At 38.2% G+C, this 60,948-nt stretch overlaps 1 protein-coding gene across 2 annotated transcripts; it reads right to left on the bottom strand.

The window, feature by feature from the left end:
- Positions 1-3,638: 3,638 nt before the first annotated feature.
- fbln2 (fibulin 2) lies at positions 3,639-43,422 on the bottom strand. 2 transcript variants are annotated; one of them, XM_079483908.1, is made up of 17 exons: positions 43,328-43,422; positions 39,920-41,821; positions 28,366-28,468; positions 27,946-28,075; positions 26,781-26,970; positions 21,996-22,202; positions 20,871-20,981; positions 18,163-18,264; positions 14,253-14,387; positions 12,192-12,329; positions 11,874-12,017; positions 10,700-10,828; positions 8,973-9,098; positions 7,800-7,916; positions 7,364-7,492; positions 6,415-6,538; positions 3,639-5,054 (listed from the first exon to the last, which is right to left on the bottom strand). In XM_079483908.1, the coding sequence occupies exons 2-17, from the start codon at positions 41,706-41,708 to the stop codon at positions 4,697-4,699; spliced, it is 4,032 nt and encodes a 1,343-aa protein (XP_079340034.1). In that variant the 5' UTR covers positions 41,709-41,821; positions 43,328-43,422; the 3' UTR covers positions 3,639-4,696. The 2 variants fall into 2 exon arrangements, with proteins under 2 accessions (XP_079340034.1, XP_079340035.1); XM_079483909.1 differs by lacking the exons at positions 26,781-26,970; positions 27,946-28,075; positions 28,366-28,468.
- Positions 43,423-60,948: the final 17,526 nt, after the last annotated feature.

Genomic DNA, 60,948 nt, shown 5'->3' with positions numbered 1-60,948 from the left:
ACATGAACCCCTCAGGTGCTGACCACTTGAGTTATCAAAGACACTTGCTGATAACCATCTAGACTGCATGTTGCACTACGCTGTGACATACTGAGCGCACGCTTGCACACATTCAAGCATGCACAAACACACAAACAAACGCACGTTCACAACACGTCCTAATGTCAGGAGATCGCAGCAATGACAACAATTTTGATCAAGGATTTTTTTGGAGGATCTATTGACAAAGATGCAATATAATATACATAAAACTGTATAGACCTGTCATAAGGAAGAGTTGTGTTTTTCTTACCTTAGAATGAACTATACTTGACAGACAAATTAAAAATATATAAATAATTAAAAACGTACATTAACCCTCTTCTCTCAACCGGTAGTGGTCTAGCTTTTGTTGAAACTAGTAACTTTGTATTAGCACCTATTGTACTATTGCTCTCTGTATGACATATCGCTTATTGCTCCCCGAACTCTTTGTAAGTCGCTTTGGATAAAAGCATCTGCTAAATGACTAAATGTAAATGTAAATGTATTTCTATCAACATACACCCTTAAATGGAATTCGCCATGTTGTCTCTACAGTAGCCCCAAACGGACAAACTGTCCAACAGAGCACTTTTCGTAAAGAAGCGAAAACATGACGACATCTTATTCCTTTGTCAGTCTCCATAGTGCTTCGAAAGGGAGGGGGAGAGGTGGATTGAGACGGTAGTTGCAATTCGCACCCTCACACCTAGGAGCCGGTACATTTCATACAATGGAACTTTAAGCAAACTTTAATTCGCTCTCCATTTAATCTCACATACCTGCCATCTTTAATTGACTGATGCGAATGGGCATGGACAGATAACCCTTGTTGCGATGCTAATCCGTGAGACGGACCGTCAATGTCAACCTCCCAACAATTAAGAATCATGCTTTAATGATAACCTAAAGACAGCAAGAAGGTCAGCTCAGGTGAGCCGCTCTCTAACTTAAAGGCGTTTGAAGTTCAACACTTACTATCAATCTGGAGTGGCTGACCACTGATGAAAGCATTCGATTTGACCCAGCTCACCATACACAGGTAATAATTCCGCCTTTTATCTTTAGATGCCCATCATGGATCAAAGGTTGGCCCAATGTGTTGAATAGCGCACAAATACCAGCTTCTCACACACAGACACCATGTGTCTGTGCAAGCGCAATACAATTTCATTTAATTACCACCTCTTATTGACTGAACTCAGATGACTTAGTTCCATTGATCGAAGGAAAGGATGAGAAAAAAGTAGAACTTCAAGGGTGAAAGACAAAATTGTGAAGCTGAAAGCATGCAGATTAAAGATGTGAATATCCAATGACTGGCATCAAAGAATGAAAACAGATGTTGCTGAAGGACATTTGAATAGCGCCACAAATGATCCTCTTCAGTAATTAGTTTGCATTTTGTCATAAGCATGACAGCGCTTGCATATGGCACATCCCGGCAGTGCATTCTGTACACAGTTTTCCTTTTTTAGTTTGAGGGGTTGACATTCGTTTCTAATGGCTATGAAAACCAATTATACCAAATCTGGGGACTGACAGTTCTTCACAACAGCAAAACATTAAAGTTAAACCAGTTAGGAGAGGTGAATCAATGTACCATACTATTAGATCTTATGAAAGTATTCAAACAAATCTGTATTCGTGTCAACAACAATTGCAAAAGCACTTTTAAGCAAAGCATTTCACGAAGAGATTTTAAATAAGAAGAATGTTTAAATGCTTAGATAACTTTCTGGTTGTCAAACTTGTGAAGCGTGTCCACAGTTAATGTAAAGATTACATCCGAGATTACATCACCCAAGTCTGCTGCTGGAATTTATGGGGTCTGGGACAAAATTCTAAGGGTAGACCCCTGCCTCCATACACTCAGCAACGTAAAGACACATTTATTAGCCCCTCTCATGTCACAAGACCCTGGGACAACAGAGTGAAGTTATAATAAAAGGTCTGGCATTGTCTCCACTTCGAAATTTTGTTACCTGATGCAAAGACATTCTTACAATTTTAAGTTAATAAAGTACATTCTGGGACCGATTGTACTGTAAAGAAAGCTCAAATGAAACTGTGAAAGTTTTGTGATTATAGACACAGAGACCAAAATGAAATCACAGACACCCTTCGTGAATCCCAAAGACTTCCTGTGAATATTATCACAAAGTTCCTAACTTCCCCTGAGCGTCTTTATCACATCACCAATGTATCTCTGCGCGCATGTCTTCCCCTCCATGGGTTGAACACTTGCTTTCCAAAAACACAATAATGTATATTTAGCAACACAGATAAGCGTGAAGAGGGAAGACGATAAACTGTAAAAAGCAGCACACTCCTACAAGTGTGTGTAGGATGCAGTCTCAATGGGCGGAAGTGTTTGGGCCTAGCTGTCGACAGCGAGAACAGAGGCCACCCGTGCGTTACTATCAGACTTGTTGCTTCTGGCTAATATAGCCAGGCCATATATCAAAATGATCTATAGTGAATTTTTCTTAATTAAATAAAGCATTACAGTAGAGTTCAGTCTTAAAGTTATTGTGAATTTAAACAATGTGGCTTTTTAAAGGGGGCATGCAACGGGGTTTCATGCGTTCTGACTTATTTCCAATGTTAAACGGGTTGACTTCTCATGCTTGACAGGGTCAACTTGTCAAAAAAGTTGGACGTATGACGTAGTATTTCTGTGCGCGACACACTCCCCCAGCAATGGCACATACTTAAAAAATCAATACTATAATGCAATCTAAGTCGCTTTAGATAAAGGGCTTCTGCCAATGCATAAATGTCAAATGTAGAGGTCTCAGAATTTATTTTTATGACATGAAAATCCGTTTCGTAACAACTTTTCTTTTGTGGGATTGCTTTAGTTCCATCCTCCCCACATGCGTCGTATGTTTTCGGAAATAATCGTTCAGCTGTATCTGTTTTTTTATTAATGCGATCAAACTAAAGACTCTACGGATATTAAAAGGTTGCGATACTATTCTGTAAGGACTCGAGATTAACATGAGATATGCAGCAAACTGTCTGAGTTATGGCCACTTTAAGTATTTAAGCATGTGACTTTTGGTCTCCCAGACTGGATTATTTAATATGTATGTTCCCAGACTGACTTCTACAGTCATAGAAGTCTCCAGTACTGGCTAATATAACTGTGAGTTATGCCGTCTTGTTGAGCTGACGTATCATTCATCCCACTTAGCTGATAGCAGTCAGGGGTTATCTGTTGGGATGTACTACACACAGCACCGAGCTGCTGGCTTGGAGCAATGCACGCCCTTTCCTGATAGCTACACAATGAGAGGCAGGGTTGAGCGGCCTCCAGGGTGCGACAGCAAATGATACCGTGGAGGTCTGATGAGGTTTGCGATGGAAAGCAGCTCATTTCTCCAGACTGTACCAAATGCTGAAACACTTTACCCTCTCAATAAAATGGAAACACATAAAAGGAGTGGATTTACTATAGGATATAAGCGCATTTGAGAATTTTATGAATTTTGATACTTAATAAAGTAGCTGAACAATTGTGTAAACAAAGCAAGCCTTAGGCTACAATTGATACTTTCCTGTTTTCTCCACTAGGAGGCGATCTTTATCTTTAATGAAATAATCCACAAGAAAACCCAAAATAATTGGTGGTTTTATTGAACCAGAGATTCAGTTGTACAGACCAATAGAAGTGATTCACAACTAAGAATTGCTCTGTTAATATACTGATGTATTTTGGTGTTTCATGGATGGAAGGAGTAAGAAATGCTGTCGTGATCAACATCCTCAGATATGACAGAAACATACCTAATACGTTAACCAGTAATGATACAAATTCTGTAATTTCAGTTATGCTGTGCATGAGATTATAGTGAGATGCTTTTTTGTGACCCTGAGATTAATTTTAAAGACAGTAATGCATAAAATAGGCCCAGTATTACAAATAAAGACGTACAGAATAACATACAACGAAATGGAGAAATATTTTCAGTGCTCACACATTCTTCATGTATGCATGTCAAATGTTTGCAAAACGGTATACTTGCACCACAAACTATGAAGAGATACGTTTTGAAACAAATATTAGAAAAAATTATACATTATTTTAATTGCAAGTGATTACAGACACAGTCACCCACAGTTCTCATGTGCAGGTGGAGTATGGTGTGCACCGAGGCGTTTATTTGAGTTATCAAAGATAGGTTTTAATACACAATTATTAGCCATTTTTAAAAGAGCTGTAAAATCTGTAGACGTCTAAATGAGGTGACAATGCTTGACGGGCCCGCGGGAGAATCGTGACAAATTTGTGTCTAAATGTCTACCGCTACCTCAGCTCAACCTCGCCACCCCCCACAGAGAAACATTGTGTGGTTAGAAAAGAAACAAAGTGCTATAAAAAGCAGTTTCAGGCAATCAAGATACATTGGTACTGCATAAACAGCATCTGGAGTAGAGCACTTTCAACACTTTAAAGAGGAAAAAGCAAGACCAAATGTTTCTGTCAGTCTCTTCACTCCGTTCTGTTTGTTCTTGCTCTGCTCAAAACAAGCGGGAGAGTCCCATCTAAGTTTGCTCAGCAAAATCCATTAGGCAAACAGAAGTCGAAAGAACTGCCAGATGACAAACAACTTCAAGGCCGAAGCTTGAAGAGTTTAGCACCACATGAAATCAAAAGTGTTGTGAAGTATCACATGGAGTTTGCCGTGATGAAGACGTAGATTCGAGCCAGGAAAGTTGTGAAAGTTCCTTGACGCAGTAGCTTCATCTCCACGTCGATGAGGAAGTCCCGTGGCTCGTGCACCTGGCGGTGCAGGTAGACGGCGCCCGTGAAGCTGTTGAGCTTCCGTGTGCTGAAGTAGCCTTCTTCGTTACCTTGGGGGATGTTGATGATGATGTTGTCGCCCGAGTAGGCGGGCGAGGGTCCGATACGGAAGATCTGAGCGGGGATGACGATGTTGGTCTGGAAGCTCAGTTGGTAGTATGTGATGCGTAATGGCATGGTCTGGCATTGCTGGAACTTGGGGCAATTTAATCGCTCACAGCGTCTGAATAAAAGATGGCAGAGGTTTGGTCAATTTAAAGGAATAAATGGTATGAAAAAAGAAGATATTTTTGAGAAAATATTTTGTGGGTTTTGTGTCTATCCAATGGAAGTTAATAGGGGTCAATGTTGTTTGGCTACCAACGTTCTTCATGTGTCTGCAGAAGAAAGAAACCCATACAGGTTTGGCCAGTGAACTAAAAACTTACATTTTTGGGTGAAGGAACCTGAGCCAAATCTATAGACATTAATGTCACAGAGACCACCTAGCAACCATTCAAACCACCCTAACAACCAGATCTGAATCTTTTTTCCATAGATGAACCAAATATTTTGTACAACACAATATTACATTATACACGCCATACTGTATGAGTGAGACGACAGTCCCTTCTAAAATGACCACGGCCCATAACAACCGTTCCACAGTAGGTGTTTTCCCCCTGCTGACCGTCTATCTGAAATGTTACATTTCTGATTAAGCTGTGAATCTCAGGAGGCCCGATGGCGAGCATTGGGAGTTTCCACCAATCAGAGACCTTGCTGACACTGCCCAGACGTGTGTGTTTGAACTACTGCCTTATCAAAGCAATTCCCCTGCCTAGAAGGAATCATGCTCTGCTACAAGCCGGGCCTAATAAAGATGGCATGATGCTGCTACAATGTATGTTCTTGAGACAGAACAGATGTACGATTACTTCTTAACATACGACTTACAGTTTCATCATCAGGATATCGACACAGAGGGGTGTGAAATCTTTGTAAGATAAAGGTCAAGGACCAATAGCAGGTCCGGACAAAAGCATTGGGATGCACCTTTCTAATAAGCATGTTTAGCTATTTTAGTAAATCAATCAAAACCATACAATACCATATTAAAGAATTTAGTTTCATAATTTGTTTCCAACATTCGTGTAAGGAAATTTAATCCTGAAACAACCCTGTGTACAAGTCATTGATGGGGTTAGGTGATGAGTGTTTGGTTCCGAGGTGTTCAGCTTGGTTTAGGTCAGGGGTTCATGCAGACCAGTCAAGTTCTTCCACACTAGACTGAATCAATCTTTTATTTTAAAATCTTGCTTCGTGCATGGTGGATTTATTATGTTGGAATAGAAAAGAAGCCCACTACTTTTGTCCATACAGTGTATGTTCTGCATGATAAATGTGGATGTAATCGGGGGTTATCACAGTCTCAACCTCCATATCATCTCAGAAAATGATGAACATTTAGCAAGATAACAACATATGCAGTAAAGGCCCCTATTTAACATACTCATAGTTCAAGCAAGTTTTGCAAACACACTTAACGTATCGGATGCATTTCCATCATTGCTTAACGCTCTATGGCAGTAATGCATACTCACGTGTCTGACACTTTCTTGTAGTTCTCTGGACATGTAAAAGACAGGCAGCGGAACCCGCCCTGGATGTTGAAACAGGTCTGAGAGGCGGAGCAGTTGTGTGATCCAATGGCACATTCATCAATATCTGAGTTAAACAGATGTGTTAACATTTAGACATTTGGCAGATGGTTTTATCTAGTGCATTTAAGGTATAGATTCTTAGTAGTACAGTGCGTGTGATCCCTGAGATATTAATACCTATTTTATACACAACAATTCACTTTAAAACGGATTCCATTCTGTTTCATTCTCAGTAAACACATATAAACTTGCAAAAGGTAACTAAATAATAAATAAATAAATAAACACATCGCACGTTGGATTTGACCAGTCACAATCAATGCATGCAGGATGGGGTTGTCAGGGCGACTGATGTCTGCGGTGACTAACCGCCAAGCTTCATTTTGTAAGGAGTCAATTTTGGCCCCTCCAGAAGTAATTAATTATGCATCTCATTTTACAAAAGCAAAGTCCTCGTTACAGCTCGCCGGCTCCAATCCGCACACTAATTCATTTGGCGCGGGGTTGCGCTAACCTCTCTTCTTCACCTCTCATTGACTTTCCTATCTCGAGAGCCTGAGGGAGTTTTGTCAATTTTGTGATCTTTCGGAGAGAGACGGTGGACTGCGAGGAGCGTTGTGTTGAACCCGTGGATAGCCTCTCGCAGCTCAATGTGCCAATTATAGAAATTAAAGCTCAGAAACAAGTTTGTGTCATTTAGCCTTTACAAAGGTGTTGGTTAGAATATGAACCTCGAGGGCTCGTCCTCACCGAGGGCGATAACTTTAACTAAAAAGTTTAAACAATCGCAGAAAATGTTAGAGAATAGTGTCCAAACGACAGCTACACAGAAGAGAGTGTTTTTATCATCATATAAAAACGATATGATACAGTATTACATCAGATTTACCTTCACAGGTGTGTCCATTAGGTGACATGGTGTAACCGTGCGGCGGACAGGCACATTTGTAGCTTCCCGGCACATTCACACACTGAAACGCACAGAGATTCCCAATGCTCTGTGAGCATTCGTCGATATCTAAAGAACAAATAAAAGCATTCTTCTTTATTTCTGAGAAAACAAGTTATTTATAGTGTAAAGAACAAACATGAAAGTAAAGGAAGTTCAGGAAAACACACTAATTGCTCCACTGTTCTCAGTATGTGTTGATTAAGACCCCCCAAAAAATCAATTTTATTGACTTAAGGTTTAAGACAGGATCTAACTGTATCTGATCTCCACAGAGGTTACATCAACATATAATGAGCGTCTTTGTGTTTAAGCTACAATGGGAAGGATGAAAAACAAATCAATTTCCTCTCTTGAAGAAATTAGAGGACTTTACCATCACATGTGTGACCGTCCTCTTTCAGGTAGTAGCCCATTCGGCAGTAACACTGGTACGAGCCATAGATGTTTGCGCATTCCTGACCGCAGGGATTGCTGTCACATTCATTTAGATCTGAGAGAGCACACAAAAACAATTTACAAGTTTTGTGTGCAGTTATCGGGGCACAGGAAATGGAAAAACATTGCACTTTCCAAATGATTTAATACTGTGCTGTCAAAGTTGACAAGCCCTTTCTAGTACTTAGATATTTGCTAAACCCAGTGACAAACATAAAGGGTGACTCATATTATATATGTATAATAATAATAATAATAATAATGATTTATGGCACAAAATAAAAATCACAAAATATGGAGATACGAGGTTTCAGAAGGACATTACAATGGGTACCCACAATGGGTGTACATTATTTTATATTATGTGAATATATTACATATATTTTTTATCTTTTTGTAAAATATTTATATTTAAATATGTTTTATTATTATTATTATTATATAACATGTTGTCCGAGCATGATTTGTAAATTAAAGAAATATATATTTTTTTTTAAATAAAACAAATATATATATATATATATGTATATTTATATATATATTAAAGGTAAAGAACGGTAAAAATGTCCATTGAATTTTACAGCATACACTGTTTTACAGCATAAAATTGTACACTATTTATTTTTCCAGAAATGTTTTTATTCAAAAATGCATATCTTTTCCCTAAATTTGACTTTTGGTCACTTCTGTTATGTCCTTACCCTTATGTAAGAACATACAAGAACTATTTTCATCTGTCAGATGACACATGGATTTATGCTTTTTTATTTTGGTCCTATATTCCTCTGAAACCAGACTAAAAGTCACCTCATGCACAGTTCCTCTGGCTATCTCACGAGCCAAGTCCTTGAAATAAACGCTGACTAAATGAATGAAGTTTCTCAAAGTGGAACTCGCAACAAAAGTGCACTTCGTTCATTTTTAAAACATCTGCAGCAGTCACTCTTGCTGACAGCTTACATTCTTTCACTCTATTTTGCTTTTCACTCTCAATGTCTCTCTTCCAGGCTTGGAAGAATAAAACGTATAGCCCAGTCGTTTCAAAAGCACGGCCGCGTTCTTCTCAGGCACGCTGTTTCTTGATCCAATTCACCAGTGCAAATGGGTGTACCTTCACAGTTCTTGCCGTCGAAAGCCAGGGAGAAGCCGGTAGTACAGGAGCACTGATAGGAACCCGGCGTGTTCTCGCAGGTCTGGCTGCACAAGCGGCCTGGGTACCTCCAGCATTCATTTACATCTGCCGCCAGAAGTGAAAAGAACTATTAGTGTATGTACATACTGGAGTCTGGGAGCATCTCTCTTACTGCTACACCACCGAAACTGTGAGAGATAAGAGAATAGGATAATCAGCATGCTCTCTGGAGCACGAGCTACTGTCAGCGTAATCTATATACATGTTCCTCAGAGATGGAAACTCGGATCGCACTTAAGTCGCAAAAACAGAGACTTGCGACTTGTGTCTTTTTGAAAGCTATACAAAGAGAAATGCCATGAACCAATAACGCTTGAGTGTGAGGCCTGTCAGAGTGTTTCATTGGTTGAATGTACTTAATGAACACGCCCATTTGTTGAACAAATCATTTAAGTCAAATGAGATTGAATGAACTGGGACATGCGTTCATGGTCTAATATTCTCTGTGTTCCAACAATGCATATCTAGTAGTTACTGAACTTTTCTGATAAATAATGGTAATAACCTGGTTTAATTTTTATTCTAAGGTAAAGTAAATTATGTCAAAATGTTTAATGACAGCAAGTAAATTATTTAAACCATTTCGATTTTAGTAGACTAAATGCAATGTAGATTTAGTCGACTAAATAGTTTTTCATATTTTGTCGACTTAAACTAGACATTAAAACTAAAATCATGGGTATGACTTAAAATATGACTAGAACTAAATTGCATTTTCGTCAAAAGACTATGACTAAAATTAAATAAAAATTGGCCGTCAAAATTAACATTTACATCACGGAATTCATTAAGCTTTGTTGCAGCTCTGGCGCCAAAGAAATTTCAGGTTGGATCCCTCGGCACCGAGGGGCATGTCATGCAATTCATTACTTTACTTAATTTGGCCTAGATTACAGCAAAATGGTTTATATTAGTACATCATTATTGCGCATAAAATTCGTTTTTATTTTGCACCGGTACATGAGTGGCAGAGACCTAGTAATAAGAAGAAAACACAGGCTATCACACCAGCATCAGCACTGGTTCAAAACTGTATAAAATACCCAAGACATTCTGTAGACTTTATTAGTTGTAATATTTCAAAACTGATTTAGCTTTATACACTGTGAATTACAATAACTATCTGAGAGAACTATTGCTAAAAAATAAAACAGAGCCTTGAGATGTGACTTGACTTAGACTCAACCTCAAAGACTTGAGACTTGACTTGGACCTCCGAGACTTGTGAACATGTCTGATGTTCCTAGTCCGGGTAACCAAAGAGATGGCAGCGTCCTTTGGGAAATTGAGTCACACATCAATATAAAAATGTTCTGTAAACCTGTATGACTTTCTGAAAAAGATATTTTGCAGAAACTATGTGGGACCCTATTGACTTCCACTGGACAAAAAAACACTGAGATTTCTCACAGCATCTTTGTTTGTTTTCCAAAGAAGAGTCATATACAGGTTTTAAATGGCATGAGGGTGAATAAATGAGGACATAATTTGTATGTTTTGGATCAACTCAAGCCCCCAGATTTTACAATAGATCTAAACTTGCTATCTTAAAAGACTATTTTAAGCACATGCTAATCTGGCAAAGGATGTGTTTTCATCGTTGCGTTGTATTTCGTGTGTGTTTCAGTATGTGTGTCAATACGCACCCACACAGAGCTGGCGAATGGAGTCATACTGGTAGCCGGTTTGGCAGTCACAGCGGAAGCTGCCGGGCAGGTTGTGACAGATTTGGCCCTGTCCACAGCGGTGGGTGCTAGTCTGACACTCATCCACATCTGCAGATACACATCCCAACATTCCTTCAGCTTTTACAAGCAAGCATAAATTGCCTATGCATACTAACAAAAAGAAGGACCCATGCCACTACCATGATGCTATCATGATAATACCATGTTTTAGGCGTGTTGTTTTAAGCCAGTGAAATTGTGTGGTGTGTGTGAAGACACATATCATAGAGACGCATGAAGAAATTGGTTAAATAAAAGAACTGTAAGGTTTGTTATTTATGAGGACTTCCATGTGTCCTACCTGTATGGTGTAACAGCAACATTTAGTAAACAAACTGTTAATAATATAAATGTTTTATATTATTTGCCTTTATATTTATAATACCAAATAGTATAAGAGAGGTTTACTGTATATTCATTGTTCTTTCTTTTATAATATTTTGCTATGTTACCCCATAGGACACGTGCGGTTTATTTGTCAACTATCCACATACTGTATATAATAATGTTTTCATTAAAATCTAAACGATTTCCCTAAGGGTTTGGTACAGAAAACAACCAAATGTCGACACAACAATATTAAACCACCATTAGTTTTTTAATGTAAACATTTAAAACTGGATTAGGGTCAGGGGACAAAATATACATTTTGTACAGTATGGAAGTCATTGTAAGTTTGGTGCTGGTAAACTCGACATCGTGGGGACCAAGTGTCCAAACAAAAATAGTAAAAGCAGTAATTTTGAACCTTGTGGTGACATATTTTGGACGCCACGAGGAAAACTAAAGAATGTTTATTTGAAAATGTAAAAAGCAACATGGTTTGTATGAGGGTTATGGCGAGGCTTAGGAGATATATACAATCATCAACGGATGTCTATGGAAAGTCCCCATAAAACCCAACATGTGTGTGTTGTGTTTTTGTTCATTTGTCAATCTAGTGATGAATGTCCTCACAAGGATATTAAAACTATAATGGTAAAAGTCTGATCCACCTACATTGTGAGGAATGGCCAGGATAATTCAAGCTATTATATCTATGGAAAGTCCCCACAATGCGTAGTAGCCACACAGTGTGTAAGTGCATCCTCACCAACGCAACGTGCCCCATCGGGGCTGGAATGATACCCCCGACTGCATACAATAATCTTGCGCTGACAGGTATAAGAGCCCACTGTGTTTATGCAGTTAAAGCCAGAAGTACAAGGCTCACTTACACTGCTGCATTCATCTATGTCTAAAATAAAAAGGAGAAAAATAATTTGAAGTCAAACCAAAACCAACTGAAACATGAAATCAACTCTGCTCTTGTAAGCCTATTTCATAATAGCAATGTCATTTGTAATTTTTAGGTAATTTGAATGCGACCCCCCACTAGGGGGCACTAAGTGATTCAAGATTGCTGTCTTACCAAGGCAGTTGCCATGTGAGTCCTGAGTGAAGCCCGTGAGACAGCGTTGCTTTGGGTTGCACATAAAGGAGCCATCGGTATTCTGGCATTCGAAGCCCGTCCCACAGTTATGAGTACGCACTACACACTCATCGATGTCTAAAAGAGAAAAGCGCACCATGTCAAAACAAGACAAGAGACCAGACAGCCAGAAGCTACCCTGACTGGTACCTGCATAGAGGATTGTTTTAGCTATTGAGATCGATGCTGATATGAAGCGCACTAAATGTCAAATAAATGATTTTCATTCCTTTTATATTCACCAAATTTGGCAAGCGTGTAAGTATAATGAGCAGATCAGCCTCATCTGAGATGTTTGTTGGGAGAAATGGGTTTGGACAGAGATCACAACAGTCCTCAATTACAGGTTATAACTTCACAGCAGGTGGCACTGTGGCTCAATAACAGGCTGAGAAGACATGCTCGCAATTTAAAGCAGCTGATCTCACATCATCAACCCCAGCGTCTTCCTCCACAGTCAACTTCACTTCTAACTGCATGTTTGCAATCACAGGTAAAGCAAACTGATTTCATATTTCACATAAAGTTAAAACCGCGTGTAACCCAAACTGATTAACACCATAACCCAAGTTAACAACATAGCCACTCTAGGATTTTGTTGTCAGGTTTTCGGAAGCCGTTCCAAATCCTCCAGCATCGGAGCGGGAAGCATGCACTAGACCGAGTCCTGACAAGAATCAGAGACAGAGAGTTTTCTCAGCGCTCAAAAGCGATTTGAAATGGCTAGATGTGTCTACGCATCTGCTTTGTGTAAGAACAGCACGCTGGATGCTTTAGATGTTAGTAAGTGAAAGCCTAAAGCCATCAGCTGTGGCCTGCAAAGGCCTGTGAAAAAAATTACATTGTGCCGCACAGATTTATGTCATTACTGGTTCTTTGCTGACTGTGATGTTTTTAAATGATGAAGACAATGATCTCAGGTCAGCAGAGTAGTGTGTGTGTGTGTGTGTGTGTGTGTGTGTGTGTGTGTGTGTGTGTGTGTGTGTGAGACTTTAAAAAGGGTGGGAGGCTATTTGTTATTGATTCTGACTACATGCATCACTGAGATGTCTGATAGCTGTTACTGAGGATGGGGGATGTTGAATTTGTGCCATGTTTCTGCTGATTTGCTCGCACACTGAGGCAAGTTCACGCAGACACCGCACAGCATGTGTTAAGGACCCTAATCAAGGTAAATGGCATATTGTTTTGCAACGTCTAAAGGCCAACTCACATCAAGACTGATCAAGATTTAAAACAAGACTTTGAACTGAACCAAGAGCAAAATTGGACTGCTTGTCAAGATTTTAGGGCTAAACAGTATTACACTTTTTTTCTATGGCAGCAGTTTGAAGGTATAAAGCAGCACTCAGTTACATTATTATCCCTGCCTAAATATTTCTCTGTTGTTCACAACAAAATCATACCTTAACAGTTTTACAAATATATACAAACAAATATAAATTCAATACATTACTACTAATAGGTTCTCCCTGTTAACCATAACAAATGTGCACATTTACTGCTTGATAATCAGAAACATTTAGTCTGAAGTCACTGATGGCATCTGTAATGCGCCAGAGAAGAATGGTTGAGACTGGTTTCTCCCGAGGTTTTTTTCTCCATTTATTCAATTTTAGTTCCTTGCCATGGAGTTTCAAGGTTTTTTGCTTGCATGATCAGCCAACCTGATTCGTATTTTTTTTTGTTACCATGTGAATTGTACAAAGCCGTACAATTATTAGAAAAAAAGCAATACCGAAGCCCCTCCCCAACCGTAACGTCACTGGTGCAAAAGCAATCTGTACTAGAATGGAAGAATATGATTGTACAAATTCATACAAATTAGCAGCGTCGTAAATTACACACATTCATGTGAGATCGCACTGGATAAACACATTTGTATACAGAACCCACTTTAGGACTTCCCCTTTCGACTCATATTCATAAGCTTCACATTTCCTAAACATTACGTTGCACTTGCAGATATTATTTACAAATATTTGTTACAAGTCCACCCACCTTCACACACTCCGTTTCTTTCCTGGTAGCCTCTTGAACACAAGATCCGCCTCTCGCACATAAACGATCCGATTGTGTTCACGCACCGCTCATCCGCCTGGCAGGTGTGTGTGTTCGTCACACACTCGTTCAAATCTGTAAAGTAAATGTGCAGGTGACATGAGGTACATGAACAGATCGTTGCATTCACAAACATCTGTAATTATGAAGTAATGGTGGTGATCTCCATTTCTGAAGCATCTTTGTTGCTGGTTACAATGCATTTGGACATCATCAAGTGCAGATACAAGTCACATTTTAATGGCAAGCAGGATAAACGAGGCAGATGTTTATTTAAGTTCTGTCACTACAGGGAAGAGTCAAGATGGCCAGATTTATTATTAGCAAGAACTCTGGACGATGTTAAAGTGTAAACAGGACAGAAACAAGCCCAGAGAATGGATAATGACTTCAAATTTAGACAACGGTTGATTTGTGGGCTAAAAACAGGATTTAATCTGTCATGTTTCTGCCAAAATAATATAGAACTCTAGAGAAAAGCCCATGTGTTGGCTTATTTGTTCTTCACAACGGCTGGAGACACCACAGAGAGAACAATGATTCTGGGCAAGTTGTTTAAAAGTACACGCCAGTTTGGGTAATCATAGACAAGATTTGCATTTAAAGAAGAAAATACTCCACCAATGCCGCAAAATAATAGTGCTGAGGATTAGGAAACTGAAATCACAATCTCACAGGAATTCATAAACATTTTACAAGGTGGCAAATTCGTATAGATTTGTAACGAGTCCTACTTTTAAGTACAATTTGCTTTCGCTAGGGATGCAACGTAATGAAAATTCTTGGCCGAAGCGGGAAAAAAATGAAACACCTGGCCGAAGAGCGAATACCGAACATGTTTTTTTCGCATTTCTTCTATTTATTTAGCCCATCTTTTCACTATTGCACAAACGTAATGGTCAAAATTTGCTTTTTATATTTAGTCTCGCTTTTCAATATAATACAATATAACTTCAAATAAAATTGAGCGAAACAAGTAGGCTAAATTAAAACAACAAATGTAGCCCTCGAATAGCCTTTATTAGGCCAATAACTGACCGCTGAAAGAATGTACTGTAGCTACTCTGTAGCCCTACAACAAACACTTCATTTAAAAGTGTCATTCAACATTATAAGCTAAAAATATGAATAAACGAAAACTGCTGGATAATTATAGGCTACACTGCAAAACGATTAAAGAGAAAAACGTCCATGCAGGCAATTCTGACTGACAACCATTTCAACCGTTAAAGACGCTTTCATTGAGAAATTTACTCCGGAACGGCAAGTTCCATGCTTTAAAATACTCCACACACTGCGTTTGCTGTATAAACCGGGCCCGAGTCTCTCTTTCTCTCTCTCTCGCTCTGTGCTGGTTGCTGCTTGATCATATTACAAGTTATTAGGGATTTTGCTATTTTCTGCCGAATATTTTCGGTTGCTGAACATTCGATGCTTCATAGCTTTCACGACAGCGACGTTAGGTTTTGGGCTTAAACACATGACTGTATTTAACATGTATTTAACTTGAAAAGCAAACTATTATATTCAGAGAAAGTATTACGATAAAATACTGCATAAACATAATGACTACACAAACACTCAATTAATGAGTCTTTCCAATGCTTGTTCATCTGAAATAACAGCATCTGTTCCCTGCATAGCAGCTTTGCACAGGAGGACAAGACTCGTCTGAAGAGCCTGTCGTGAGATTATTTCTCTCTCAAATCTGAATTTCCTCCCTTAGCAGACAGTTGTGGAGCTTCTGGTCATTTCCAGTTGCCCTTAAAGCTACATTTTTGTTCAGTTCCTCATGTAGTGAGATTAAAGGAAATATTTGTATCTCTCGTTTTTTATAGTTCTTAGCTTCGTGTAAACTTTGTTTTGCTCGAGGAGGTATGCAGAAAGCATCGCATACTCTTTTTTGTCACTGATACGGCACTAAAGCGTCAACAAGCCGCCTCATCAGTATACACGAGCGGAGGCACTTATTCAAAACATTTGCTTTATCAAAACAATATGGTGAATTGCCTTCAAAATGTGGTACTCTGAAATGCATTAGAGGACACGCATTCTTATGAATAATGTATGTTTGCAGACTTGAGACCATGGGGAGTGAGAGAGCCCTATCGTGATGTTTCATGACTGGGTGCGGGAACGCTGAGGATTATGGTCTGTGGAAGTTAAGTATTGCTGCTGTGTTCAGTGAAATTGAGACGAGTGGATGATGATCAAGCTTTGGTTTATTGAGACACACACACATAACTGTATATACAGTACATGTTTGTGAATACTAAGAGACTTCTGTGATATTTGTAATACATATTCTTACACAGCGCTGAGTAACTTCATTAACGCTGCAATTTTCATTTGCATGTGGCACGAGGCGATTGACCATTTTTCCATTTATGTGAAATTGCCCTGTAATGTCCACATTACCCACACAATCTCTATTCTGGTTGTGAATAAAGCCCTCATCACACATCCCTCCGAGCGGCGCCCACCACCGGTATGAGCCCTCCTGGTGTACACACACCTCTTTTAAAGGAGAAAGTGTCTCTCTCTCATTCACTCATTTCGCAAACACACACACCCCTGTGACGAACACAGCAGCCGCCATAAAGCCACATTAGCGTTTTACGAGGTGCGAGATCAGATTAGGTTTTGTTTTTAATAGTTTGGTTTGCTCTCAATCAATCAACCATTTTATTGTTGTTTCAAAGTGGGTTTTCTCCTTGGCGAAATTGCACGCAGGCCCGGCTTTATGAAACTATAACACTTAATGTTTACCACGTGAATATGGCCTATGAAGAGAAACAGATGCTGGAAAAACTGAGGAGGACGAAAGGCTGTATACAGTTTAAAGTATATGCTGTACGCAAACTGCCTCGTGTTTCGAACGTGCACTCGGAAAGGGTAATGTGTTGCATACATTGAATGAAAGTTAATACTAAAATATTTCATTAAAACAAATCCCCAATTCAGTTTCCTTCACAGTGTGACTAAAAATCTTGGCTGCACAAGCCAAGTCAGACAAGCTTTATTTTGTTTCTGCCAAGATGAAATCAAGGTCTTTGACCACCCGCATTTCAGCATATGGGAGCACTTTGAAGACGGACAGACAAAGAATGAAATAAACTCAGAGATAATTCAACAGTTAAAGCCGGCAGTTCGCCTGAACCCATTTCGGTGATAGCTTCCCTTAAACTGTCCTCAAATGCAGAGATAAAGACACATTTACAGTGCATGTCTCCTGACGCAAGGCAAACCTAAAACAGGCATAAAACCTATCATTCACGTCGACTAGTAGGCAGTTTGCGATTGCCGTCGCCGCAGTCATAATGGAGAATCGTTGTAAAAATTTCAGCTATTAAACAACGTAGACATCAACCTTTCCTGTTAAAGGAAAGACAGCTTATTCAGTCAGGTGGTATAAATTACATACAGAAATCCACGCAGTTACGCTGGCACCAGTGAAATACAGCGTTTCTGGATCTGTTTATAGTCGATAACAGCTGTGCATTGAGATTTTAATGCCAGCCTTCATGGTAAATTCAGGATGTGGAACGGAGAGACCTTGAGATATATGTGCACGCAACTCCATCAGTATAGTAAATAAACACATGGTAAAAGTGTCAGATCGGACAGGAAGATGAATTGCAAGACAGAGGATGGTGTCGAACTCAAAGCTAAGGTCACTGTTTAGTATTATAGTTGGCGCTGAAGGAGAATAATTTGTCGCGGATCAGTGAAACTGAAGGAAATAAGGTAAGACTTAATTTGGTAAGTTTGCAATATGTTGAGAAGGAAACGTTTAGTGTTTTGCTTATTTAAAACTCAATGGGGTTGATGGAAAAACGTTTCACTTTACCTTCACAGGTGTATCCGTCAACCATCAGGAAGTATCCAGGGAAACAGGAGCAATGCGCTAGACCTCTGACCGCAGAACAGCGCTGAGCACAGGGTCCATTACCTGTCGTGAAAAACACAGCTTAACGGTTAATGCATCTACCACACTTTCTGGTTATAAGATTTCAGTGCGCTAGCACGACTACCAGCTATTTAATGATGCTTATGGAAAGACTAGAATACAATGTGACAAATGTAATAGCAAGTGGCAAGATGATTCGGAAAACGAAGACAGTTTTGAATAACACAGCGTCAACAAAATAAATCTGATGCGCGGTACAGCAGTTAGTGCACATTGGAGATGTGCAACTGTGTCACCTGGGTGGTACTTACACACTTAAATAATATTAATAATAAACATTATAATACAGTTTTTCTCGATTGTTTACACACAAATATTGGTACTTGAGACACAATGACCACAACATGTAACTCATGCACCAACCACCTGAACCAATTCTGCTAAACTACAAGCGCAATTCCTGCATTACACTCACATTGCAGATCTAAAACACACTTTTTTCAAAACACTACACACAATTCTCTGCATTTGGCACAATTTTCGGCCAGAAAAATCTCTTGTTTTCACAAGGAACACACTGCCATTCAAATATGAACACTGACTCCTCACATGTGTAAACACCTGTCACAAACGCCTATACACCTTCTCCAAGCTATGGAAGACACATGTGGAGATATAACAGCTGATGCTTTTCATGACTGGACTGAAAAACATTGCTTGTGATGTGGATGAGGTGCTGTGGTCAGACCCAAACCCAAGAGAAGATGCAGCATCGTTTTTTACTGTAACTGTATACAGTCAATTCTTCTGTTGTTTTGTATGTACACCACTGTATGTGCCACTTTGCGTTGGTTGGGATGTACACTGTACATTGTTTTTGTTGGAAAAATAAAATATATTTGTTATCGTGTATTTGTGTGTTCTGACTATAAAAAAATATTATATATATATATATAAAAAATATTTTACAACACACTTATGTACTGTCTGTAGTAAGTGTAACACTGAACCATATAAAGAGCAAAGTCATTATGATGAATGGAGAAGTGTTTTACATTCATTATAGTGTTTTATAAAGAGCACATCAGTGTTCAACTGGTTCTTATAAATGTTTATTCATATGATGGTTTGTGTGTGTCATTTGAAAACAAAATACCATTTTGAGAAGAAAGAACATTGTTTTGAATGTGAAGTTTCATTTTGCAGGAGAATTAAGGGGTTTTGCCCATTGTGTTTGTGTTTTTTGATTTGTGTGTAGAGTTCTGAGAATATGAGGCATGCTTTCAGAAAATGTGTGTGAACAATTGAGAAAAACTGTAATAACTGCTACTTGTCTAAACGGTTTGCTTAAATAAAATGGCCTAGAAATAAATGCTCAGCCAAACCATCATAGCTAAGCAGTATAAAAATAAATTTTCAGCATGACTTGATGACTTACCCAGAAGTATTTTAACCCTCTTTAGCCTAAACTGAGGCACCAGAGACGCGACAGTGTCCCAGACAGGACATTTTTAAGTCTTTAAACATCCATCCATTCTCACCACATGTAGATTAAACCTTGAGAACATAATGTAACAAAGTATCCCCATTCATCCCCAATTTCTCAAGTAAAGCTTAAGTATATATTTAAAGTATATTTTATGTAGTGTCATCTAAGTACTTTTTTAAAGAATACATGGGGCTAAATTGCCCTCCATTTTTGTTTATAAAAGTACACCTGTATGCTTTAAATGTGTAAACTTTACTTCTAAACGTTGTAAACTTCGAGTACACAACTAGGTTACGATACTACAAATAAACGTATAGGAATTCTTATAGTTTACTATTTTAATACTTTTTAATTTATGAAAGTAAACTTGGAAATATTGAGTACTTGCAAAACCACTAGATTTGTTTACATGTGTTTTTATGCAATAAGTATTTTACAAGCCAAGTATACTTAGTACACCTCACAATACTTAAGTATATCTCCAAAGATGAAGTATAGGCACTACAATGTACTACAATGTAATTTCAAGTTTATTTCTGATAAGTTAACGTTGACTGAATGTTTACTTTCCAATTTGATTTAAAATAAATATACTTATAGCACGCTTGAATATTACTGCAAGGTGACAATATCTGGAATTTAGTTCTACAAGTCTAACAGGTCATCTAATAACATTATGTGGACTCCAAAACATCTCAGGTTGCCAAGACATGACCAATAGACTTTTACAGGAATGACTTTGAGTCTCTCCGACCTCAAAAACATGTGCACGTTATACTGTTATGAATGTAAGCTAAGACAGCAATATCCGGCCAGCCAGAAATTCACTCCAACTCTGAACAGGTAGGATCTGGATTGGAGACAGAAGACCTGGATTGGAGAGATGATATGGGATGTGTGGATTTTTGCTGCTTTGGCTGAAGTTGAGATGTTGAGTGCGGTTGTAGAGATGTGATTTGGCAGTTGTGTTGGATATTTGGAAGAATAGGAGTGTTTCGGGAAATAGAGTATAGTCTTTATTTAAATGCTAAGAATGTTGAGGGTTGTGTTATGTAGAATGTGTTGTGTTATATTAGGATAGCTGTGCCTTGATGATGTATACAATGACTGTGTGTGTTAAAAGGAATAGAAATTCAGTTCTTTGTTTAACATTACATACCTGCACATGGATTATGTAAGACGGGGGTCTCAGTAGAGGTTTCCTGTTGTGCCGGAGGTACAGTCACCACCTGGTCTTCCTCACTAACTCTGTTGTCTTCCTCCTGGTTCTCTGTGAAAGAAAAATTAGTTACATCTCATTATGATCATTATAGTAAGGGCTATTCAAGTTCACCAATAAATTTGTCGACAAATTCATTCGGAGGATTCAGATAGAGAAGTTACTATAGTGTCTGAATCATGAGACTGGAGCATAAACAATACATTTACGCTCAACGCTTCTATATTAACATGGAAGACAAAAACAATATTGTACTGACACGTTATGACAATGAATACCACCAGGACGTAATGGTTTTGGTTATAAAACCAAGCACAATAAAGTACTACTTGCAGTGAATCGGACAAAACAATGATAGTCTGTCCACGTCAGAAATGATGTCCATTGTTCTCTCTAGAGCTGCATACAAATATTATCAACCCAAAATGTATTAATATAAATGCAAACCATTATATTATTTTTAAAGTAAGGTGCTATATACTGTCTTTGTGTGCGAAAGAGCCGTGTAAGGCTTGAATACATTTGACTATTTCTTTAATTTATGATTAATATTAGATAGTTGTGACTGCGCTCTGTGCTATTATAATGGGATGATTCACTGACTCATCGTGAAAACATCCTCAGTTTTATGTATAAGCACGTACCTAAATGCATTACAAACTCCCAGTATAAAGAATGAGGTGATTTTAAATTCAGGTCATGCACATAATGTAGATATGATGTTAGGCAGTAAGAAGATGAATTTCATTGAGTAATGCAGGGCTGATAGTGAGTGTTTTGTTGTGAATAACGATGAGGCTTACATATGCAGAGACATCGGCAGAATCAGGATAACATAAACCTTCTTGTGCATGGATTTTAATTTAAGAAAAAATCTTAAAACGAATCTTCATACAGTTTCTTACATCTATAGGAAAATCCTTCCGGTTTAAAACAGCCTTTCTACAGAATAGAGATTTAGGGTGTACCTGACTGAATGAAAAAGATAATCTATTCCCAATTTATGAATCAAACACGCAAGTTTTGTTCTGTATACAAAGAGTTATTACAGCCGTGTGATATTACCTGGCACACAGGTGCGTGCGTCCTGCAGGAGCGTGTATCCAGGGTGGCAGACACACAGGTAGGATTCGTGAGTATTGATGCAGGCATGATGGCAGTTTGCCCCAAACCTCTGGCACCTGTCTTCATGCTCTAAATCCTCCAGTGAATTTGCAGCAGGATCCACTTCTCCAACAGACAGCGCTTGCTTTGGGAACTGACTGTCTGACACTGTGAAAGAGATGTTGTAAATTTAAATCTGCGAAGATTTTGGCAAACATTAAAACGGCTTCCTGCATATCGGGTGCAGTACACTAACCTTTGAGTTTTTCACAGACTGGTAATATCTGACAACAATACTGTTGTTTACACTAAACTATATCTGCAAATAATAATAATAATAATAAAATGATAAGAAATATCCTGCCAAACATTAAAGATGTTAATTATCTAATCTCTTACATTGGTTTCTAAACCAATGATTATTGAACAATAGATGAAGTTATTAGATTATAATTATTAAATTAGATGCCAATTGTTTGTTAACGTTAGAGCTTAAAAGTGCATTTTGCTAAGTTTTCAAGTTAATAGGGTTAATATTCTATTTATTGTTTTTTAATCTAGCTTTTCTCAATATTACTTCTATGAACATCAAAGTGTCTCTAATGAATGTTCTCATTACTTCAAGGGTAATCCAGATGTCAACCAGACCGACAACTGCTCCCTTATAAACTTTACATCTATTAAATCTACATTGCAGACAACACCTGCCATTCCACCTCCACCAGCTGTCCCTGCCCCGCCCTCAATATTCTCCATCTGCCAATCACATTTAATCAATCCCAAACCCATAGTCGCCCAGAAAGCAACTGATAGAGTAAATGAGCACTCTTTCCAACATCGCGCACCAATTTGGCAAGAAGCTCCAATGACTTGGCAATTAACGTCTGGTTAAACAAAATAAACAGGCTCAGCTTCACCTTACACCGCAAACTGGCGTAAAGTAAATATTTCTCACAGTCATTAACTGAATGTAGATGCTATGAAGGGGTGAGAGAGATTAAACATTTCCGTTATAATTAATCACGGTATGGGTGTGAGATGGCAGGGGGCTTGAGAAAGCATCCCTCACGAAAATAATTACCATTTTCCAATCGCTTAAACATTTAATGCTACAGAGAGAGAGCACACGCAGTTAAGGATAGTGTCCTGAAATGGAGGCAATTTAATTGGAACTATTTTAAGGGGGCTATAATCTGTCTGTGCACGGATATGAGACCAGTCCTAATATATTGACACAGCTATAACTAATCTCACCTTGCCTCAGGATATCAGGTAGGCACTTTAGATGAAGCAAGGCTTCGGGCCAATGATGTGCTTGTTGAGAGATGGCAAGAGGTAAAGTCTGGGTTGTATGTCTCATTTAAAAGGGCGAAGGACCCCGGTTCATTGACTTGGGCTTGGCTAATAACAGTGGGAGCTGAGCAATGAACGTCTGCCATTAGAACGATATGGCACTCTGCCAGGCAGGGTAAAAGATTGAAAGCCAAACTCTTAAAAAGTTTATTCAGCTATTATCAACATAACCTCCATTTTATTACGCAGGGGACACTGGGACCAATTGTAAAATAATATATATTTTTTCACAGACTAATACAGTGCAGATCTACCTTCAAAAGTTTGCTAAAAGAAACATTGCTGCTGTCCTTCTAAAACCCTGTGTCTGCATATTATGCTCCTTATTTCATGAATTTTTAGCTTGTTGCTATAAATCATGTTAGGTCACCCTTTATGTTTGTCACTGGGTTTTGCAAATATCTAATCAATAAAAGTTATTAAAAAGTGCTTGTGAACTTGTGCACAGTGCTTTTTTTCTATTTCCTGAAAATAACGTATTTGGACATCCGAGGTTTCGGAAGGACAGCGGCGATATCCAGCATACATAACTGTCTCATTAGTGGACTTAATAATAAAAAGATCATAATACTTAATTTAATAAAAGAGTACAACTAGGAAAAAATATATTATCTATATAATATCACTGCTTTAAAACATATTATTACTGAAAGGATTTGACCTTTTTGGTTTTAATGCTTCAGCTGTCATGAATAATGTATATTTAAAGCAGACGACTTGGAATTATACCTTATCTGAAATAAGCCAAATCACTACAAACCACAAGAGATGTGTTAATGATTCTTCATCAATTTTTCATCAATTGATGATCGAATGGTCTTTCAATAGGTAAATTCTTTTTTATTTCCTAACTATCGTTACTATTGCCCCTCACCTTACAGCCATGATAAAATGTAATCACAACAACGACCTGTATAGTATACCAGTAACACACTCGCATCCTTCATTAATGGGATAGTTCACCCAAAAATTTTACTTCTGTCAATTACTGACCCTAACTTGTATGACTTTCTTTCTTCTGCACAAAACAAAATAATATATTTTAAAGAACGTTAGTAAGCAAACAACGGCAGTACCTATTGACTTGCATTGGTTTTGTGTCTACACAGTAGAAGTGAATGGGTACCACAATTGTTCGGTTACCAATATTCTTCAAGATTTGTGTGTATTGCGAAAGAAAGTAAGTCATACAAGAGGTTGAGTAAATGTGATGCCATCTGGGAAAACCCAACACAATTTTGACACCATATGAAAGCTGGGTTCAGACCCTGTCCAAAGCTTTTTTCTTTTTTTATGGCGCTATGATGATTTCAGGAACGAAATTTGGAGAAAGTTGGTTTAAAGTTAGGTGATGCAAATCAAAGCACAACAGTCAAGTATCACAAGTAAAAGTCACTTTACAGTGGTAATAACTGATAACAATTGAATAAAAAAACATTTCCTAGTCTTGAAGTCCATAAAAATACTTTATAAAACCATTTGAATTAAACGAAAGTAAGGAAAACGGTGCTGGGCACACTTAAAGAACGAGAGCTCAATCAGGAGCGCTATGAGCCCTATCACTACACAAGGACACTAGCAAACATTACGAAGAACAAGGACTAAGTAGTGAAACAAGTTTTACTTTGTTTATCTTGGGCATAGTGTCTGAACGTTTGATCATCCCCTGTATGTTTTGCGATCGTGTTTCGGAGGCGGCTCGCATGTGCAGTGGACCGAAGATAACTCCCGGTGCTCCAGACGGTGAGCTTCACCATCTCACGATAATGTTGTATAAGAAACTTTGCATGCTGTAGTTTATACAGGACTGGTGGGAAATGTGCATTGATATGCCTTCATTCTTCATTATGTGGTTTACTTTGACAGATGAACTGGGGAAAGGGAAAGTTATGAGTTATTTTTGTTGGCAAGCTAGCCACAATAAATCGCTATTTTTCAGCAATAAATAAGTACCTTATCACGATATTTTAAGACATGATAGACAAAAGGTTATAGAATAATAATTGTGTGAAAGCCAAATTTTGACAAAAAATGTCATTTCAATAAAAAAATGTATGTTCCCGAAAACGTCCCAGCGCGACATCCGACAGGTTTTCCCAGATCGCATCACAAATGATGACAGAATTTTCAATTTTGGGTGAACTATCCCTTTAATTTCATCCTTTAACCAACAACATAAATACACTTTATAGAATTTAAAACAACAGCATTCAGACAGCAGCACTGGGCATAAATAAACAACAAAACAATCTCAAAATGTAAAAATTGTTACAATTGCTCCAATTGGCATTCACTACAATATCCATTTCTAAGCCTCCTCCCAGTTTAAACAATATAACATAATGCACAGACGTAACAGAAATCCAACAACACAGCAATGTTTCCATGCAAATCCCTGCAAAATTAGCTAAATTAGTCAGCTGAAACCTTTGAGACAGAAGGAAAGTTTGCTGGCATGGTCATAAGGCAACAGCCTGCACTGCCATCTGCTTCTGATTCAGGCCAGCTTGCCAGCATCTTTGTGCGTTATTACGCACGGTAACGTGACACCTGACCAATCAGCTCTGGGCATCTTTCTTTCCTCTGATCCATCAATGTCAAGGCCTCAGCCAGCAGTGTGACGAACTCGAATGTGAAACTGAAAGCCAAGGCACAGCCAAGGACTTCAGATGATTCCAAAAATGATCCAGGCTTCAAAAACAAACAAGCAAATGACAAAGAGTTGTGACTTCTGCTCTGATGTTCATTGGTAGATGTAAACTCATGTCAGTGTGATGAAGGGATAACTCGAACATTAATTTAAAGCGAATTGACTGGAGACGACCCAGGACATAATGTGGTTTAACATCCGATGGTGTGTTTCCATCGCAACACTTATTTGGCATGACGGCCGGTCTAGATCTGCTCGTCGAAATAAAATATGAACTCTCACTCACCCCGTACCTCAACCACTGGAGATCTTCCATATACTACAAGTTTAATATTGCATACCACGGGTACATACTGCTGTAAAAGCAAGATTCTTGGTAGCATAAAAGACCTAGAATTCTTTCAATGTTTACTCAACCTTTTTTTGAGAATAGCTTCAAAGATTTTGAACAGAAGTGATGGTCAAGCTTCAAAAAACTGAAAACACCCTCAAACCTCTAATTCTCACTTTAAAAATGCTTCAGAAGACAGCTTATGAATCACACGGACATCTTTTATAGCTTATTTTTTGGAAAAGGCTAAAAAAACAACAGCATACGGGCTGGGAACATGAGGCTGTATGAATAACACCCTTTGAACATGACAGTGAGTAAACAGTGACAGAATGTGAATTTTTTCCAAATAAATTCAAGAAATATGAATGTGTGGCATGTTTGAGAGTTTGTGTGTGCACATGTCTTTTACCTCTCTTAGGAGTAGCAGTCGGCTCCGGCCTCTCTTTTTTCTTCAACGTGGGGGGAGAAAGTCCCTCCTCTCCATCCTCGCAGCACGCGAGGAACACGTGTCCACACGGGTAGCTAAGGTACCGATGCGCATTACAATCTTTGCCTGCCCTGTGCAAACGCAGACCCAAAGCGCAGCAGCTGCAGCAGTCCTATAAGTCAAACAACCAGACGGAGATGGAAATACATTCAGTGCGGAAGTTTGCAGCTGTGTTGTATTACATTGTTCACAAGAGTAAATCATTTCAGTTAATTAAGCACATGTCTTGCACTTGTGAGTAAAAGGCCTGATGAAGTGGTTCTCAGATGTTACATAGGCATGGTGACTCAACACAGTGCCAAAATCCAAATTGTTTATTGTACGAATGTAAACAAAAAGCAAACATTGCTATTTGAAATATTTATCTAATAAAAGTATGTGCAGTATATAGACCACTTTGCAAGATGTAAACACGGGGCTAGCAGCACTTCTGGTTAATATTTGTATAACATATTTATTTGTATAATTAATTATATATATTATAATATGTCAAAAAAATGTAGGATGTCCATTTGAATTAGTCTATTTTTATTGTATTTATTTAACATTTTATATTTATTAGAGTTTGACTCTTCATAGATTGTATTTTGGGTAGAATACTAATAAAATAGGTCGATAAATAAAAGAGAACATAATTGGTTTCACGTTAACCTTCCAAAAAGGTTCAAATGGTTAAGAATTGTAAACAAAATAAACCGTATCGAAAGACTAACGTTTACATTATATAACAACACCACTGAGATATTGGGAATATTGTAAATCACTGTAAAAAAACGGACACTGTAACACTCCAAAACAAATCGTACTGAAACTTATAAGACTATAAAAATTCATACAAATTAATCACTTCATAAATGTCTTTAGATCCCTTTGAAAAGAAAAACCTAGTTTCAATCCTTACTTTGCACAGTTATAAAGTTATTTGCATGCCTTTATTTGTATTTAAGCATTGTTGAGCCTCTGCTATCCACAAACCCTATCAGAACACACCACTGGTCAATGCAACTTGTTTTCTTCTGTATTGGTACTTCATAACTTGTCACTTAGATAATGAATGTCTCAGTTTTCTTTTGGCTAAGAGTTGTACCTTATGAGAGTCGTCTCCGCAGGGTGAGCTGTTTCCTTCCTCACACACCTGTCCAGCTTTCGCTGCATTTACGCCAGCCTGACACCTGCTCTCCCTCAGAGCACCTGAACAGCATTGCTTCTGGAGAACACTTGCATAAAACAGAAGAAATACACATGTTAAAACATGTCATATGCAATACTAAAACACACTTTCTTGAATCTAATTCAGTTAGAATAAACGGTTTGCAAAGCCTTTTAAATGATTGGATGCATTTGACCAATCGGAGAAACCTTTCCCATCTCAATTGCATTACACAGGGTCGAGAAATCACAGACTGCATTCACTGAACGCTGGGAAGTTCATGCTGTTTGTTTATTTAAAGTATTTAAAGGAATTGTTTACAAAATACAAATGCATTGAAAAGGTTAACCAGCTTACCTGCACACAGAGCTGATGTCTTCTGATATCACAGGCATAAAGTTGCAATGCTGATTCTCCTCTGCCCATTTCTGTCCAGCCGCACAACATCTTTCTATCGAACCTGAAGCCAACAACACAGTAAGCATTCTGTGAAACATCTGACACAATGTTTTTATAATCCAGACGGAAGGGAGATTACAGCAAACGCTTTTCTAACCAGAAAGTCAGGCTGACAGAAATATTAGCATTGATAGAACGCAAGCCTGCGATGAAGCCCAACTTGGATTTATAGAAAAGCCATAAAAGACCTTGCCTGCAGTACTTTGTACAGAGAAAAAGAAAACTGATGCGAAATGGGACAATAAAACAAACAATCCTGGTATGTACAGTACATCATCACATGTGTCGTTATGAACCGAGTCAGCCTTTAAATCTTTAACAAGTACCAAATTCAGGACCAATTTCGATAAGCAATTCAAAGTAAATTCAAGGAGCCTTTCTGCCTGATCTTTTGAACAAATTGTAGGATTCATGATATAGTACAAAACAAGAATTCAGTAATGACTCATTTGAAACTCTTGTAATTTTGAATAATTCATCCCTCAGCGAGAATGATGCACTGAATCTAATTAAGCTTACAAAACCAGCGTGGCATGAACACCATAGAAATACATTCTCAAAAATTCAGCTTTGCACCGACATGCTGTGTATCAGCCAAATGCATTTTATATGATTATAACCAATTACTTATGAGCACAGAGGGTAAAGAAATGTAAAGGGGGCTTGATAACTCTTTTCCCTAAATTCCTCAAACGTCTTTTCAAGCCGGTTATTTCCTGCCAGCCTGCGAGGATGTCATAAAATGGGCTTGCTTAGATGTGACCCTTAAAACCGAGTAAATACAACCAGACACTCTCATAATCTATGAATGTGCTTTGAAGTACCAAACATCTGAAAAGATCTGATTATAAAATCACTTCGGCAGTGACACAAGAGGCTCTCGGGCGCTCCGGGCCTCCTGGAGCGCTTGACTGAGGTCACCGGCTGCTGTACCAGCTGAACTCCTGAACTTTGTGATAAATGTCCATCTGTTCTAAACATCTCACACAATAGCGCCTTAAGTTATACGTAGCTAATCAGTGGACAGACACACCGGTAAACAGAGAAAGGAGATTGGAACGCCTGCTTGATACCTTAATATTAAAACCACTACAACATACAAACAAAGTTGTTCAAATACATCAAATCCACATGAAATCTGTCCCTGCTGAACTCAGAAGAAAGTTCTTTAGATGTCCTCAGAAATCACGACGCCTGTCAATTAAAACGTTCTTCAAATCATCCATCTCTTGTGTGTTCAATTATTCAATATTTTGGCTGATTTGATTATGCTTGCAGCTGGCAAAACCAGAGTATTTTAACATTCTTTAACACCATGTTTAAATTCACTTACTATCTTACACAGTGCAAAAAACCTGGAGATTCCGTCTGGGCTGTAAACTCAAAAGTAATGATGCATGGAGCATCAGACATTCTAGATTTTTAATGTCAAAGTCAGATGAGGCATCAACAATGGGTCACCAAAACCCTTCATGGCTTTAGATGTATAATTCAGAGAAAAACACTATAAACGGTCTCAAATCAGCCTGTACAGCATTACAACAAAAACAACCCAGAGAGAAAACAAAAGGATCTCCCAGCAATCAACTAGAAAAACTTCCCTGCTTTCCTGTTTAACTTTCAAAGCGATAAATGTGATTGAAGCCCTTTTTTATGACTCTCAAATCATGTATTTGGAAATGTTTATTTGTGCATGGGTAATAGGTTGCGCTCTGAATTCAATGGATGTCATTTTATGACACTATAAAAGCAGGAGAGCTTGAGTGATGATTCAGAGCAGTTGAATGACTGTCAGATGTTTGTACAAGTTTCTCTATAACAAATATTAGGAACATTTAACGTTGACGCTACAAATGAATGGTGAAAGGTGCAAGGACACGTTACAGAAAATGTAATACGTTTTGCATGAAGCCTAAAACTTTGCTTTTAATTACAACATCTCTTTCAAGGACTTTCCTTCCAACAGCCTGAATTTTAAGAAGAGTATTCAAAAGATCAGATCGTTCTTGGTATGTATCATGCTGTTCTGTAAATCTCAAGGTTTTGTCACACATGTTGAGAAATGCTAATGAATATGTGGTGCGCAAACAAAACTCACTGCCATTCTTCTGTTAGATCTGCATTAGGTCATCTGTAAAGCAGATGGTTACAAAACAAAGAGCTCTTCAATATCTTCAAAAACTGCCTTTTTTTCTGCAGACGGTCAACAAACATCTGCAGGATCAAGGTAATTTTTTGAAAGCTTTTGTTTAAAACAAGTTTGTAGTTTCATGACATCAGAAAGCAACGTTATGTGGAATTTTTTTGGTGATACAATCATTAAGTTGGGTTAAACCTATATTCTGTTACTGCACATTCAAGGTCCCTAATATTTTTTTTATCTTCTTAAAAGCATTCATGGCTCACTAGAGCACAATGACATGAACTTGAGATCAGAAGTTGAATTCCGGTTATGATATGACCCTTAAATTACTCATAGGGTCACATTTTGACCTTAAAGCACAATTATCTGAACTTTCTGGGGGGCTAAGCTGAGAAGCTTTGACCTTAACCCTCAAAGTCATCCACATATTCCTTATTCCCACGGCAAGCATTGTTCAGAAACAACGGACGTTAAATGAGCAGAACATTTATGTACAAATTGGATCTTTCCTTTCCAGATTAAGTGAGGAAGTGCAATGTTTCTGGGAGTGTGTTAGAAAGGACAAAACATGAAGAAACATCATATTTATCTTTAAGGTTGACTGTACTCTGTATCATACAAAAAAGGCTATACATCCTGTTCATCAGCAAAACTGTATTTCAAGAAAATTTACATTTCTTCTCTGACCTTAACCAAGGTACTATGGAATTATACACAGTCTGTCGGTTCTAGCTAGGCCCAGATGGATTCTGCAGACTCTTTGAATTTCCGGATTTTGGTGGAAATCTGTGGAATTGATATACAGATGGTAAAAACCCTTTCGAGTAGCTAAACCATTAGAAAGCCAGGCAAGAATATTGTATTAACAAAGAGGGGCGAGAATATACAGATTTTAGCATTTGACAGATGTTGCCAAATTTTGTTTTCTGCAAGTAACATTTCACTTGGGCCTGCTTCAAACACTAAGAATGACAGCTATTTAAATTGTTTAAAAATATGATACACCGAGACTAAACATAAATGTCACTTCACGGGAGTGAAACTGAACACCCCGTTTGCAACATATCAGACCCATTGACAAATACATTCCCAATCCCCAACATTGGCCCATTAACAAAGTATATCACTTTGACGTAAAGTACTGGAGGGCTTCAAACATTGCTTTTCATTTCTGGCTGCATTAAAAACCAGGCCCCTAAATGTACATTTTCCATGTTCTTCTAAATGTGCAGCACACTTGAACCCTACTTACTTTTTAATAAACAATATCTATGAACTCAGCGATTTGAACAGTGCCTGAAGCCTTTCAATTTTAAGCGAGCGTGCAGAGACGCTCTGGGCTCATGAATGAAAATCGAATCTTTAAAATTAGCAGGCTTATTCTCACATTACCCCTGTTGAGCGCTCTCCATTTTAGTTTTTTTTAAAGTCAACTATTGGAAAAGGACTATTCAAACTGAAACAGGTTAGAAAAAAATAACAGCGAAAAGGAATACTTTACTGTGAAAATTTGCCCTGAACCTAATTTAAAAAAACTAAATCAACTCTTTTCCCATCATTATAATAATCGGCAATAGGAATGATACGTTCATGTTTTGCCTTTTATTTTAGAGCCATCTCTTAATGTTAACAGTGTGAATTCCTGTCCAGCTGTTAATGCCTTGTTATATTCTCGTTATTCTAGCTAAAATTTTATTCCTGGCTGACCAAAAAGCCTCCTGTGATCATTAAAAAAACCTTATACCCAAAATAATTTGATCTAATTAAATTTAGCAGATAAAAGCAACCCGGAGAAAAAAATTCAATCGCTAACGTCTTATAGTACAATACATTTAGCAGCTCTAAAACAATATCAAACTCAGCATCACCCACTCCCGTCATTCTTCCATCAAGACGCCCTTTTCTAATCACACTAAAAGCCTACAAAACAGATGCATAATGCATTTCAAAAGACAATGGACTCCCAGAATTTGTTGTTTAAACTCTACATAAAGTCCTTTGTTTAACAAGTCTAATCTCTTGCAGTGACCTGCATCCCCATCCGGTTCTACACACTCCATCAAGTTGTTCGCGTCTCGTAATCTATCACTCTCAGGCGCATGTCAACAATTCTCATGCGTACAAAAGAAAAACATTCAGGAAGGAGGCGGAGGTAAACAGGGATGTGTCAGAGACTCTCTCCTTTCTACTTATATGAAGTAGCACAAAGAGGAATTAGTTTGGACTCCTGCATTCCAGCACTTGCATTCCAGGTCAAGTCATTTCCTATTGTGCTAACTTATATCACCATAACACCGCACTCTGTAACACTGAACTACGTAAATGCAAGAATCCAAGAACTGGAGAGCATTCTAGCCACCCCCATTTCTATATGATATTCTACCTTATGTACTGTAAAGACCGTTTCATCGGACGTGCGCAAGCTTGACCTCCAGTTAAATTCCGGTTTGTTTGGCTAGTGTCTAATAATATATAATGTTTTATGATTTAATACAATATAGTGATTTTTTTTATTTTGTTGTATGTTCATTTTTTTAAATAAACAATTTGTTGAATGGGTCCTATAGTTCGGTCACATTTAAAGAAACCGCATGGTACATTGACATCGAGCCTGAAGTCGAAATTAGAGAGACTTAGCCAAGTATCGGTTCTTCTCACTTTCTTTTGAGTGTTATCAGAAATAATCTACATTGTACAAAATGATTCATGGCCAAAGTAAATATGGCTCAATATAATAGGCTGATTTTACTCAGTTTTGCACATTCATTAATTTCTTGCTTTAGGCCTAAATGTTACAAAATATGTTGAGATTGCGGTTTGCTTAAAGGAATGAGTAAACACAGTCTTTTTTAGTAAAGTCGCATGAATCTGGTTATTAGTCAATTTGACAAATTTTGCACAATTTGGTTAGATCATGTGACGCAGAACTTGACTGACTTAAATTCAAGAGCATTGGCGGCCATTTTCTTAAAATCTGTTATGTGTGAGGTGTGACTCAAGGACAGAGGACCTAGACGCAGACAGCGGGTGGGGGGTTAACGATTTATTAACAAAAGACAAATCAAAAACACACGAGGGGGTAAAATACAAAGGACAAGGTAAAAAATGGCAGAGTGACAGGAGCACGGACTACACTGGATTGGACAAGACTAAAGATAAACATTGCCATTAGGTACAAATAACTGGCCTAAACTGCACTAAACTCAAACAGGAACTCACCACATGAAACTAAACGAAACAGCACAAGACAGAAAACACGGGGCATTAAGTAAGGGATCAAATCAAGAGGGAGCAGTTGTAGGGCATGAAATCAATAACAATCAATAAAGCAGACGAGACCGAAGAGAGTGTGTGTATGCACTTCTAACGTGAATATATGTTAAACCTTCGATACGCGAGCTCCTTGAAAACTTCTCACATGCTGATACTTCATCATTACGAGATGTTGAGGTTATAAAGTCATCTACTTTTCTCTAAACCTCTATACTGTATAGTAAACAAAACCTTTTGTTAGTTTATGGATTGTTGTAGATAAAGGTTTGCTGGGAGGGCCATTGTTTCACATCGATGGTAAAGATTAAAATCTTAATTGCTTTTGAAACAACTCTGCTCAAAGCACTTGAGTGATTTCCAGGTATGATTGCCAAAACAGACATTTACTTTCCAATACAACACTCCTACAGAACAAGTCAAACTTTGGTATGAATGTGTGTGAAATTGGCACTTTAACAAACATTCGCCATATTCTCACTCCTTGACTGTGACATTATTCACCTCAGAAATCTCATAGTATTTTAAATTCCCTGCTTGAGAGACTCTTGAATATGTTCTCTTTTAGAAAGAGTCATGGCTGCTTTTCTACACCAGACTGTCAGCTCAACTCCGAATAGAGAATTGCTGCTCCACCTCACATATTTCATTGAGCATCAGGGTGAACAAAAAGAAAGAGAGGTGAAGATAGAAAAAAGGGTGATTTCTCAAGGACAGTAAAGCAGTGGCAGGAACCCAAACACATTCTCATATTTCCTACAACATTGCCTCATAGGATGGGAGGCTGTTTTTCTGAGCAGAAGCACACGATTGGTCAATTTTCGTATGTTGTTCCATGGATGTCCACGTTTGATGGAGACCGTCATTGGAAGGTTGCGAATATACGGATTGCTGTAAAAAAATTCTCAAGGTTTTGACGGCATTGTAGGCTCGTAGGGATTGAGAAATCACTCCTGCTGAGAAAGCAGCACCCAGTCGCTTGCCTCTAAGCTCTAAGGCAATAACTGTCACTTTTCACCCATTTTATGTAATGATGTAAAGTATTCACACCGTGACTTCAAATTATCCTGGCACACTAGGAAAAAGGCAAGGAATATAAAGGGTCTATTATATTTTTTCCTAACTTTAAAAGGCCATGACTTTTTTTCAACAAATATAGTATATAAAGAATATGCAGCTTGTATATTACACTGATCTTTTTACCTAAAGTGACTTGGTCCAATGTTAAATTTTTTGGTAGATCTACTAAAAGACAGCAATATAATATACATAACTATGTCTTCAGGGGTGTATAAAGACCTTACATAATGAAGGTTTATATTTTTATTACTTTAAAGTGAGCTATTTCTATCTACATACACCACATGTCCCCTTACATAGAATTCACCATGTTGTTTCTACAGTAGCCCAAAACGGACAAACTGCTCAACAGAGCGCATTTCGTAAATACATTATCTCCTTCGGCAAAGAAGTAAAAATGTGATGACATCATATTTCTGTGTCAGCCACCGTAGTGCAAAAGGGGGGGTGGAGTGAGCCGTTGGTTGCAATTTGCAACCTCACCGCTAGATGCTACTAAATTTCATACACTGGACCTTTAAAATGTGTGATCTTTACATACTGACCCCATGACCTTTGTGTTGCAAGCTTAATGATCTAGCCATTTCCTTTACATGACACACCCCTAACCAAACCACATTTCCCAACTCGGATGACACAAGACAATAGCATGATGACTAGGTCCCGGCCCTGTCCAATGTGAATAGAATAATCACTTCAATCTCTCTCTCTCTCACAAAACACAAACCCTACATAGTTGTTCCACAAACGGCCTCTGACGTCCTGTAATATTTATCACATACAAGACGGATTGAACTCATGTCTGACATCCACCGACTCTGACCACACTGATGTCTTTTGTGTAATATTGTGATGTGCTGATATGTTGCTGATGGTGCTGGAGTCTTTGTTGGACAATCAATCTCTGAGGTCTGAGTCCTCTGGAAATAAAACACTAACTGTATGCGGCTTGGGTCCATCTTTGATGAGAAACGATTGATGGCTCGTGTCTGTGGGATACTGATGTGTTTACCTCTACATCATTCAGCTTTTGTTGACAGGCAGACATTTCTCTACCAGAAAACATTGTTTTTTTTGGATGTTAAAATACTTCTGTTCCAATTAAACAAAGGAGTGAAGAAACAAACAAAATACAGTAAAAGTAAAATCTAACCTGTTATTAGCATCTCTAAAACCTGGTACACTGTCAGTTTTCAAACTACCGAGGCAAAAAAATACCCTATTCCTGAACCTTTTTTATTACATCCTCACAGACAGAAGGATGTAATCTGATTCACAGATGATTATAAAAACCATCACCAGAAATTTACATTGGGAAGAAAACAGGCTTTTAGGTTGACGGAAGGAATATGACATGCATGAGGATCTCTGCCATTTATCTTACCGCAGAGACCCATATTTTTAAAGATGCAGAGAGCATCCATTAGCTACAATGATCTGTTTGTCCAATTCCATATGTTTTGGACTTGGACTTAAACACAAAGGCCATTCATCTAAAAAACGACTGACGTCTCAGACATACTCTGCTTCTCCACATGGAATAAAATCTTTCTGGCGTGAGCTCTCGAAGAAAGCAGCCAATGTGATTGAAAGATCTTTCTGTCTTTCTAGTGCTAACATTTGTTAAAAGCCCAAAGGAAATATTTGAATACTACATTTAATTGTTATATTGTGATATATGGGCATGTGAGGCTATGTAAGTAAGGGTATGTGCTTAAGTGAGTGTGCATGAAATGTCATGATTCTGCCTGTTCTTGTCTTGATTTTCTGGTCTAGGGGCAGAATCATGACAGACCCACATGTTTTATGTGGAGAGGAACATATTATGGTCAATCAGGACATAATATGCGTTCTCTCCTGTCTCGTCATTTGGCCCTGCCCCTCTCGTTTCTAGTATAGCTCTCCTCCTGTGTCGCATTACCCACACCTGCCCATCGTTATCTCCTTTGTTAGTCTCCCTATACAATACCCTCTTGTCTATTGTCTTGTGCTCGTTGGTTGTACGTGTTCATGTATCCGGCCCTGTCTGGACTGTTCATGTTTCCTGACAATCCTATTGAGTGTTTGCTAGTCTTGTTGAGTGTTTAGTTTTCAGTTGGTATCTTGTTTAGTAGTGTTTTCCCCATCGAGGGTGTTTATATTTTGTTCCTGTTTTATTAGTTATTAAAGTCTATTCGTTAACCCCTTCATCCCTGCTGCCTGCGCTTGGGTTCTCCCTTACCAAATCGTGACATGAAAGGGATAGATCACCCCAAAATGCATTTATTTACCCTCATTTCATTCAAAACCGGCATTTAAAGACTTTTTTCTGTGGAACACAAAATATATTTTGGACAAATCTCTTAGTGGTTTTATGTCTATACAATGGAAGTAAGTAAGTGTCATCCTTGAGGAGTCGTGCCCTTATCATTATCTCAGTATGACTTTGACTCCCTTAACTGTTAAATGTGAGGCTAGATGCATTTGAATGAGAAGTAAGGATCACAAATCACTGCATTCTACTGGCAGTAAACATTTTGAAGCAAAAGAGGATATCACCAACAACACTAAAGTTATCCATGTTCAGGCATGTTCAGGCAACATGAAGGGCTCACCTTTAATAAATGCCTTGGTTCAGAATATCTGTCTGATAAATATAATTTCACAGCATGACCTCTCAGAAATATCTCCTCAAACACGTGTTCTTCATTTTTTAAATGGTTAAGCATTTTATAGGACCTTTAAATCAGGTTTCCCAACCATTTCGTTTAAATTCAGCTATGTAACAAAATCACAAAAATCTATTTGCTGTTTTTGTATATAGCTTAAAGTGATATTTCACCCACAAAAATAAAGAAAACCTGTCATCATCTACTCACGCTCTTATCATTTCAATCCTTTATGATTTTCTTTCGTACGCAGAACCCAAAAGAAGATATTTTGAAGAAAGTTGGTAACTGGACAGCGCTGGCACCATTCACTTCTATTGTATGGACTAATGCAAGTGAATGGGTGCCAGTTAACATTCTTCCAAATATCTTTGTGTTCTGCAGAAGAAAGAAAGTCATAAAGGTTTAAAAATGACACGTGGGTGAGTAAATGATGGCCGAATTTTCATTTTTGGGTGAACTATCACTTTAATATTAATGTGAAGTAAAGAAATATACAGCTGTCTTTATATGACTTCTCTGTTTTTGATTTGGCCTTTTCAATATCCTCTACAGAAACTATTAAATTGTAACATGAAAACAAAATTGAAATATTGGAATGCTCAAATGTGCGCATAAACGTGGTTTGAAATAAGTGATTTGATTCAAAACTTTCCATCACTTTTGTCCATTGCAAAATCTGCATTTTCATTGAGTTCCAGATTATCAGTCTCCCACAGAATTTATCTCTCATCACCATAGCAGACATTTATAGTTTTGATGCATCATGCAAAACAGACATTTTCAGCTAGACTCTCTGACTTCAAATTCAACGCACATGTTGGTAAAGCCTGTATTAACTTCTTCCCTGCCAAACATATTATCAGAACTGTACCCTTTCACTTTCCCTGATTATCGCACTCGTGCAATGCGGAGAGGCAAAATGTTGAGAGCTCCAAGTGTCTCTATCCGGTGTGAGCTGTTTATTTTGAGCAATGGCCAACTGGCGTCCTGCAAGATAACTAATTCCCCTGCTTATCAAACTAATTGTTCTAGGTTGTCTTTTAGTTTGAGTAGCCTTGTCACAATAATCTGTACTGACCTATCCAGACTTTACTCTTGCTATTATCATTTATCAGGGAACTTGCTTAAGTGAGAGTGTGAGCTTTGCCAAATCTGTTTAGGGCAAAGTGTTGGGGTTGGGACTGTTATTTTGTTTCGGTTAATGGAACAGCAAAAGCATTTTTTATTTGGAGATACTGTATACTGACCCTGCCCAGACGATGAATGCTCAGGCAAGACAAAATATTGTGACTTGAGCACCGAACAATGAAAAACGATAACAGATTGAGTTATCCGATCCCTTAGAAAAGGGTAACGTCTATCATAGTAAAATTCTAAAACAACCTTCATTTTCTTCGAACAAAACAGTTTCTTATCTCTTATGATCTTGGGTTGTAAAATATGACAGAAAAATGCTCTTCATACAATTATATCACACAAGTTACTGTATGGGGTTCACTCCCACAGCACACAATTACTTTCCGATTTTTCTTGCCTCCTTCTGAATTTATAAAACATCTGAATGCACATTTCAACAAGCATTATTTAGCAGGCATGTAAACGCATCAAGTTACCATTGTGCCTCTTTTAAAGGCCCAGTCAAATATTTCACAGTTCCAGCACCAGTCAAGACGAATTACTGTACGCAAAACAAACCCCACATAAACACCTTACGGTTCAAAGTCCCAAGCCATTTTCCACTCAATGGTGTGTTTATACCTAGCCATGTTTTTTTGCTAATTGAAACTTTGAACGTGTTGATAGACACAAAGGTGATGTGTGGTGTGTGAGTGAATATGATGACTGAACAGAGAGGATGTACCCAGCAGGAGCAGTGCTTGGCTTCGTGACCCAGACGGCCCCCCTGAGTCGAATATTTATGCTCCAGCTCACAATTCCTGCAGTCTTTACATTCACATGCTTAAATCCAACATGATAGCAAACAGTTTTCCTAAGCCCTGCGTGACACCACAAATACTTTAATTGGTAACCTGCCATGTGAGCTGGGAAAACAAGTTACGGTAAACATTTCGTTTGTTTAGTCTTGTCGTAAGGTGGGGGGCCCTGTCTATTGCTCAACAACATACTACAGTCATCTTTACACAGCTGTGATCGTCTTTGACAATTTGCCAGGTTTTCAGAATCAGGGTATATGGCACCTGGTAAATGTTGACAATAAATCACTTTGCATTAATGATGCACTAAAACTCTTCTCTTTAACAATCCAGCACTCTAAACATGAATGACAACCAATCATTTGTAAACTCACCCTCCTTCATCCCAGAATGAGAGCTGAGGGTGTTGTCTGCCTCTTCCTGCTCTTCCCTGAAGTTAAACAGAATGTGAGACTGTGTGTTGGGAGATGGGCTGGTTGGAGTGAATTCCTCTGGAGAGAACAACTGCCACTTCTGTTTCCTCTCAGACTTGGTCTTGTGGTCTCCAGAGGACCCTGCCAGCTCCTCTGTGGGGTTTTTGTGGTTTTCAATTAGTTTTTCGTGGTCTACTATGTGGGTTGCTGAAAGCCTATTGTGTTTCTCTGATGGCTTTTCCGGCTCTAAAGGTGATATTCCATGTTCTGGTAAAGTTTGGTTCGAGTCGACGCCTGATGCTGTCACACCTTGCTGAACAGGATCAGTATTTTTATTGCCATCAACAACGGCCGGTTGAGTGCCATCATGGATAGTAGTTTGATTCAAATCAGCCGTGATGCTTTCTTCTCGTTCAGAACTGTCTGCTTCCACAGTATTGGGAAGAACTGAGTAAATTTGACTCTCTGATACTCTGTTCCAAGCGGTTTGCCATGAAGCTGTGGTTTCCCAGAGCTGAGATGTAGTTTGCTCTATTGTTGTTGGGGACTCTGTGGTTGTGGTGTCATCCTCTAAGTTATAAATATCCCCATCAGAGGTTTCTTTAGGAAATGCAAGGTGTTCATGGTCTGTATTGCTGTCCACATCAGTTAAGTCCTCTTGATTGGAGGGTTCTTTATAAAGACTGAAGCTCTGGGTGGTTTCTTTGCGAGAGGAGATTCCCACTCTGTTTGTGGTTTCCACAGGAAGGATAAATTGTTCTTGGTCTGTTTTATATTTCAGGAAGTTCTCTTCTTTTGGTTTGTCTTTATGGGTGCTGATTTTCATGCGATCTGTACTGGCCTTATGGGAGGGAAACTGAGGCTTGTCTTTTGTGGATTTATGAATGCCAAGCATCTCTCTCAGTTCTTGTTTGGTGCCTCTGTGGAAAGCCTGGCGGAGGGTAAAATTATGCGGATTTGACACTGATATGATAGACGACTTGGTGGGAGAGGCAAAATCATGCAGGGATGGATCTAAATAATCTGTTGGGGGATAATCATAGTCTTCCTCATCCTCTTCTTCATCAACAATGTGGCTTGGATACAGGTTTAAAGGACCATTGTTATCACTGCGCGCAGATGGAAGGAGTTTGGAAATTGGACCTCTAGAACCTTGATCAACGTGCAGTAAATGGTCTCTGTAGTGACTCTCTGATGTGCCATCCGCCGCCGCTGGCATGTGCACAGGCTTTGGAACGCGATTCGGATCACAATCTGGAATAGGATAGCACATTAAGTCACCGCCACCGCTTGGGCAGTGGCAGACCTTGCACGGGTCAAATTGGACGGAGTGACCAGCTTCGTACTTCTGGTCCCCGTGAACGCATCCAACGCGCTCGCACTGAATGCACCCATCAGCCGGTTCGGTCAATTCAATGCAGTTAGCAGGAATCTCAGGGCATGGAATAAAATGGCAACTGATCCTTCCACCTCCCTGCGGACAGGAGCACTCAGTACTTCCAAAATCCACAAAATATGACTCGCCTTCGGGAACTTTACCATTTCTAAAGCCTGCCCTGGTGCAGTCGTAATATTGGTAGCCCTCACACATGCAACCCGTTTTCATGCACGTGGCACAACAGGCTCCCGTGTCCAATACTTCTTCAATGCATTTATCCAGTACGGGGCAATCCACACCCGTACAATCCTTCTGGGAAAGACATCCACTTGTGCTCAGCAAAAGCAACAAATTTAGGAGACGACTAGCCATTTTAACTTGGTACCTGGTGTTATCACAGCTGACTAATGTATCCAAAAACACTGATGCTCACCAGACACCAACAATCGGAGTTCCTCTCATGCACTTCAAGCAGTCATTGAAACCTTTGAGAAAGAGAGAGAGGTGAATTAGAGAGCTCAGAAAACTTCCTGTGGAGTTCTTTCAGTCACTGTGTAAAAGCGAACATCTGGCTTCATAGTTGAGCTCACCCTCTTAAGACCATCCCACATTTTAAAATCACAGGGTTGTCCAAGCCTGATCTCATAAGCAAGATTCTCCTTAATCATGAAGCTCCATTCCTCCCAGTTACTATTATGTGACATAAAGACAGACGCTTGTGTGGTGTAGAATTCAACTGCAGTTGCCATTAAGTATTCCATTTAACGGATCTTGAAATCTGTTTAACACCATCTGATTTCTCAATTATTATTATGGCTTTTTCTGATTTGCTTGACATTTATGGGACGACTGTAATTTGGTTTGCTCAGCATTTCAGCCAGCACAGGATTAGCAAGAAAGAACATTAAACCCCTTCTTTTAACATTAAAAAGCAGTATGAGCCGTTCAGTGCACAACCAAAGCCATTCTTTTTGTAGATGATGAGGTGTTTTGTGGGTTAAACGTTGGAGTATTTAAAATACTGTAATTCAGCAAAGCTGTGTTTCTCTGTAGTAAAGAGAGTTAGTCCTGTTGCTTTGTGCTGTGTTTCATGTTGAATTGCTTTATACTAAACAGCTGAGAAACATGTTCTGTTTGATTTGGAAAACTGCGGAGTCCTGAGGCCCTGAACGTTCAGATTTCATGGCAGATGAAAGAAATTGCTTTAATTGTTTCCAAAAACACCATTAGACCTAATATCTTAACGACTGGGTAAAATGTTTCTCTCCACTAGGCAATAAACCAACTTGCCATTTGCAAAGCCTGCCACTGGATTTAAAACAACTGGTCTCAATATTTTTTTTAAATTAACATTTTTATTTTGAAATCCGTGTCATCTGACAAACACTTTCATCCAAATTTGATTCATGTGTTTTCTGAGAATCAACTACATCACTTCAACATGAATAACGAAATATAGCACTTAATGCTTTTAATCAGAAAGTTATGGCTAAGAACTAAATATGCGCTTATAAATTAAAAAGTGCAGAAAACATAGCAGGTGTTTCTCGAGACATTTGTCTTTCTTTTGAAAAATGACCATAGTTACAACAGTTTCCCTGAATGAGTCATTGAATCCAACGTTGCTGTACAATAATCTGTGGGAACTCGCTATTACTCACCAAATGAATTAAGTCATCAGGCTAGTACTTTTTTAAGACCCCGTTAAAATAACCCAAGTGACTTCTTGGCGGAAACTGTGGTTTCTGTGGTAGTTTTATAAGAGCTGTCTATGCATAACGAAATGATGGGAGATCTCAAGCGCGCGCTCAAGCATCAAGAGGCAGCTCGGTTCTCTTGCATAAAGTTAAAAAAGTTGAAACCTTGCAGCCGATGCTGTCCGTAACAATCGTTTAAAAGTTGCTTTTAGTCATTTTTCATCGTGTCGATGTTAAATAAGTCAGTGCATGCGGGAAGCAAAATAACACGAAAGAGTAAAAACGTAGTTTTACCTCAATGTAGTTATATTCCTCCGTCCGTCCATAGATTGGAAGATCCAGCGGTCTAACTTGATTTATGAAGCTTACAGAGAGCAGCTTGGACTGCCCTGAGAAATGTAAAGGGGAGGGACAAAGTTGGAGACCTCTAGCCTATACGTACCTTTCGGCAGTGCATCCGTACAACCCGAAAGTATAGAATATCTTCCTAAAGCATCGGATCAGACATGGTATAAGATTATACACTTTTCTCAATAGCTTACTTTATAAATACAGTTAGGTGAATTACATATATGTAGTAGATCCAAAGCAGAGGCAACATTTCACATTTTCTTTTAAGTAATACTTAAGAGTAAAGCAATCACCTATATTTACATTCATGAAAAACAAATTAAACTTCTTCAAAACTTTATTTTTATTTATAACATTGGTTTATTTCAAGCTATAGACCATTCCAGAAGACCTAAACAACACTCAGCATTACACAAACATGTGAGCTAAATACAACTAATAGTACATTTATAACGGAATTACAATGTTAAACGAATATCTTTAAGATTTTATTATATGTGTTCTTAAAAAACAATACTAAATAAATAAAAACTGAAACCGGAAGCGCTTCTGAACTAGTTTTTTGTCTTGTGAAGTGGTCTATATAAAGAGAGCAAACAAAACAAAGCAATCTTGTCGTCACACCTAAATACAGTAAATACAGGCTGCTGGGATGCTCATGCTGAATTAAAGACACACATTTAACACATTAAAAGGCACAGCTGGGTTTTCCAAGCTCTGTGTGAAATCCTTTACACTACAAACAGAGCAAACTCAAGAGAGCTCTTGAGAACATCTTTGGAGTTTGTTTTGTTTATCCTGTTCAATTGTTACTCAGGTACCCCTTCAAAAAGCTTTAACCCAGCTTTGAGGCTTTTTGGAAGTTGACACCGTGATAAATGAGTATTCTGTCCGCTACTCTGTTTTAAAAGACCTCACAGGAGCAGAGGTCATGCCTGTTTAAACAAGGACCCTGTGCTTACATCCTTACTTAACACGCTATCACCTGCTTATTATACTCCGATTCAGAATCGAGAAAATGAGAATTCATTTGCATTTAAAACAGTTATGCATGTTACCTGTTCTGTATTTTAGAGTCCTTTGATCAGGGGTAACCACAAGTGGGATTCATACTTGAGACCTGTTATTACCAATGCAATTTTAACATCAGAAAACGCATTACATCAAATCGTACACATTGATTAAAAATTCCTCATGTTGTAATATGTATGTGGCGGTATGTTTCGCTAAACAAAGCCCCCTTCGTAAATCATAGCAGTTCAAATTTAATTCTCAGTTTTGCCATGACCTAAGTCCCTGAGAATCAGTGCAGGATAAAGAATGAAGTAGTGTTCCAAGCAAACAGAGCACACATGGCTTCACCAAACTTGTCTCCAAACTTGCGTTTGGACCAGCACACAATTCAGTACAATAAATACATCTGACATCTGAGAAACTGTTTACTTTTACCAAGATACCCTGTGAACTGCAAGACATCCAGAAAACATCACTCCCAATTTATTTAACAAAGGACTTATTTTCCCAAAATACAAGATGGAGTGGTAAGCATTAACCAGATAATCTAAAAAATTGCTTTTTATGATGAATATAGAAAAAAACTAAATGTAAAGGCTTAAACAATACTTTTTCACTTTTCATAGCCAACCACAATGTTACTTTACTCAAACATCATATATTTTTTTCTGTAGGCTATCATAAATTTGTCAGGGTTGGAATTTTAGTCTGCTTTGAATGAGCTGAACAATCTCAAACTGTGACCTGATCAGAATTCTGACCCCGCGAGAGGCCTGTAAATACTTGAAAAACAGAACTAGCAGAGATAAATGAGCTTTAATCTTATCCTTGTAATTGATACTTCTCTTTCCAGGTCTACACATCTCTAGCATTGCACTGAACAGGCAGCTGAAGTGCTTCAAATGCATTCAGATGCTCTGTTATGATTTGCACAACTGGAGCAAGAAAGGTCCTCTGTTAAATGTGCGTTAACGCAGGATTAATTCTTGAAGCAACGGCTCTGAAATGAGAACCTGTTTGTAATGAGCTTCGGTGTGCTTGTGTTTGGGCTGCAATTCATCCAGTTCGAGTTCATTCGAGCATGTAGTGCAATGATATTTACAGTACGATCAAATGTGCAAGTTTATTTTGTCACTTAACGCTGAACTGAGATTAGTTTTACAATCTCTTTGATGGAGATAAGATGCTGCTTAATAAAAATGTATGTAAAAAATGTACCGATTTGTACCGGCAAAAAACTAAATCTTAGAGAGATTTGTGTGTTCAAAGAGAAAAATGATCACCACAACGACTAGCATTTGAGTGAACAAAGGAGTTGTCCCAGCCTGACCCTGAAGGGATTGTGAGCATTTATAAGAACACAATGTGTAACATACTGTAAAGGAGGGGCAAATCCAAGTCACATTATATTTTTATTAGTCAGCCTTTACATAAATCATGGTCATCGTGCGCTTCTTATGTTTTCTAGTTTTACGTTGATATTTTTTATACCATCTCAAAATTTGATCGGCCATAGAGAATTTCATTGTGATGTGTGCATATGGCTCGTGTAAACATCTATTGCTCAAACTGGATTCATACATTTATTTTAGAGATTATAAAACCCTGTAAATTAAAAGAATAAAATACAATTTGACAGAGCTTTGATATCAATACGTCAATGTTAGATGGTTTTAAAGAAAACATGTTTAGGTCACAGTCAAAGGTTTTAGTTGGAATGTCCAAGTTACTCTCAGATGAATGATTCTGAAACAAAATGAGGCGCTATACACGGATACCAATACTGCATACACGGTACATATTATAAATGATTCAAGTTATAAGAGACTGACCTTGGTTGATTCTTTAATCCCCTTTCTCAATGCAAGATAAAATGCTATACATTTATGAGACATGCGAGAGGAAGCCAGTTTTCTGTTGCCTCCATGAAAAACACGATCCCCAGATGACCTCTATCATTTTTCCATGAAAACTTCAGGGGGGAAATAGTGTCACGTAAAGGTCCCATAACACAGGGAGACCACCCAGCACACTGATGAACGTTTTGGCGTGGCTTACAAACCACTGAGTTATCTGTGTGATACAGTGCTGTTAGAGGACTTGTAAATCGTGGGACAAATCTAGAAAGCCCAAAGAGAAAACGAATGCACAAGCTAGAGAAAGGAAAAAGTGGAAGTGGGTGTAGCAGGAGGTTCTGGAATCTTCATCAGCGCCCCTCCATGTGTACCGAGCACTGCTTTACGGGAGTGACATGTTTCTTTTAGCACTGTGACAGGTAACAGTGGCCATGACAAAACATAATGTACTCTAGTGGGGGTGAGTGTAAAAAACTATTAAAACGCATCCTGTGTTTGATGTGCACATGGATACAGGAACGTTCCATGTCATTTTTTTCCACTCCATTAATGTTCACGCCTCACCGATTATAACTGCGGAGGATATTTCGTAGTCTGTGGTGACATCCTGTGAAACAGTACACATTAGTAAGCGAATGTTGTGAAAGTTTCTCTGTTTTGATAATGTTGTTTCGAAACAGAGGTGCAAAATTATTAAACACTCAGTATTTCAACGTGTCTAACTCACTAACAACTTAAAACACAGAGAGCATATAAATTAACACATTGCAATTCTTTTAAAGCACACATGCTTCCTTTCTGCATAAATTAGAATTACAAATTGAGCATTGTCCTCAAAACTCATTGCACTTTGCTTGGGGTTATTAAAAAGATAAGGTTGTGTGCATTTATACTGATATTGGCCTACACAGCTTACTGTGCTTTATTCAGGTGTGTTGAGTAATATGAGCTCAACAGGGCTGAATTGAATAGCCCAACACACCTAATAAGCAGGACATTATTAACCTCCTTCTAAATATGTTTCAAGGCAATTTCTAGCTCCAGCCAGGCATCTGTCAACAGCGGTGGGGGATCCAGGGTGGGCAGCACAGCTTGACAAAAAGTGATGAAAGAGAGAGAAATAGAGCTAAATAGAGAAGGAAATATCTTATAGAGGACCTGCTGCTGTACTCTCTCGTGTGCAATGCCCACAATGGCCTTCAGTGTGTGTGCTATATGTTAACTTCAAACAGACCTCTGATCTTGTGCAGTGTTTGCCTATTATGATGAATTGAACCAATCAGAATAAGTTTTGCATGTCTGTCAGGTTCGATTAAAGTATTGGTATTGGGAAACTGAGAAATAATGAAGAGCGTGAACTTAAATTGATAAGCTAAGTGAAAATACGTACCAGAATGGAGCCAGATGGTTGGAAGGGTTGGGTCTGTAAGATAAGGGCTAAGTAATGTACCAGACCAAGTGCAGAATTATTTTTTTGCCCAGAGAACTAGAATTAATGGGAAAGTTCAGCCAAAAACTAACATTCTTGCATCATTTACATACAACCTAAGACATCTTGAGAAATGTGTCAATGGTTTTGTGTCCATACATTGGAAGTCAATGCACCATTCTTAAAATTATGTTAAGTTAAGTTAAGTTAAGTTAAGTTAAGTTAAGTTAAGTTAAGTTAAGTTAAGTTAAGTTAAGTTAAGTTAAGTTAAGTTAAGTTAAGTTAAGTTAAGTTAAGTTAAGTTAAGTTAAGTTAAGTTAAGTTAAGTTAAGTTAAGTTAAGTTAAGTTAAGTTAAGTTAAGTTAAGTTAAGTTAAGTTAAGTTAAGTTAAGTTCATTCAGCCTCTTGTTGCTTTAAAGTGCTTACCAGCTCATCTGAGCAAAATTACCTGGGATAACATCAGTTAGCTAGTAAACCCAAGTTAGCAATAAAACTTCATTAAACAACATGTTCAGCAATAGCATATGGCATTACAAGCTGAAGGTCAGAATCTCAGGAGATCCATTTGAATAGGTAGTGATTCCACCATTACAGCAGTGAATGCACTTCAATGAACAATATCCAGGGTCCTGACGTATTCGTAAGAATGTTCGTCCTAACATTGACCTTGAATTACGGGAATGTGCTCAAAACGCAAACGCTGTTGCCTCCAGCCAGTACAGGTCAAATTTCTCATCTTCGTCACTGTATCTGATAGAATTTGTTACACCTGTTACTAAAATGAAAAAGAACATTTTTTACCATAAGATAAGCCATATGTGTGCTCATTAAATGAAGACAAATTATGTAATATAAATTAGCAGCAAAGGAGGCCAATTGCCATTGACAGATATGATCTTTTTTTTTAAATGTTTGGCCATTTTGATTTGAGATGACGGCTCATTTATTCTATCCCATTCGTCTGGTTTTACAACACACTATCAATCTATTTGGTGAATGTGATGTCACTAAGTAGGACACTTAGTGAATCAACATCCCAGGGGTTGGGTCTGGACTCATTTCCCTCAAAATTACGTTGACCTTTTGCACTCAACTATTTCAAATAATGCGTAGCAGCTACAAATCAGGCTATGACTCAAGATCCAGTGGCAGTCACATTTGAATAGGAGATCCAGAGGCTGTCGCTTGATTATTTTCTGAATAAATGAGGATCACAGTCACAATAAGAATGACGTTAGAAAGTCTAGAAAGTTGTGAAAGTACCATCAGTCCTTGGCCTGAGGTAAATGTCACGTCCTCCCTCTGCGTTTTGTCTCATGCATGTGGAGAGATTCCATTTGTGCGTGTGAGGAATGATTCCTTCAGTAGGAATGTTGCGGTCCTTACTTAATCAACTCCTGATTTCATGAAATATTCATGTTTGTACCTGTGGGCTCTCAGCATGTGTTTTGTTTTGTTTGGACATGCGTGTGTCGGTGTGTGTGAGATGAAGACATGTACAAATCACGACACCAAATCAGTCTGGGCTTCCGGTGCGTGAACAGAATAGAGAAACGGAATTGACTTAATAAACCGTAAAGCACCATGACTCTAATCAGACCTGTTTGCCAGTAATAAAGTGTGTGAATGGTTTCACCTAAAAAGATTTAGATACGTGTGGATCTCCAAAAATTGACATCCCAGCATAAATCACAACTACAAAGCTCTGATCCTTGGTCCGCTCCTTTTTTACGCTGTGGTTTCTTGATGCAACGTTGGCATTGTGGCGTCCATCCCTATTGTTGCAGAAAATTGAGAGGATAACCTCATTCCCAGGATGACCTACCATCACTAACCAGCGACAGCCAAATCCACTAGACTTGAAATTCATTACCACACTCACAAAGAACAGACTGTGCCTTTCTGACTTTATGTTGTATTTGAAAGAATCATACAATGATGTTATCAGCAGATTTAGGAAATTCATCATGGCTGTGCTAGATGTCATAAAGCTCTCAAAAACATGGCATGAAGCACCCAAGGGAATGCTGTGTTGCTATTACGGTGGATTCATTAAAACTGATAAACCTGAATGAAACACCTGTGTAGTCATTTTGTCCTAAGCGCTTATGTTTTCCTCGAAGAAACAGCTCCGGTCAGCACTGAGACCTATACAATCCAGCTGCCCACTATATGACGTCATTTTTGCGCTCCAGTTCTTCCAGTCTAAACTGTGAGTGAAAAGATGCTCATAAAAACAAAGTTCTCCCAGTTTACAAAACCAATTGTGAAAGGCAGGGTTTAGATGGTATGTTCTGGAAGACCTTTAAATGTCATGTTCACTTTTAACCATGAAGAAAAGTTCACACATAAAGCTCTCGCAGTTTTGTTTGTATTGTACCAACCTAACAATTCTGACCTGAGAAAGTCGCTGCTAAAACAGCTGAGAACCCCCCCCAAAAAAAGTTTCAAAATATCGGTTAAAGTAAAATCCATCCTCCCTTATGAGTTATTATCTAACTTAAGGGATCACAAAACAGCAGAGGGAGAAAACACAGCTTGAGGCTGTTGCTCTGCCTCCCACTTTCACCTCCCACCCCCCAACAGTGACGTGCCACCGGGATTTTGTGCTAGGACAGTTTTGAACAGTTGTTGATATGGACAACAACAAATGAAGACTTCTTGTTTATTTCAATGTACATCTCTGTGGAAATGAAATCTGGGAGTTCGGAAAAGCTCTAGTCTGAGTTTTAGATATAAATCATGTAATTGTGTGCAGAGATCCCAAAGTTCCCAAATCTTATTTTTTTTCCGTTATTCATACGTCCAAGAGAAAATCTATATTTTTCGAATTTGTTTTAAGTGAGAGTTTAGGTGTTCAAACACGTCTAACTACAATGTGTATTGCCCCGTGTCTCAAACACATCAACTGAACCAACTACCTTACTGTAAATGGTCAATATTGTTTATAAGCCATTAAATGATAGATAAACACCCTATATAAAGCAAAATGCCTTAAAAATTGTGTCATCGTTTACTGTACTCACCTTCTCTTGTCATTCTCCACAAATCATCATAATATGCATAATCATGTCTTCATTTTTTCAATAGATGAATGAATGAATGGATGGATGGATGGATGGATGGATGGACGGATGGCTGAATGAATGAATGAATGGTGCTTATCATATTGCTAAGAATGTTTTCCAATGGATGCTCTAGTACATTATAATTTAAATTTTTTAATGTTTAGAGGGCCAACACAGGAATCTCCTGAATAATTAGATTTATTTGAATATACTAAAATAGTAAAACAGTCCATCTGGCAGATGGCAGGTGTGGTCTCTGAAACGACTCTATCAATCACTAGCAGAGACTGAATAATAATTCAAAGTCCAAGACAAAAGTCCATTCGGTCATTATAAAATCAAATCACTGGAAAATATCTACTTGATCTCATTTCATCCTCATCTACAGAATGGATTTTGCATTTTACTAGAGTACTTCACAAAATGTTTGAGTTCATATTAAAATTACTTTAAACACCCTGTGACCTGAAATAATCTTTTAAAAGTGAAGAGCAATTTGATTTTAAAAAATCAGATTCATTAAATTCCAGATATGTTCAGCATTTGCGTGAGGTAATCAAGCTGTTGGAACATTTTCTGTATTTAACTTTTACTTGAATGAACGTCTTGATGAAAGTGATTTTGGCTCCCATCTGGACATTTTCTCTCTCGGCTTCATTGAATAGGAGGACTGTGTTCACGGTGTCTGCTTTTGCCAAATATTGGGAAAAGGGACCTGTGGACCGTCATCCTCTAAAGCAGCTAATAAAAAGCTCACGCAAGTTATAAAATTTAAGTTCAAGTTCCAGGTAAACGTTTTGCATTTACATAACACTGCATCAACGCAATGACTTTTACTACATAAAGCTATTTAAAAACAATGCACTATTAATTTCATACTTATTTACTGTGTCTAATTTAAAAACATTTCTCAAACTATCTTATGTGTTTTTGAACAACATGAGAGTGCCTTCATGATTTTGGAGTGAACTATCCCTTTAAAACCATAACCTTGTTTGGTGTTACTGATGGAGGCTGTTGGGGTTATAGGACCAAAAAGGTTGGCACACGTTGTATTAGCACTTTGAACAAGCAATCACAGCGATAAAGACAAAACATCTTGCCTTATGCCACTTTATGTCAAGCTATTTTAATATCCGTACATAAGCGCAAAACAGAATAGAAAATCAGTATTTTGTACATAAATCAATTAAAAAAATCTATACATAAATCTAAACCATTCATAGACAAAGATAACATAAAACACTGTTGCAGCCCTACAGTACATACTCGAACCCTGTACAACCCATATAATTCCTTACATACCTTTAATTCACTGAGCTGCAGGTTTTGATTTGTGTCTTGTCTTGCCAAGAGTTCACCCAAAGACTGGAGGAGCTGAAGAAACACAAGCTGACTTGAACGATTTCACGATTAAACCTTGATCTCTCCAAACACAGATGTCACATAGATCAACACCTGGATGCATTCGACTTTCTTTCATTTCCAGCCAACACTAAATCAAAGAAAGGGAGGATATAGATTAGTGTTAAATTACTTATGATGTTGGTTCCTCCTTCCATAAGTTTTGCACTATTTATTAGTGTAAATACATATCTGCCAAATTAATAAATGTAAATATCACAAGCACTGTATGTGGGTACCACTGGTTTAGATGACCATGTCTAGGTGTTTGCAGGTGGAACCATTACATTGGATTGAAAAATGGATGTATCACTTTGGCCCAGAATGCCACCTTTCCTCTCCCCCACCCCACAGCTTAATATCATCCATCTGGCCACATGCATAGCCTCATACTCTCTCAACTTTCCATTAAGGATACTGACCACATCGGTTGCTCTAAAAAGGGATTAAATATTCTAGCAAGAAAAATACCCAAAATTGGGTCAGAAAGCAAAGGCATAGTTGACACTTTTAAAGTTTTCTAAGAACGTGTTGTATAGCAAAAGAACTACAAAACACAAGTTCACTTGTCTCAGCGAGAAAACAACGCCTTTGTGTGTCGTGGCTGGTCAGTCTTGTGATTGATCATTTTTGGGGTTTCATCCAGAGGTGAGGGCCATTCTCAAGCTCAGATGGCTCTTTAATGATGAAAGCTGTGTCTACAGGTCTGTGAGCCTGCGGTGCTGTAGCCTCCTGTTGCTTTTTCCATCAGAGTCATATCTTCATTGCCTTTTTTAGCCACAGGAGGAGGTGCTGGGAGCTGCCTAAACCCACCGATGCAGACTGCAACAAAAACATGATGCATGTAACCCTATGGTGTGAGCCCACAGACCGAACGCCTTCATTATTAATGTACATTTCAGCTCAAATTTATAGGGATTGGGCAGTACTAAATTGTAAATGTGGGTCTGTAAAGGCGTCTCTCTCACATAGAGCCAAGCATCACAAGAGATCACAAAATATTTGGAAATGAGTGGGATTCTGCCAAGAAATCATGCTCTCAGATCAACAGTCCATGACCAACACCCCTTGTACAGCTGTGGAGGAGAACATAGTGGTTACAATGACAGATATAAGTACACAGTGATAAGTTGGGACAGACAATATTACTTCTGAGATGAGTTCTGGGACTCCAAAAAGCAGAGAAGCATTTAAACTAAACAGCATGGCTTTGTTAAGAGCCATGCTGGCTCTTTGTTAGATTTTTCAGATATGATTTGCAAAACAAACTGATTAAAATCTAATCGATTTCTTTAGAAGGACTTTTCCGGTGTTACTCATACACATTGGTTGCTAATAGTAAAGATGTTTCATACATATATTAGTTATTGTAGAAAACAGGGAAAAATGACGAGACCGTTCCAAATATGTTTTTCATTAAATCAGCATTTCTAGATGTATTGTAGCCATTCCAGTCTAACAACAATGTGAAAACTGACAGCATGTCAAGAAACATAAAAATCAAGATGAATACTGTAAAAAAGAATGTACTTTTCCTAAGGACATGTTCAAATATTACTGTTGTATTGCTTAAAAGTGAATATAGAATTTATTTTGCAGTATTTGAGGTCCGAAACAGAGCATAGTTTCTGTTAATTTTGACCTGGTTCTCAAATAAAAGCAAATACTTTTTTTTTAGTTTAGGAAGAAATATTGTTTGTAGTTTACAGAACAAAAAAATGAACATTTAACCTAAACCCTTGCCCTATAAATGGTAAATTCAGAAAAACTGAAAATTATCTTGGAAATGTCGGACAAACGTTGTCAAATTTCTAACATATTCTTTTGTCATTACAGATACAAATATTTCTGTGTGTCGCTTGGGCTGAGCTGTGAGAAACTTTTAGGGAGACGTGGCAACAACATTACAACACATGCACAAAGCTTTTTGAGTCAAAACCAAGAAATATGGTTACAAAATATGACTACACGAGAGGATCAACAAAATATTCATAACTAATAAAATGGAATTCAATGTGTGCTTTATTTCCTGATGTGAGCTTTCTGTTTGTTTATCCATTTCTGTACAGTAGCTATATTCAAAGCTGTAACCTTTTGCCAATACATTAAAGTATTTTGCCCATTTTGTGCACTGTAAATCTGTCCTTAACTGGACCCATCTCTGTGTAAGGGACTAGACATATTGTGCTACTTTTAACTCAACCTTGTGTCATCCCATTTATTTATTTACCACAGAATCAACACAAAATGACTCATGGTGTGTTAAAAAACACATGTTAAACTTCCGTGATACCATTTTTTAAGATAACACATCCTTTGAGAGAGTGTGCTATACATTTTGTACCTCATAATGGTAAAATCGAACCTGAGGCAGCATTAAAAGCAAAGATTGTATAAATTTGCCCTCCATCACTTTTTCATGTTCGTATATAACTGCACATCAGATTTCTATAGGCGCTTTCCTGCTTGTCTGAACAAAGTCAATGTTTCCTAGCATGAGCTGAAATAACAACAGAACGCTCTACACTGTGATGTGACAGCTAAACAACCCTTCCTGACGCAACCAAAAATTGGCTGCAAAAATACAAAAGCAATTGAAAAAACTGCTGTCATAACTTGGATTGTAGTCCAGGACACACCGAGCCTAGTTGTTGTTTTCCTCAAGTAAGTTCATCATTCAAACACAATGTGTCACGGTTTGGAAGAGACCACATAGGCGGCACCTTCCAGCATAAAATAAGCAGGATTGCTTTGCAACTGACAACCAAATCTGTCAACACGGACACGTCTCTATCACGACAACATATAAAGGCATTCAGGCCGGTGACCGTTGTAATTGCTGTTCACAGAAACGTCTCTTAGCTCTGCTGTGCTCCATGGAGATAAACTGGTGTTGGATCTGCCCAAATGGAGCAACTTCTGCTCACAAGAACATGTGATGCGTGGGACTATTGTCCACATAAACAACCGCCTCCTGTAGCCATCTGCTGGTCTACTGTTCATATTGCAGCCCTGATTAATAATTCATGTCCATCTGGAGAAGAGTAACTACAATGAAGAAACAGGCAAACAAGTAAAGTGATACTGTACACTGTCATTCACAACTATTTTTAGAATGACAGTGATGTCATCTTTATAATATTGTTTTCAATGCTTGCCGCATTCCAAGTAGCTCCTTGACACACGATGTCTCTGAATAAGAAGTTACCTTGATGTTTAGTAGAATTGAAGTCAAATTTTACATAAAGGCATCGATTGATTGATCAAAATACTTAGGCACACATACAGTACATACACTTATGCCATAATGACAGGGTAAATAAATTGTAGCCCTTGACAGTATATCATCTACTTTGAAATTTCAGTTTCAAGTCCTTGCTATTTTTCAATAGCTGTTTAAGCCTAATGAATATAGAATACGACAGTCACAATCCTGAGCAGACCAGGTACATAAAAAAGATTGTATTTTTTCAGTAAGCTATTCTTAAGCCGTCTCCCCTGAAAGCCGTTCAACATTTAAACTTTTATTTAATAATTCCAATACAGCATCACCGGCTCAGCACATTCAACTGCATTTACCCGCAATGGGCTCTATGCATGCATGACGCGTTTCACGGTCAGAACCCTCTGCAGTTTCCAGCTGGGGAGACTTAAAATAGAGAGAAATGTAAAAATGTGAAAATAGTTACATTTAGGAGATGCTTTACATTGCGGCACACATCAGTGAATGATACTTTCATAAGTTAAAATTTCGTTATAACAATTAAATACGGTACAGCACTTCTATGTCACTGCTGTGTGTCACAATGTACAGCATCTGCTAAATTGAACGATTTTCTCATTTGCCATTTCTCTCCTTTATGTCTCCCAACCGGAAACTGTTGGGGATTGCGTGTTGAAGTCACGCATGCGTATAGCCCATAGAGGTAAATGCTACGAATGTGACCTACGTCACAAATTTTCTGACGCATTTCGGAACTCGCCGATGCGTGACACAAGCGTTCGCATTCAAATACTTACAGAGAGTATCATTCAGGCCTTTTTTATGGAACAACGGTGTAGCTATTTCAGAATCAGACCTCTCTTGTGCTGTATAACGGGTTCTGTATTTAAAATAAACAGTGCACAGATTGAGGACGTTTGCATGCTCGAATAATATCACATATCTAGGGTGCTTGAAATCTCCAGCATTCAGCACTTGCCTTTCAATAAGACATTGTAAGGAGAAGAAACTGTCAACTAAAGGCATTTGATTACACCGTCTAAAATGAGCAGCTGTTGAAAGGCCCTCAAGTCTGCACTGCGAGGCGAAGATTTTGATTTTAGTTTGCACGTCTAGTTTCGTCCTGTAGGTGTCCTGTAGTGTTCATGGTGAAGCGTCCTGTTCGCTTTGGATAAAAGCATCTACCAAATGCATAAATGTAAATGTCCATGGGATTTTCTGTAGAATGACAAATGTTGTTTGTCTTAAATTTTTTTGTCTTTTCAATGGTGAAAAAATTATCACATGATATGTGGGAGAACAAGACTTATAAGTAACTGCTATAACAAAAATAACAATGATGTCAGCATTACAAAAGCATGACAACATAGAAAGCACAACTTGGAAAGTTACACCCAGAAATCTTGAAAAGTGTTAAAAATCCTCCGATACTATACTATACCTTACCTTTCCATTTAAACAGCAAGTGTAACATCAGCAACTCTATTAAAGCCTATCATATATCCTGCATCCCGCTGATGCTAAAAACAACTGGAACTTTAGCAATAACAAGGTACATGTCATATTGTTGGCCGACGGGAAATTCCTTTTGACAGCATTTTAATAACAGCTCTCATTGTATTTCTGCACTCTGGGTGTCATCCAGGTAGCACTTATCAAGGGTGATGGACTGTCTTGCGAGAGCTGGCATTGAGCCTGGAGATGGCCCAGCTGTTCCAATCATTTTGACATCAATCAGCAATGACCAACCCGGGATCACACCCTAGCAACACAGATGTCAGTTAACAGCAGGAGACAAGGAGGGGATCTAAACAAATGTTAGATATAGGCTTGGACACGTTTAGATCAGTAACTGATGACGGTTGAGTAGTGCATTATATTTAAAGGGGATAAAAGTGAGCATATAAGGCATTCAAGAGAAGATATCCATTGTTATGCATATCAGCTTCCAGATTACTGTAATTATATGGCCTATCCTGTGAATCGGATCTTCTGATTGGCTCTTCTAGGACTGTCAGAGGAATGTGACAATGTATGATATTTCAGAACACTAAATTCAGCACTATTCAATAAAAACTAGAGTAGCTTTAAGGTCCAGTGTATAAAACTCAGTGCCATTTAGCGGTGAGGTTGTGAATTGCTACCAACGGCTTACTCCAACGTTCTCCTCTGGCTGACACGGGAATAAGATGTCATGACGTTTTCGCATCTTTGTGGAAGGACATAACGTATTTACGAAACGCACTCTGTAGAGAATTTTGTCTGTTTAGGGCTACTACAACAATGTAGATAGAAATAGCTCATTCTAAGGTAATAAAGATATAATGCTTCATTATGTAAGGTCTTAATACATCATGAATCCATAATGGTAGCATATCTGAGAATTCATAATAGATTAAATTTAAATTCACCGACCCCTTTTTCCAGGCAAATCTTGAAATCGTCTTGAGGCGCCAGATCTCAAATATTGTTTCAAATGACTGACAGTGTTTTAATGAATAGGCACATTTCAAAAAGCAATCAAAAACGTATTCCATCTCAAAATATATATTTCCCAAGAATGTGTTTACCCCAACAAAAGAATGAATGCACACAAGAACTTATGCACCTGCTCCCCACAGATAAATCTGCAAAAAGCAACAGGGTACGGCCGCCTAAGCCGAACTGGAAAAGTGCGATCTAATAACACAGGCTAATCTCATTTCCATCTATATTGAATTGCCTTTACGATATGCACAGCTCATTGGGTGATAGCCATTAAACTAGTGGATGAGTTGAGTGGCCTTCACTAACTGTGTCGACCGGTTCTGTGTGGGAAATGGATGGCGATCAGGTGTTAAATTGGGTGAAAGAGATCTCCAAAATCAGTTCGTTTGGCGAGCGGGGAGCGCACCTTTGGCCGTCTCGCTGCATTTTTTTCCTGCCTCTTGATATTGTGCAGTGGATAGTGAAATTTGAAACATGGAATCGAATGGTGGATTTAGAATATTAAATGAATATGTTTGGTGAAAAGGACAGGCAATGGCTCATCCCCATTTCAAAAAGCAAACGCAATAGTATTATGAAAGCTTGTGTGAGAAAAAAATTTAAGTTGTTCACTTATAACCTAGTAGTTTTGCTGTACCTCATTTTCTCTTTTCGGGTTTAAACTCACTTTTTGAGTTTAATGTCATTTGAATGATCAATGACATCAAAACTTTTTAAAAATGGAACATAAGGGTAACATTTAGCTTATGCATTAGCTGACACGGACTAGCACTTAACAACACATCAACAGCATTTATTAATCTTACATCTTGGAATTTTCAGCATTTACTAATACATTATTTAAATTGAACGTTACTGTTAAGATTCGTTTATTTGTGATACACTAATATTAGTAACTGTATTGACATTAACTAGCCTTAACAAAGAATACTTCCCAAGTCTGTTTAGGTAAATCGTGCCACTCGGCGGCCATCTTTGCAATGCGCCTTCGGGGCAGTTATTACGTAATTCAGATGTGAATGTGACTACTGATATTTCTACAATCGTCGGCTAAAATCCCATTTAAATAACATATTTAAAAACAACACTTAAAAATAAAAACATAACGTTTGTTTCCTATGATCAAACTGCGCTTAAAAACATTATTTTTCATGTTGCTTTAGATACTGAGCATGCGCAAAGCTACACCACTGTGTCTATATTGAGGGCTTCATTGTTCCTCCCAATTCATTTCAATGGCAGTGATGCATCTTGTTAATATTAATAGCTTTGAGACTACATGCTGAAAAACTATATTGCTCATTGTTAGTTAATGGTTGTTAATGCATTTACTAATGTTAACAAATACAACCTTATTGTAAGTGATGGCATCATCAGCATACTAATATCTGAAATCTCTGCCCTCACACAAAGCAAAAATGGCTTCTGAAGACCAGGAATACAGTGTAAAAGTCTACTTTTATGATAAATTATGGCGTGATAAATCATCATCCATTTTAGTGGTATGGACAAGAGCAGCTTTTGAATTTTGTCAACATCTCAAAAGAAATAAAATAATATGGGGCATGAACCACATGAGAGCAAGTAAATTACGGCAATTTGTTCGGTGACCTATTTCTTTAAAGATTTATTTACTAAGTCCCAGAATATAATATAGCCCCCAATAGACATTTGAGCTCAAACATTTTTGCTCACATTGTAAACATGTCTCCTAAGAGCCCCCTTACAAGGTTAAAGCACTTCACACAGACAGACTTCAGCTCCGCCTTCCAGACCCGAATTCATTTCAACAACTGTATCCAATAAACTCAACCCTGTGATGACTGAATGGCAAACCTGTGAACCTTTCTCATAAATAAAATGTATTAATATAAATACAAAAATAATAACAATGCAGGCCTAACAGACAACTGTCAGAACAGTCTCATTCAGCAGCACTTAATATGAAATATTCAGCGTCGGTCACATTATTCTTTCAACACCGGAAGAAATGTGAAAATGGCACATCATTCCTATATCCTTGCTTGCGTAAGCAACAAAAGAAACATCAGCGTCTCTTCTTCAAAGAACTTATATCTATATCTAAACTATAATCAGGCTTAAGCGTGAGAAAGCAAGACGCGTAAGTCATTACCTCAGACTGTGTGGAAACAGTACTGTTAATGAGACCCTGGAAAGCATTGGTGGGGTGTCTGGATAAAGACGGCTTTTGTAGCTCCCAGACGGACAATTTGGATGACGTCCGTGAGCCCTAAACGCTTGGATGCTGAGTCATAGGGAGCTCCTAAAAAGGCCATGAGATCAGTTCAGGGTGGGGTGTTGGGTGGTACACATCCTGCATATGGCTGGCACATTGGAAAGCAGGTCGATGTCTGTCCATATTCCATTGGGAAAAATATATTTTATACTTTCTATTTATAGACGGTTCAAGTGGGAAAAACAAAAGCAGACTAAACTTCACTTCTGACAAGAATCAATAACTGTTGGGTAGTTTTAATTGAATTTAATACTATTGATACACAATAACATATTAATAGAAATTCAATGGAAAATCATTTGTTATGTTCTGACCTAAAACAGACCGAAAGTTAACTTCGGGCTAGATGCGTGCGTCTGATGAAACTGCCTATACACCGCTTTGCAAGATGTAAACAATGATGGTCCGGAAGAACTTCATGTAACAGTTTCAACAAAATAAATCTAACAGAACATGGTTAACCGAAGCAAAATGTTAAACAAATATCTTTAAGCTTGAATTCAATATTTAGGATTTTAAAAAGTAAATACAAAAATGTAACCGCAAGTGTTTCGGGATCAGTGTTTACATTTTGCCAAGTGGTCTATAGAAAGCAATTTACCTAGAAGGCAAATGCCAAAAAATATAAAGTAAAATAATTGAAACAAGCATTCACACCATATCTAATAAAAATACAAGCCTATATTTGCACGGCCATAATTCATCTTTTGGTGCCCTGATGATCCAGATACAACCGGAATCTTGACGTCCAAGTTTAAAATGGGTCTGAAATTTGCATTCAACGTCAGTTGTTTAGGCATCTCAGTGTTTAAAGTTCTCTTCTCAC

Source organism: Barbatula barbatula, assembly GCF_947034865.1.
Source record: "Barbatula barbatula genome assembly, chromosome: 20".
Lineage (NCBI taxonomy): Eukaryota > Metazoa > Chordata > Actinopteri > Cypriniformes > Nemacheilidae > Barbatula > Barbatula barbatula.
This window is presented reverse-complemented; position numbering and strand designations above follow the sequence as displayed.

What these genes read in the sequence shown, in the direction of transcription:
- fbln2 (XM_079483908.1), bottom strand. Translation starts at nt 41,708, where the DNA reads ATGGCTAGTCGTCTCCTAAATTTGTTGCTTTTGCTGAGCACAAGTGGA. An exon ending in TCATTCTGGGATGAAGGAGG is followed by an intron (nt 28,469 to 39,919) that starts GTGAGTTTACAA and finishes TGTTGGCTTCAG; the next exon opens with GTTCGATAGAAAGATGTTGT. An exon ending in CTCACATGGCAACTGCCTTG is followed by an intron (nt 12,018 to 12,191) that starts GTAAGACAGCAA and finishes TTTTTATTTTAG; the next exon opens with ACATAGATGAATGCAGCAGT.